The sequence below is a fragment of the Rhinolophus hipposideros genome, assembly GCF_964194185.1.
Source record: "Rhinolophus hipposideros genome assembly, chromosome: 9".
In the NCBI taxonomy this organism is placed as follows: domain Eukaryota; kingdom Metazoa; phylum Chordata; class Mammalia; order Chiroptera; family Rhinolophidae; genus Rhinolophus; species Rhinolophus hipposideros.
Window position 1 is genome coordinate 51115454 of NC_138055.1, and position 56458 is coordinate 51171911.

The following is a 56458-nucleotide window of genomic DNA, read 5'->3' on the forward strand; positions in this document are numbered from 1 at the left end:
TCATTGAAATCAAGGATAGATTAAAGAATTGTTCCAGATTGAAGGAGACTAAGGAAATACGACAACTAAATGCAATCTGTGATTTGAACTGGCTATAAAGGACATTATTTGGACAATTGCTGAAACTTGAATGTGGTCTGCAGATTAGGTTGTAGTTATGTATTAATTCCAGATTTTGATGAAGGTATTGGGGATATGTGAGAAAGCCCTTGTTTGTAGGAAATAAACACTGAAGTATTAGGGTGATGGAGCATCAAGTTGGCAACTTACCCTCAAATAGTTTAGGAGAAAAAAAGTGATTTGTATTATACTTGAAACATTTATGTAAGTTTGAGATAGTTTTGAAGACAAGACTTAAAAATATAAAAAATCTCAATTCTCGACCCCATTTCCCTCTCCTGCTCTCTTCTCCCTTACTCCTTAGAAGAGTTGTCTATACTCCACTTCTTCCTTCCCCATGTTTTCTTGAACCACTCCAAACAGCTTTCATTTCTATCAACGCTCCTGTTAAAGTCGCCGATGATCTCCATGTTGCTAAATCCAAAAAACAACTTTTAACACACGTCAGCAGAATTTGACGCTGATTAATCTTTCTTGAAATATTTTCTTTGAGGACTTATATTCCAGGACCCCCCACTTTCTTGGTACTATCTTTTTCAGTCTCCTGTGCTGTTTCTTCCTCATTTCCTCTGGCCTCTAAAGAAATGGAGTATCCCAGGGGTTAGGACTTAGACCTTTCCTCTTCTTACTCTCTGGGTGATCTCATCCAGTCCCCTGGCTTCAAATAACATCCATATGCTGATGAGTTACTATAATTTGTATCTCCAGCCCAGGCTGCTTTTCTAAACTCTGGACTTCTATAATCAACTGCTTACTCCACATTTTCCGTTGGAGGTTGTCCAATAGACATCTCAAGTTAAACATGTCCAAAACTTAACTCCTGATCTTCCCTCCTCATGTCTGCTCTATCCAGTCTTCCCCATATCAATTAATGCCAACTTCTTCCTACCAGTTGCTCCAGATACCCTGGAGTTGTCCTTGACTCTTCTCTTTTCCTCACATCCATTACATTAGCACATCTTGTCGTCGATATATAGTCTTCACTCTGGAACAAGTCACCACCATCTCGCGCTGGAGTTACCCAAGAGGCCTCCTTGCTGGTTTGCTTCTATACTTGCACTCTACAGTTTATTCTTGTCACTCCCTAATGGATGCCCATTTCACTTGAGTAAAAGCCAAAGTTCCTACATTGGGCTACAAACTCTACATGATCACTTACTCCTACCAAATCGACTAAGAATAAAAAGTTTGATAATACTCAATAACGTGGGAAGATAGTCCCTCTTATATATAGTTAGTGAAGTGCAATTTGTTACTATCTATGAAACATTTAAATTAAGCATACTGTATGACCCAGCAATTCCATTTATTGGAATTTATCTTACGGAGATACACAGGTGGCTAAAGACATATATGCAGTGTTCACTGCAGCGCAGTTTGTCATGGCAAAACAAATAAACATGGCACATGCATACGAGGGAAGACTATATGCCAACGGATATTCATAGGCTTTGGAAGGATCTTCAAGATATAGTAAGTGCTAAAGGAAGAAGTGGATCAGTAACTACAGAATAATTTCATTGTCTTATAAAAGGTCAGCATAGGCATACTGTGTGTGTGTGTGTGTGTGTGTGTTTAAAAAATGATTTGAAAGGATTACCAATCAACTTGGGTTATATCTGGGTAGTGCGAATGGGAGTTGGAGTATAAGAGACTCTTCCTTGTATAGCATTCTATTCAATTTCAATTACCTTTTTAAATAACCATGAACACGCACTTTCATAATTTGCATGTCTTTAATAATTACAAAAAGTGTAATTTTTTTAATTAAAAAAATTTAAAGAAATTCTTCCCCACCCCAATATCATAGAAATGCTCAATGTTATTTACTTCAAATTTACATCTTTAAAAATAAAATTTATATGCTTGAAATAATTCACTCAGGATTACAGAACGGGGATATATGTTCAGAGTTTTCTGCAGAGCATGATTATTTCTTTTAAAAAAATTGATAAAACAAATTATTTGTAGAAATCTAGAAAAGAGTAAAGAATAACCACTGGCAACGCAGAGAAAATCTCAGTTAACATTTTGGCACATTCCTACCAAAGGCAGGGTGCCCAGGGAGGTGAAACCTGAAAGCTTTTCATAGACTTTTGCTGATGCCTTGATGCCAGTGGGGGGGGATAAAAGAGGAAGCTGGTAGTTTGGCTTCCTTTGTTTGAGAAATCCAGCAGAAAGGGTGATGCTGAATGGTGAGGCAAACATTCGTCCATTGTTCATGGAGAGAACAGTGAGGTCACCTTAACCCTGAAAGCAGATGTTGATAGGACATGTTCTGCCGTAATAAGGATCAAGTGGTCTTTTAGCTAAAACTTTTCTTGAAGTACAAGGAGAAATCAGTTTCCCAGGAGTGACTTTAACTCACCTGTGTGTTCTCCGCAGAATTACTTCAGAAGGAATATTCAGTCTGTGTGGAGGGCACATACAGTTACGTGGGCTGTGGGATGGCTTGTCTGAACCCAGTACCCCTTAGCAGCATGATGTGCATTTCGGAGTGAGAGCTGCCCACCTTGGAACAGTTGGTAGGGAAGGGTTGGCTCCAAGCACCATGTATGGCTGATGTTACCCTGTTTTGGTGACTGACAGACATTTCCCCAGCCAGCCCACACTGCCCCAGGGACCAAGGTGACACCTTCCATTTGCACACACTAGAGAACAGAGCCTGGTAGAGGACTGACCAGACCCTGGTGACAGAAACATGCATGGACCCTTTGGTCTCAGCTTGTAAGAGGTGGAGTCCAGAGTCAAACCCACCATGCCACGCTCCTTCCCGGAAAGGAAAGAGGATAAATATCCTGCAGGCAAACAATTCTGTTTTACCAAGGAAATGAGGTAATCCATCAGGTTCAAACAGAGAAAAGGGCTTGAAAAACCAAGAAAAGGTACGTTAGGAGGATGTAGACTTCTTTGAGCCTGCCTTGCAAGAGGCAGAGGTTTGCAGCTTGATAATATACTTAAACCCACTAAAGCAGAAGGGAAGGTGGAATAGGAACCTGGAAGTAGAATATGGAATAAAATGGGATCTTGACATTTACAGAAAACCAAGACATCTGACTTATCCTTCTCTAAGTCTTGTTCATTTCTTTGATGACGACATCAACTAAGGGAAACAAGAGGGTGGGAGGCCAGACTGGGAAAGGTTTAGGAAGAGCAGAGATGTAGGAGAAAGGCTGGTTGATGGGACCAGCTGACCTGGCTCAACCGCCTAATCCTCTGTACGTAACGAAAACCAAGACCTGGAGAAGGAACGCAATTTTTCCCCATAAAACCACCCTCAGTGGCTAAGACTCTTGACTCCCAGTCCAGTGCTCTGAACCCCTGCCCACCAGGAGTGATCCACAGGCCAAAAAGGAAGTCCAGGCAGGAGAAAGCAAAACTACACACCCAAGAAGGAACTACTCAGGCCAGGTTCCATTACTTCTCAGCCTTGGACTACCACTGAATGTTCCCAAGCCTGGATATCTTCATCTGTGAAATGAGGGTGATGGTGCTTCCTCCAGCAGGGCTATGCAGGGGGTTAGGGTGGCAATACGGTACGTGTCTATTTTAACAGGGTGTTTTTTCACCACTTTCTGGAGCAATCCGGGGCTGGAGACCCTGCTGAAGGAGTTAAAGGGAGGTGCTGACACATTCCCCACGTCCAACCATCCTGGGGCTGGTTAGAGCACAGGACAGTGTCCAATGGTATCACTGAGTTGTGACAGGACTCGACACTTCTCCCTGTCCAGGCACCCGACCTCAGCTCAGCAAGTCTGTGGTGTCAACACAGACCACGTACATACTACAGGGCCCCATGCCCACGATGAACTGTCTGGAGTCCAGGGATCAGGGGTGCTGAGTGTGCGTGCTGCCCAGGGGGCCTTCAGACTGTACGCCCTGCGGAGGCAGCAAATGTAAGCTGTCAGGTGAGCGCTCTGGGTAAGTCATGCTACACCTTGCAACCCAGGCAGGAAGGCTTCCTAGGCCCAACTCAGCTGGCCAATGTAAGATGAGCAGGTTGCCACCTGCTTCACCTTCAGGTCGTTGCCCAGCTCTATGCCCAACAGGAAATTCCAAGAGCTGTTGGGCCACAACCATCCCCTGTCCTCCTTATGCATGGGGAGAGAGTCCGAAATAACTCCTGAAGTCTAGACCCTTCTGCACAGCCTCATTCCTGGCCTTCCCTTCCCAAAGCGAGACTTTGAGAACCAGGGGCGAGAGATATGGGGAAAGCCCAAGGTCGGAAGAGAAATGAGAAGACGGCCACAGTTTGAGACCCAGTTGTGCCTCACCCCATGCCAACAGGAGGCTAACACACTTAACTCTGCCTAGCCCCTAGCCCTGAAGCTGAGTTTGCAGGGCCCACTCCACCTGGTACATACAGAGGTCTAATGGCATGCCCACGCCACCCTTCTGCCCTGTCTAAGTCCTGAGCCAGGGCAATCTTCCCAATCTGGGTACCATTCCAGGCCTAAGTGGGTCCCAATCGCCATCCTCAGTTACCTTCTAGGTGATTCCAGAGAGCTGCCCTGGTAAGGGGGCTGTCTCACCAGAGTGCCTGGGACAGAGTCTCATCCCCACCAGTGCCCTCAAAGTGCACGCATCTGTCCGTCCCTGAGTCCTCCCACAGAACAGGCCGAGTCAGGGGCAGGGAGGAGCCTCCACATTTTATTAGGGATACTGCAGAAGCAGAGGCTGGAAGCAGAGCAGCCACATTTGTAACGACAGATAAATTAACCATAGTGCGGGGATGGGTGGGGTGGGATGGTGGGGACCAGGTCAGGCGCTTCAATATAAAAAATAACAAAAAAGACAAACATGCCCCAAAGACAGGGGGCAGGGAAGGGCAGCACCGTCCAGACAGCAGAAAGGACCAGGGCAGACAGAGAGAGAAGGCAACTTGACCCCTTGCCGCCCCCAAACTCCATCAGCACGGGGTTTCCGGGCTGGCCCCACGGGGGCTTGGGGCAGGGAGCAGCCAGGTTGGGCAGAGATGGCACAGCTGGCGGGCAGGAAGCCCAGCACCACAAGATGGCTCAGCCTGAAGTAGGAGCTAGGGCTGGGACACAGCGGCCTGGAAACCCAGTCCCTCAGAGGAAGAGCCTTACTCTGGGTGAGAGGAGGGACCAAAGGTGGTGTCTCTCCCTGAGCTGAGAGTGGTCATCTCCTCCACAGCAGCGGTGGGCAGTTGAGTGTGCCAGGGACCCCCTTCACCTTCTTATCTATCTGCCTCCTTGGTCCGTTCAGGGAGTGGCCCCACTAGCCCTGAGGGGGCAGGGCCTGAGGAGAGCCATTCCAGTCTGTGGTCCCCAACTCCAGAGAGGAGAGTGGCACAGCCCCTCAGCCCTGACTCCCGCAGGAGGAAAGTGAGTCATAGAGTGAGTCGCTGAGGGACTCTGACGTCTCCAGCCCTGGGGGGCCCCCACTGGCCACTCTGCCTTCCTCGCCCATGTCCGATGTGCTGGGGGTGCGGCTACCCCCAAACGCCGGGCCCTGGGGCGTCGGGGCTGGGCGGCTGGGCTCCAGGCTCCGCTTCTGGTCCACGGGCAGGGCCTGGGAAAGAAAGGGAAGCTCGGGAGGAAGTTCCTCTCACCTCCTGGCCCAGCCAGAAAGGCACTGGGCTCTGCCCTCAGGATGGGAGATCTGCAGATGGGGCCCACCGAGGTGGGGTGCGCTCTGAGCAAGCAGGCTGGAGGCATGGCTGAGCAGTCCTACCAAGGTTTTGGGGAAGGAGAGAAACCCTTTCCCCAAGAGGGGTGTAAGAAAGGAGGTGAGTGGGCTGCCCAGAGGGGCCTCCAAGGGGCTGTCCCCTCAATCCTCCTCCCAGACAGAGCTGTACCTCACTGGAGAAACTGGTCTTCCGTCATTAACTGCACCCTTCAGTCTCATCCCCTTTCCCCTTCAGCCATGCTCACCATGGGGGTCCTCGGCAGCCCCTCCAATTGTCGGGGTGGGCACAGGAAAGGGTCAGCGGAGCCACCAGCTGTTCTCGAGTTGGGAAAGGTCCAGTTCTTAGCCAGCTGGACAGGAGGGGGTGGGCCTGGGTCTTCACAGGGATCTATGTGGCGACAAGGGAAGGTGGGTGGTGGTGGTGGTGGGTGGAGCTCCTGGGAAGGTCCACCCACCTGCCCAGACACTTACCATCAGGACAGGTCTGATGGCACCGGTGGCCAGGAGCAGCAGTAAGCAGTGCGGGGAAGGCTGGCATACTGGGGTGCCGCCCGCTCACCAGCAGCTCCTCTATGCCTGGCACCTCACGCTCCAGCGTGTGGGCACGGCGGGGGACTTTGGTAAGGGGTGGGGGCCGAGCTGGGGGCACCCCAGGTGGGGGCTCCAGCCGTGGCGGCTTGGTCTTGGGAGGATTCTTGCTGGGGGTCCCACTGCTGCCATGGTCTGGGGGTGGGAAGGTTCCAATGCCACTGTCCAGGGTTCGAGTCAAGGAGCCACAGGCTGGGTAAGGGAGGGTAAGTCACGGATGTGAGGCTGCAGGCAGCTCAGCCACTCTGCCTTCTTCTAGCTTCCTGCCCCAGTCCAGGCTCCACCCCTGGTCAGGGCCCTCCAGGCCCAACAGGCTCATTCACCCTGCCCCACTTCCCCTAGGCTTGGGGGAAGGGAGGCAGGTACCCTCTGAGGGCAGGAAAGGGTTTATTTCTGTGTAGCCCCAGTGCCCACCTGGTGCTTGGCACCAACATGGCACTCAGGGTCTGGCAACTGCTGTTGTGACAGGAAGGAGTAAACAGCAGGTGAGGATCAACTCCCATCCTTGGCCCTTGACCCTGCTGACCTGTGAAGTGTGAGGTGGGTACTGGCTCAGCCAGGCTGTCCTCCGAGGGCATTTCTTCCCGCCTCCCGGGCTCGCTGCTCAGCTGTTGGGAACAGGAGACCTCGGAGCCCATTCCTCTCCCACCACAAACCCCTCCCCAAGCCCCGCCATTATGACCTCTGGAGTATGGATCTGAGAGTACAGGCAGCCCGCCAGCCCTCGGAGACCAGAAGTGCACCCGGCGGCCTCCAGGGCCCAGGGAGTGGGGCCCTCTGGGGAGCGAGCCAGCAGGGTCACAGGGCCAGCGCTCCACCCAGCCCCCATCCCAAGAACCTACCTTCCCAGGTTTTCCACAGCTCTGAAGAGGGCCCACAAGGCCATTTCGGGGTCCACAGGCTGGCCAAGGGTTCTTGGGGTCTGAGGACACTGGCTGGAAATCGCTATACTCGGGTTTGGGCTCCCTCCAGCTCTTGGGTGGCAGCTCCTTGCCATCCACCCTAGGAGCAGCAATACAGACAGGTGAGGGAGGCCTGGGACCACCCAGACACTCCAGCCTCGCTCCCTCCAATGTTGTGGGCCTAGTGAGGCCCCCATGGCCCCCTGCCCCTTGGGGAAGGGGGCATATCCCTAGTGGTCGTCCCCAGCAACCCCTCCTCACTATAGGCAGAAAAGCAGCAGGGGCAGGGAAGATGGGAGGACTCTCCCAAAGCTATCCAGGGCCAAGCCTGGAGACCACTCGACAGTGTCGACAGGTAGATGGCAGAGCCAGTCACATCCTGGTCTAACATGACACACCTGCTTGCCCCAGCTGAACTTGAGCAGGCACTTGCTGTCCAAATCACACCCTACCTGGGCCCAATTCCTGTGGACATTCTGCCTTACCTGGCCCAGACACAGCAATCCCAAGGAGGGGTGGACCCTTCTCTAAACCACAGCTCCTATTGCTGGGTGTGTGGCAGGTGCTAAAGAGCAAGATGGGAAACCCCAGAGGAAGATCCTCATCAGACCACAGTTAGGAACTTTCTTGATTACTGTGTGCAGGCATTTAGGCTGCCTCATCCAACACAAGATGATCCAGGAAAGTGTGGACTGCTCATTTCCCCCCAAATGAGAAACTGGGTCTCAGAACACCTGATATTAAACAGCCAGAGGTGGGGAGCAGGGGCACACACCCCTTTCAGTCAGGCCACTAACCCCCCCCTCCCCGATGCTTTGGTAGAATTTTACTTGTTCTCCAACCCCCTTTAACCTCTGTGAAGCCCGAGCTCCCAGGACAGGCAGCCCCAGCCACAGCCCCTGGTGTGCCCATGGAGGGACAAGCGCCTGCAGGCACCAAAGCACCTGCTGACTGGTCCCAGCCCCTCACCTGTTGAGCAGCTGCTGCATGAAGGTGTCTGCGCCCTGGTACATACCAGCCAGCTGGCCTTGGACCTGCCCCAGCCCTGCACCGGACCCTGGCACTGGTCCCCCGGGCCGTGGCCGGGCCCTGCTGCTCAGGTAGGCCTTCTCCTCCTCCAAAGCCCGGCGCAGGTCTTCCGCCTTTGCCATCAACTTGGAGATGTTGAGGCTCTCTGCCTCCAGCTTCCGGGCTTCCACCTTGACCTCCTTCCGGAGCGGGGAGCCCCCACTGGCCCCTTCCTTGCTCTTGGCGGCCTCTGTGCGACGGTTCAGTGCTGGCAGCTTACTTTTCTTCAAGCCAAACCAGCTGGCAATGCTGCTGGCGTTGCGGTGCTTGGCCTCGGTGCCTGGTGCCCGCTCCTGACCCTGCAGCCGCAGCACGTTCTCCTCGATGCCCTTCATCACCTTCTCCTCAATGGCCGAGTGCGGGGCACGCCCCTCAGGGCCCTGGCTTGGATCAGCGGGGCCGGGTGCCGAGGTTGTAGGCTGGGCTGTGGTGCTGCCACAGTCTGCCCAAGGCGGGCCCTTCCCCTTGTCAGGCTTGGGGGGCTCCTTGGTGGCTGGTGAGGCCACAGTTCGGGGCACCACCTTGGTGGGTGACTTAGAAGGAAGCTTTGTTGGGCTGCCATGGGGGCTTTTACTGGGTTTGCCCAGGCTGGGGGCTGAAGTTGGCACTTTGGCAGGGGTGCGGGGTACCTGGGGGCACAGGGCCCCTGCCAGCCGGCTCTTGGCCAGCTCCACTTTGGTGAGGCAGCTCCTTGGTGAGACAGGCTCCAGGTCCACCCGGGCCCCCATGGAGTGGGAAGAGTAGACTCGAGCCCCGGGATCCCCTAGGAGCCCAGGCTCCTGTTGCTTCAGGCTGCTTGTGCCCAAGGCCACTGCCCCTCGCAGTGCCCCCTTGGCTTCTGGCTGCTCAGGGAGCCTGGGGGTGGTGGTTGCCATATCTCCAGTGCTTTCCCCTGACCTCCCTGCTCCCCGCACCTTCTCGGTGCCAGGCCTGACTGTCACCCCATTCTTCTCTGGGCCCTGGGGCCCCTCGGGGCCAGTCTTCAGTTTCCCCAGGGCTGCCAGTCTGTCCCGCAGAGGGGTGTAGCCAGGATCCCCAGGTCGCCGCCCCGCCCCCTGGCTGGGCTTCCTGGATGAACTGCCTGGGGTCCTGCGGCCAGGATGGGGAGACTCCAGTCCTGCTTTGTCCAAACTCTTTTCCTGGGGGCTCCCATAGGGGCAGGATTCTGGGAGACAAGGGCTGGGGGGGACTCCAGGGCTTCTGAGGACCTCGGGGGCCTGTGGTACCTCCAAAGTTAGTTGTGGGTAGGTGGGCACCTGCAATGGCGATGGAGGTGGCTCTGGGGAAGGCCCCCTAAAGGTGCTCCGGGAAAGGTCCAGGATGTTCTCGTAGCAGGGAGACACCACTGGTCCTGGGGAGAGCGTGGAGGTGGGCATGACTGGCTGGGGAGGTCGAAGCTGTGCAGAGTCCGGGGTGACAGAGCAGGGCGAAGGGCTGGTGGGCAGGCCCTGCGCCCCTTCTGGGGAAAGCTCTCCTCCACACAGAGCCCTGCGGGCCAGCAGCGGGGAGGGGCTGCCATCGGAGCCACTGTTCCGGCAGGGAATTCGGGTGTTCCGGGGGAACTGGGGGCTGAGCTGGGGGCCTCCTGGGCTGGGGACCTTCTCTGAAGCTGGAGGCAGCTTTAGGAACTTGAGACCTCTGGCTGGGGAGGGCAGAAGGGGTCCCTGGGCTTCCCCAGGAGAAGGGGGGCCAATTTGGAGCTTGCTTTTCACCTGAGATGAAGAGTGGGGGTGGCCAGGTCGTGAGCCTAGGGGGGCATCTTCTGCACCCATGAACATGCTGAGGAAGGGCAGGGGTCCCTGGCCCTCTGAGGTAGCACCAAAGCCTGGCCTGTGAGCCTCTGGGGTACCCCCACTCCAAACTGACTTGGGGAGGCCTTTGGACTTAGACAGTTGTGGGAGCCTCTGGTCTGGAGAGGACGGCTGCCCAGGACCTGGGTGGTCCCCATTGAGTGGGCCTGCAGCCCCGGCCAGGACGGCCTGTAGGTAAGACTCTGTGTCCTCAAGGAGCTGGCCCAGGTTCAACTGTTTTCGGGCCAGGGCCCCGAGCAGGGTGTCGGGGCTGGGTGCCTCGTTGGGGTCACCTGCCTCATCAGAAGAGGAGGAGGAGCTGCTGCCTGGGGCACAGGGTGGGCCAGAGCTGGCACCCTGGGCCTGGGGGGAGCCCCCACTGGGGCCCCAGGGCCGCCCAGCACTCTCTTCTTCCCCTGGGCCCCCTAAGAGGCGCTCCCAGGGCAGCAGGCCTCCCAGGCTACCAGGGCCTAGTAGCAGGTAGGGGGCCCAAGGTGAGGTTTCAGGCTGGGGTGGGCCACACAGCTCGCCATTGATGGGCTCTGGCGAGCCAGGACCCTCACTTGAAGGCCGCCAGGGGGTGGCAGGTGAGCACAGAAGCAAGGGGTCAGTCTCTTCCAGGGCTCTCAGCACCTCCAGGATCTGGGCTTTCTTTCGAAGGAATGGGGACAGAGCATCCAGCACTGGGGGTGGGGCGGTTGGGGGTCCAGGGCCTCCTGGCCGCAGCTGCTGCTCCCAACAAACCTTGGGGGAGAAACGGCACGAGGAGGAGACCACATGCAGACCCAGGACCTGAACTGGACATAACTGAGTATGTCATGAACAGAGCCGGCCTGGTTTTGTTTGTGTCTCCAAAAGGAATTGACAGCTCCTGAGATATGATGGCTCAGCTTCCTCAATGGTCACTGAGCCCTAGTTAGCCTGACTCTTCTTTCTGGCATGACTGGGGTTGGGTGGGCATCTCACTTCCCCTTCCTGCTTATCCCAGCCCCACTTCACACTGCTGTTTGGGTCGGCAGCGCTGACCACCTACAACCCTGACAACCATCTTGCTCCAGGGGAGGGAGGCCTGTCTGTTTTTCAGGCTCTAGAAAGAACACAGGGACTCAAGAAGGGGATGTGATGTGGCCAAGTCCTTTGTCCGTCACTGTAGGCATGCCCAGGCCTTCTCAGGTCAGACAGAGGCTTGCTGACTTGATCCTCATGGAGAAGGGGATTGGGAATGTGTCCACTGCAAGCCCTTTCCGGCGTTTGCCCAGCCCCTTCTTGGGCCCAGTCCAGTCTGATATAGTGGTTAATTCCATGGGCTCTGCAACCAGACTGTGCAGGTTTAAGTCCCAGGTCTACCACTTAATTAGTTATATGGGCTTCAGCAATTTAATCTCTAAGCTTCAATGTATCATCTGTAAAATGGGATAGTAATCACGTTTAACCTCATAAAATAAGATCCAGGTGTTCAGCATAGTGGCTGGCACCGAGTAAGCTATGGCTCTTACAGCAACACTAATGCATTTGCTTGCAAGGCCAGTGGTTGGAGGTGGGGACCTGTTTGTCTTGGTATGAGGTGACAACTGAGGGCTGGCTAAGAATCTGTGTCCCAGGAAGCAACCCCTCCCCTGGGACTCGTTAGGAAACAGCAATGGAAGCCACTGACGAGCCCATAGCCAGCACAGCCACAGACCATCATGTTCAGCCCTCCTACCTCTCTCTGCCCAGCACAGCGCCCCAGAGGCAGCAAGGTGGCCGGTCCCTCAGCGGAGCTCAGAGAGGGGGAAGCTGGTGGCTCGGATGGTGGCTGGAGTGGGGAAAGTGGGATCTGCAGGGAGAGGCAGAGTTAACACAGGTGCTCTGTCCCAGGTCCCTACTCCCTCCATCTAGGGGAAGGAAAAAAATCCTTCCAAGTTTGCTTCTTTAGGGACATCTCCTGGTCCAACACGTGCTTTCACCACTGTCCCCACCACCTGCTCAGAGGAGCCTCAGGAGACCACGACACAGGCAGAGTGAAGACGTGTATGCCCAGGTGGCAGGGGGGGTGAGACCGGTCAGGGGGCTTTGGAGAAGAGGGGGGCCCCTTGGCCTGAGGGCAGTGGCAGGCCTAACCTACTGTTTCCCCGAAAAGAAGACCTAGCCAGACAATCAGCTGTAATGTGTCTTTTGGGGCAAAAATTAATATAAGACCCGGTATTATACATAACATATATTAGATTATATATAATATTACATTACATTATATCATATGAGACCTGGTCTTATATTACAGTAAAATAAGACCAGGTCTTATATTAATTTTTGCTCCAAAAGACGCTTTAGAGCTGATTGTCTGGCTAGGTCTTCTTTTTGGAGAAACACGGTAGGCGCCACTGTGGCTCCAGGACTTTGTTTTTCTGTGGGGCCTCCTCCCCGATTACAGAAAGTGTGAGCCGGGAGGCCCCTTCCTGTTCTGAGGGCATCACAGGCTGAGACTAAGGGAAGATTCATTTGTTACTGGGTCCTAGAAAGAGATGGCGAGAGTCATCACTTCCGTCTTCCTTATCTGATCTCCTATGAAACTTCTACTGTGAGGAGCACAGTAGTATGCAATCATGGGTCACTTCTCTCTCAGTCCCTGAGAGTGTCACTGTGTCCTCTTAGGCATCTCAACTAGGTATTGACTGTAATTCTTTCCTGTCTCCTTTTCCATAGCGTTTAAATCCTGTCCCTGCAGCATCTCTCTGCCTTCCCTCTGGCCGAACTTCCCTCTGGTTCGGCCGCTCCTTCAGCCCAGAACCGCACGCCTCAGGCCTGGACGCAGCTCAGCGTTTCAGTATCCCTGACCTGGTTTCGTGGCTTTTCAATTTCTAGTGCACAAGGCAGCCTAAAGCACATTTTTGTTTCCTTTTTTTTCTACAGCATCTTTGTGCTCCAAGCCTCCTAGGCCTGCCCACTGCCTACGGAGACAAGTCTGAACTCCTCCGCCGACAATCTGGGCCCAGCCTGCCGGCTCTTCCCTGACACCATCTCCAGCTCTGTCTCACTCATTGCTCCGTTACACACCCTTTATTCCAGCCCCGTTGAGCAGCTTGCTGCTCCTTAGGCTTCCCTGCTCTGTTCCTCCCACCGGGAATCCCTTTTCTCCAGCCCCCACTGCAATCTTTTTAAATCTCCCATCTATCAAGGCCTAGACCCAACGTCACCTTATTAAGGGAGTCCTCCCCAGCCCGTCTGTGATGGCATCTCTCCCCGCTCACTCTTAGACAGCACTGTCACTCTGCTTTGTACTACTGTTGCCTGTCGCTTCTGCAGTCCCATCCTTTAGGGGTTACATTCGCTCTGCACAGGCCATAGCCCTGTACACATCCACATGAGTTGAAAAGGCACTGCTCACAGTAAGAGCTGCATTAGCATTTGCTCAATGGAGCTTTCATCCTAACAAAGCACAACTTGGGAATAATGTTAATAATGCTATTTAGCTGCCGATTATTGACTCTCTACTATGGGCCAAGCACTATATATCATCTCATTTAATCTGCACAACAACTTGCAATATAGGTATTCTTATCCCCATCTAAAAGGAAAAAAACTGTGCTTTGTAAGGTTATGTATCATCTGCCCAAGGTCACACAGATAAGAATTAACTAAGCTAGGAAGCCAAGTTTACCTCAGGCCAAAATTCATGCTCCTTCCATTACGTCCTGTTACCTCTGGGGAAGATAAATCTATTGCCCCAAACCCCAAAGTTCATTTTAAAAATCCCAAATTCAAATGCCAGAATTCATGTAAGTAAAAAAGCAATGTCCTACACCTCTTTTTATCACCGGTCACTGAGAAGGGAATGGATAGCGTGAGATTGGCCCACTGGTGTGGTTAGCCCTCTGGAGATCCCGGGGGGGAACCCCGTAGCAGAGCAGGACTCAGGGCTGGTGGCTCCAGAAATGTCATGGTGATGACATCCTCCTCTGCCAGGGGTCAGGCTTCCCAAGGAGCTGAGGGCATCCTGCTCAAGGTCTGGGGGCCAAGAGCTGCCTGGTTCACATCAGACAGACAGACACACACACACAGAAGGTACTTCTCTTCTTGTCAAGGTCTGGGGTAGGGTGAGGGGTGTGCCGGCTGACCTCAAAACGTGCTGTTCACCTCTGGTACCTAGACCTACTCCTGATCCTCCCCCCCCACATCTCACCCCATCCTTGAGACTTTCTGATAAGAGTGACCCCAAGTGACACCTTAGTAGCCCCCTGCTTCTCCCAGGTAAGGCAGGTGTCAGGGATAGAAGCAGGGACCAGGGTCTGCAGCCACGCCTGAGTCAGTGGGTAAACATATGAAGTATGCGCACACACAGAATAATCTGGTCAAGTGCCTTTGCTGACCTCTCTGTGACACCAAGCACTGGGTGCCTTCCACCCGGTCCCACCTCTGGCCCTGGCCAAGAAGAGGCAATGCAGTGGCCAAAGGGGCCCCTGGGGAGTGTGAAATAATTTCATTTTCAGCCTCCACCCATCTCCCCACACAGGGTGGGAACAAGCAAGAACCTTCTGTCAACAAGAAGGGACGCCATCCGGCTGGGTGGGGTATACCTGCAAGGTGGGGGATGGCCCAGCTTGAGGGGATTCAGGGAGTTTTCACTCCATCTAAGGCCCAGATCTATCAGGATAGGAGGGCCTTCTCTGGATGGACAGACCCCAGAATGGAGGGGAACAGCTGACAGCCTGCTTCTCTAGGTGTTTGGGGGGAAAACAGGGTGGTGATGGGGCTGGGGCGGAGGGAGGCAGGAAGATGCGATAGAATGAGGGAAGGAGACTGGCTGGTGCCCACCTGAGGGAGGGAGCCTGTCGTGAGCTGCAGTTTCTGCTGAAACAGGGCGCTCAGCATCTGGTTCTGCTGTTCCAGGTCAAACACCCTCTTCTTCAGCTTGATGCACTCTTCCCGAAGGTCCTGCCACCGCCCAGGAGGCAGGGGGAGAGAAAAAGATGATGGCAGGCAGTGAGGGGGCGGGATGAGTGCAGTGTCCCCCCCAGGCATGCCCTTCTCCTGCAACCTCCCCCTATGTGGGAGCTGAGACTGCCTATGTGTGTAGCTATCACAGCTTCAGGGGACGGTAAATTCTCTCAAGTTAACCACCCCGGTAGGTGGTAGATTCCACTGGCGTTGGTATCTTCCCCATCTCTGGTGTCAAGCCCCTGCCTCTTAGAAACCACACATCAAAGGAGGGCCCATACAAGGCAGAAGAACACCTAGGGGTTAGAGGGGACCATATGTCAAGAAGTTACCCATAGTACTTGGGTAAATATTTAGATGCCACCTTATGCTCACAGTATCAACATTTCTTTCAGGGTCATTACAACCTGGAGAAAGCAGCCAGGGCCACAATAAGGGAAAGATTCAAGCCCAAATCAAAGTTACCATAACTCAGAGATCTGGCCTTACCTAGCCCACCCCTGCCTCCAGGGAGAATAGTACAGCCCTGTCTGAGGTGGGGAAGGGGGGGGCATTATCGGGCCAATAGGACATTTCCACCAAGCCGCCTTCTCCAGTCCCTCTGAAAGGCTTCAGTGAGCAGGCTCAGAGGTCCCCAGGAAGGACCTCCCCTGCAGTACCCAGAGCCTGTTCCAGAGCAGCTGGGCTCAGGGGTCAGAATGTCTCCTGTGGCCACTTACCTTTTGGTTCAGCAGTGCCTGCACCACGTGGTTGGCAACCTGGGGACAGAAAGCCCCAAGGCAGAATGTCAGCTTCTGTGTGGAGCAGACAGGCCATGTCTCTCTCCACACCCCAACATCAGCCCCACTGTAGACCCCACAGACCTCATCCAGACAGCGCTCATAGGTTTCCCGCTGGTTTTCATTGGCCTGAGCAAGTGCTGAGTTCTCTGCCTGCAGCAGGGAGGAAGGGGGTAGAAAGGAGGCTATGGGGTCATTCTTCCCTCAGAGCAAATTCCTTCTGGGGAAGGAGAGAAAAGTAGTCTATGAACTACACCCCTGCCCAGCTCTCAGCTGGGCATGACTCTGCCAGGGGGAGGCCCACAGAGACCGACCAAAGGCATCAAGAAGGCAGAGCTCAGATGGCTGGTTTTTTGTAAACTCAACCTCAGTCAGTGAGGCTGGAGGAGCTGGGGAGACGCTGTCCAGGAGGACCTAAGGTGGGAGGTGCCAACAGTAACCGTTATTTCCCTGGGGAGAGGGCAGAGAAGGTCGGAGGGAGGAGGGCAGGGTCTTCGGAATGTGATGAAGGACCTTAGTCTAAGGGTACATGCCCTTGTCCCTCAACTCCTGAATGCCAAGTCATCCAAACACTTCTTCCTATGGCCTGTGTAACCACCCACTTCCTAAAGCCAGCAGAGACTGGGGGAGTGGGGGTGAAGAAGAGGGGTGAAAAAGGGAGACATTTAGGGGTTAGGACATCCCTGCCCTATGCACGCTGCTTGTCCCTGAGCTGGCACCTAGCCTGGCGAGCTAAGAGCAAGGAGAGGGCTTCTCAGAGGAGCTCTGCTAAGAAATGTTCCTCTGCTCCAGGCTGGTGAAGGGGGCTGAGAGGAAGATCCACCCACACGAAGCTCAGAGGAAAGGGCAGTCCTGCCACCCTCACCCACCCTGCCCCATACCCCACCTCCAGCTCCCGCAATCGGTGCAGGAGCTCCTGGCAGGTGCCTGGCTCCATGTTGCCATCACCACCCTCTCCAGGCCTCAGGTTTCCAGGACTCCCAGGCGGCTGGTCCATGGCCTCCGACATCAGGCCCTGGGAACACTCCCAGCAGGCTATTCTGGGGCCCAGGGAGGAGGTGAGCAGGGGAAGAGGACAAAGACCAAACTTGTCAGTATTCTCGGAGGTGACATTGTAACAACTCAGGGTCAGGCCGAGACACTCCTGGTCATGGGAAAGATACAGACACTCTTCCCATTTTAAGAACAAAGACCACTGTTTTAAAAACGCCTGTAACTACACTCGCCCTATCACAGGTCACACAGACATTGGCCAGGAGCCGAGAAACCTGAATTCTCCACTGAGACTGGCCTCCAACTGGTACACTGTGTCTTCCTGGGGACTTGGGAGGCAGCCTGCATGCCTCCAAGGCTCCCTGCTTCCACGAGAACCAGCAGACCAGCCTCTTGGCGCACACAGGTCCTCTGCAGGGGTCTCGATGCCCACCCCCCTTTCCACTTGGACCCCTCCTTTTTATTCATTCTTCAGGGCTCCCAATCCAAGTTCGGTCAAGTTCTGTACCTGTCTCCCCTAGACTGTCAGCTCTGTGAGGGCAAAGATGCTGTATCCACTTCATTGCCCAGGCCCACACTTACAGCTGTTATACCTGGTGTGCAAGAGACAGACTGATTACTAAACAGACTAGTCTGTCACTGCCTGAACACAATTATTCAGCCAGGGTTCTGACCCGTACTGCGTATGTGACCCCCCCCTACCCCACTGTTGCCATGGTGACTGACTATCCTTGACTAGGCTTCATCTTCCATTTGAGTTTCAATTTCTCTGCTAGAGGAAAGTGCTCATTTCCTTCTTCTGCAAAATATTGTGGAATTCTCCAGTAGATGGGAAACCTTTCCTCATGTAAAAGGATGGAGATCTCCGGTCCACCACCAATTACTTGTCTCCCTGCCCCACTGAAGCCCCCATAAAAAGAGCTTAGTGCTTTTGGACCACTGAAGTGAGGAGCCCTCAGCAGCTCATCAACCAAGCATCTGAATGTTCTTTCCTCTGTCCTCCACGGTGAGACACAGGAAGGCTGCCACCCTCAGCCTTCCTCCTCCCGTCCTCACCAGCATGCACAGTCCCCAGAGCCCCTCACCTGTCTCTGCCCCCTCAACCAGGCCGGCACACTCACTCTAGCAGCCAGAATGGTCACCTTGCCTGTGGAGGAAGAGGGAGATGATGTCAGCCATGCATTTCACAAGCATTTACTGTGCTTCTGCTGTGTGCCACGTGCTGTGCCACAGGGAAAGCCCTGCCTTTATGAAGCATCCATTCTATTGGGGGAGGCAGACCACACAGATAAACCAAGGAGCATATACTGGGTCCTGAGAAGGCACTGACGGGTGACAGTTAAGCAGAGACCTGAATGAAGTCCGGATGAAATCCTGGGATGGAAAAAGCATTCTGGGCAGAGGAAGAGCCAGTGCAAAGGTCCCAGCTCTCAGCCAGGAATCACTCAGATAGCAGATGGAAATGAACAGCAACACATGGTTGCTACATGGCCCTTCCACAACATACGTCTTCTTCAATCTTCATCGCAACAAAGGGAGGTCAATGCTATTATCAACACCTAGTATTTGAGATGAGGAAACTGAGGAACAGGAACTTGCACTCACACTGAAAGTACCTTGTGTGTTGGCACTTTCTCACGCACCACTGCATCTGATTCTCCTACCACCCTTGTAAGGGGGGGCACCAGCCTGGGTGAGGAAGCAGGCTCCAGAGGTAAAGAACACCGCCCCAATTATGTGGCTGATTCACAAAACACACTGGACAGGCCTAGATTCCGTCCATGCAGCCTCTCTGGGCACCCACAAGCTCTGATGTAAGCTCCTTATGTTCTGTAAGCTCTGTACCATCCTGGGCCTCCAGGAACGCTGCACTTAAACAGATCTAGGTTAGAATCCTAACTCTGCCAGATCTGTTTCCTCATCTATAAACTGGGGATAAGACTACTTAGCCCAAAGGGTGGTTGGAGGATAAAATGAGATGATGTATGTAGAGTATCTTGAACGAACTCAGTACATGGAGGCTTTTCCTGTTATCACATCCTGACACTGGCACAGCGCAAAATCTCGCCGTGGAGCCTGCAGCTACATTCCCCATCTTCGCGTCTGTTCACTAGGTAGGCCGACCCTGAGTCCCAGGCCCCCCACCCGAGGGTCCCACTGTAGGGGCACCTGAAGATCTGAGAGTGCTACCTAACCTGCCCGGCCCTCAGCGGCTCCTGTTCTCCAACCCCCTTCCTATCAGCCACTCTCCAGCCACAGGGCCAGCTCAGCATTCACTCTTCTCTGCCTGATACCCTAGAAAGAGAGGGCGTAACAGCAAAAGGGGAGAATGCATCTTCCTGAGTGTGAGTGTGTGTGCATGCACAACTGTGGCCAAGGGGCTTCTGAAAACTAGAAGAAAAGGAAACACTGTGTAGTCTTTATTTTTAATACTCTACCACAATCTACCGTCCTTTGCTATTTTAATATCATAAAAATATATTGAGTATAACTTTGTTTGCTCTTACCATTATGGTTGATATATTTAGAAATGGATAGGCCTAGAAAAATATGAAAAAAAAATTAGGAAATATCCTCCTTCCCACGTACACAAATAGGGGTTAAAACCAAAAAAGGCCTCAGGTTCCCTCCACCATTGGGCCAGTCCCGCCCCACCCACAACACTCAGCTCTGGGCCCTCGTTCACTTGCTCCAGTCAGAAGCTGCCCTGCTTCAGGAGAGGCTGGCCCCCATGGATCACTAGCTTTCCCTCAACCCCCTCACCATTTATTCCCCCAGTGGACACTCCCAGAGAATAGAAGGGTTGGGGGGCAGAGGAGGGAGTGCTGGGGAGTGTGAGGAAAATAGTTGGGAGGATGAAGGAAGGAAGTGGGGTGCACAGGCCAGTGTCCAGAGGCCAGGGAAAAATCAAGATAAAGCTTTGAGTTCTTCACACAACAAAACCAAACTAAGGGTGAAGGTGGTTTAGGAGATATCTTTTCCTAAAAAAAGAAAACGAAAAGAAAAAGGCATCCAGGTTAGGCGCCAAGCCCAGAATGTGAGGGCTGGCTGTGGGCTGTGTACATGTGGTTTTACTCGTATATGTGTTAAGGAGGGCGAGGACGCAACACACCCCACAGAGCCCCAACTCTGCCCCCCTCCAATCTGAGCCTCTGTGGATCTCAGTGCAGGGAGGCCTGAACCCCACTGTGACCTGGGGGAGACCCTCGAAGTGATAAGACTTCCAAGTTCTGCCAAGCATTGTCTCCATATCCCTGGCTGGGCCTAGGAGAGGCCCCAGAAATGTCAGCTGAGGCAGGCTATGACTCAGCCCCACTTTGGGGAGATGTTTGCTGCCGTCGGCAGAGGTGGTCTGGCCGACTCAGGAAAAGGGGCCTTCTCTGTGTCCACAGGGCCATGCGCAGAGGGCAGGCAGTCACGGGGAAGAGGCTTGCATTTGAACTTGGCAGTAGGGAGGAGTGCACTCTATGAGTCGAACTAAAATTTGAGTTCCAGATTTCTATGGCAAAAAGAAAACTTCCTGCATCTTACACTCCTCTGGGGAATATTAAGATCCAGAGAGTTACTACTACCTCTGGCTCCCAATCTGAGCCTAATTAGCCTCTTCAGAGTCTGGGGTTTGGGCCTAAACCTCATGAGAAAAAAACCCAACCCAGGTCAGTTCCCCAGTGGCTGTCCTGTCCCTGCTGGGTGTCACTTGGGCCCCTTGCCCTGGGGCAGACACCCTCCGGCTTCCCACAGGCCCACAATTCCGACTCACAGCTCCTGTGTTCAGCCTGACCTGGGGCCAGGGCAAACCCTGGCCTGGGTATTTCAGGATGGCCCTGGTTTCAAACTCTCCTTTGGGGTCCTACCATCCATCTTGGATGTTGGGTCTAGAACACTTGATGCCAGCCAGACTAGGTAGGGGAGAAGCTGTACGGCGTGCGAGCTCTAACTTGATCTGGTGCCTTCTTTCTCTCTCCAGAACTGCCAACGGGCACCGCCTCCCACAAAGGCCAGATTCAGAGGGAGGTGACCTCAGTGCTGAGGGGAGGGAGGGAAAGAAAGAGAGGAAGAGCAGAGCTGCTCTAGCCTGTCCTTGGGGGTGGGGTGGGGGCAGTTTGCAAGTAGCCAGGAACAGGGAAATGGGAACAGCTGCTTGAGGGGGTTCGCTGGGTAACCTGGGGAAGGGGCTGGATCAGCCCAACCGGAGAGTGAAATCTGGGGACCACTATCTCTTCAGCCTACTTAGTTATGTACGACCCTCGTACCCGCTGCCCCTTTAAAACTAGGAGGGGATGGGGCTTCCAGGACCTCAAATACATCTGACTTTCTGGTCTTTCTGGCAGCCAGATCAAAGAAGTGGGATCTGCAGCTCCCACCCCCTCGCCTGCCAGGGCACAGGCTGAACTTGGGTTCAGGTCTGGAAGGAAGGGGCCAGAGAGGTGGCAGGAGGCCTGTCCTCCATGTTCCCTCAGCTCGGCCCTTCGCCAAGGCCTTCAGGCCCTGATGTGTCCCTCACTTACCAGCTGTTCCCCCAGTCCTCTAGGGAGAGAAGCCAGGGACCAGGATGGGGGAAGGGCTGGGCAGCTGGGGGGAAGGCAGGGATGGAGCTCTGACTTTAATGACAAAATCATCCATAACATCAACCGTTTTCCCCTCTGCTCCCCCTCGTCCCCCAGCTGCTTTCTGGAATCCCTGTCACACCCAAGAAGAGTCCACTTGTAAACAGCAACCTCTGCACCCACAGCAAACACTCCTTCCCAGCTAAGATCAGCCCTGGGCTGCCGTGGGCTATGAGAAGGGATTTAAGGACAGACGCCCTAGGACACGTCTGGCCTGGAAGTGGCCACCTTAATCCCTGGCCCAGGGCATCTTTTAGCCCTAAGAATTCCAACTGGTCTCCTCCCCTCTCAGGGAAAGAACGCAGACAAGAATTTCCTTCCCTGTCCTGACAACTGGCCCCAAGACACAATAGCCCTTCTGAGAAGCATGTGTTCACGAGGAAGGGGCGCCCGGCATGCCCCCTCCCACTTCCTCTTCACAGGCACTCCAAGAACTTCCATACTACGCTGTGGGCATTGACAGACAGTAGGATCAATCGCTGGCCCTTCCCTTGCAGGCAGGGGAGGAGGAAGAGCAGTCATCTTAGGGCCCAAAGACTTCTCTCGCCTCCCCGTGATCCTTCATGTTCTGTCCACAGCATAAGCCAGTAACAAAAAAAGGCAGCTGCTCTGGGTGGGGAGAGGGGCTCTGACAGACACAATGGGTTTATTTATAGGGCCACATACCAGGGACTCTGCAGCCAAGAAGCCTAGGCCCCACTCCCAAAAGCCCAGCAGGGCCCATCCCAGCCCTGCCAACGTATTGGAAAAAGCCTCAGACCAGAAGGCAGGAGATTTAATTAGAGTCTAGTCCCAACACTGCAATTTACTTGCTGTGTGACTTTCGGCATATCACTCAGTCTCTCAGGGACAAGTTCTTTCATGCCAAGTGGAGGTTGTTCTCGAAGAGTGATTTTCAAAATATGGTCCAGGGGCCCTGGGGCCCTTTCAAGGAGTCCGCAGGGTCAAAATCATTTTCATAATACTACTAAGACATTACTTGCCCTTTTCATTTTCATCTCTCATGAATATACAGTGGCATTTTCCGAAAACTATGTGATACGTGCTATTACAACAGATTGAATACAGAAGCAGGTATGAGAATTCAGCTGTCTTCTATTAAGTCAGACGTGACAGATTTTGCAAAAATGAAGAACACTGCCATTCTTTTCACTATTTTGTTTTGGAAAATATATAATTATTTTCCATAAAATATGTTAACATGTAATGGGTTTATTACTTTTACTTAAATGAATTACATAAATGTTTAAAACTCCCAGTTTTAATTTATATGACAGTAAATGTTAATAGGTATAAAACCCATATAAACCAAAGCTCTTGTTTTTTAAGAGTGTAGAGGGGTCCTCAGGCCAAATAGTTCAAGAATCACTTTTCTAGAACAGTGTTGTCCAGTAGAACTTTTTGTGATGATGAAAATATTTACTCTGTGCTGTCCAAACAGCCACTAAACACACGTGGCTGTTGAGCACCTAAAATGTGGCTACTCCAACTGAGGAACTGAATTTAAAATTTTGATGGCCACATGCAGTTAGTGGCTAATGTGCCAAACAGTGCAGTTCTAGAAGACCCCTGGACCTGAGGATTCTAGGTCACTGCTTCTTTCCATAGACTCTAGAACTCGGGGTAGGAAAGGACAAGACTTGACATGCACTCCTGTTCCCCAGGCTTTTGCTCACACTATTTCTCACTCTTTCCCCACCAAAGGAAAGCCATCTCAGGTGGGTGGCCAGTCCTGCCTGCCATTCCTACCAAGGCTGTTAGAGCTGCTCTCTCATTCTCTGAAACGACTGCTTCACACGCTCTCCTCCCTCAAACTTCTGACTTATCACCTCCCTTCATTTCCCCAAAGGATTAAAGCCAGCAGAGGGAAAACCCCTCAAATCTCCTGCCACCATCCTCCCAGCCCCATCGGAATCCCTAGCTCATCACCGCCTGATCTAGCAGAGGGGCTTGCTCTCTTCCCAGGCAGGGTCAGTCCTCCCTGACCCTTTTATGGGGTCAAACCTTTCCCATTTATGTCTTCAGTATCTATCTCGTGAAGGATCTTTCCCATCCACCATTAAAACCTCTTGGGTGTCTTTCATTTTAAAAATAATTTTCCCTTGACATTTCTCTAGAGTCTGCCCTCTTCTATCTTTCATAGCCAAACTGCAAAAAAAAAAAAAGAAAAAAAAGAAAAAAAGCCATTCTCCTCACTTCTTCCTCAACCTGGTCCAACCTCAGCAGTAACTACCACAGTGTTAAATCCAACAATATTTTTCAGTCCCCATTGCCTTCTCACGCACAAGTGCCTCTGGTGGCCACTTCCTCCTAGACTTTTGTTTTTAAGCTTTGAGACATAGTTCAAATCCTGTACAACTGACCCACTTAAACTGTATAATCCAGTGGTTTGTAGTATATCCCCAGATATACGCAATCATGACCACAGTCGATTTTAGAATATTTTCATTACCCTTTAGTTAGCACCCCCCCACCCCAATCCCAGGCAACCACTAACCTTGTTTCTGTCTCTATAGAGCTCCCTATTCTGGACATTTTACATGAATAGAATTATAAAATAGGTGGTGTTTTGTGACTGGCTTCTTTCACTTCATTCCTTTTTATGGCCGAATGGTATCCCATTGCATCGATATGCTACAATTTGTTTATCCATTTATCAGTTGGGTTGATGGTAATTTGGGCTGTTTCCACTTTTTGGCTATTATCAGTGATACTGCTAGGAGCATTTGAGTACAAGTTTTTGTGTGGACAAGTATGTTTTCATTTCTCTTGGGTATGTACCTAGGAATGGAATTGTTGGGTCATATTGTAACTTTGGGTTTAACTTTTTGAGAACTGTCAAACTGTATTCCAAAGTGGATACACCATTTTACAGCCCCACCACAGTGTATGAGGGTTCCAATTTCTCTACAGGCTCACCACTTATTAGTCTGATTTTCTGATTCTAGTCACTCTAGTAAGTGTGAAGTGATATCTCATTATGGTTTTGATTTCTATTTTCCTGATGTTGAGTATCTTTTCATGTGCTTACTGGTCATCTGTATATTTCCCCCGGAGAAATATCTATTCAGATCCTTTGCCCATTTTTAAATTGGGTTGTGTGTCTTCTTATTATAGAGTTGTAAGAATTCTTTCTATATTCTGAATCATTATCATATATGATTTGCAAATATTTTCTCCCATTCTGTGGGTCTTTTCACTTTCTTGACAGTGACCACTTCCTCCTGGACGACTTTTCCCTTGTCTACTACACGCCTCCTCTCCCCTAAGCCATCTTCCATCTCTACTTCTCTGTGTGCGTTATTTGTGCATGTGTGTGAGTATTTTACTTTTTAAACAAACATAGCAGTATGTTCTCACTGTTCTACATCTTTCTTTAGCAGAAAAAATTTTTTAAAAACAAAACTACAGACTTTATTCGTATTTTATTGGTTTTTCCACTGATGTTTTCTTCCAAGATCCAATCCAGGATCCCACATGGCATTTATCACCATGTCTCCTTAGTCTCCTACAATTAACAACAGTTCCTAGTTTTTGTCTTTCATGACCTTGACACTTTGGAAGGGAACTGGTCAGTCTTTTGGAGAACGTTCCCTAATTTGGGTTTGTTTGATGTTTTCTCCGAGTAGATTGAAGTTATGAATTTTTGGAAAGAATACCATAGAGGTGACACGCTCTGCTCAGTGCGCCCTATCAGGGGACACATCCACGTGATGCTGAGATGGCTTGTAACTGACAACATTAATCTTGGTGACTTGGGTGGGTGGTGTCTAGTAGTGGCTTTCTCCACCATAAAGTTACTATTTTTCCTTTTGTAATTAATAAATATTAATATGTTAGAGTGCAATAATTTGTATTTGACCATGCAAATACCGTTTCAACTTAAATTTTCATCCACCAAGCGAGATCAGTGGATCTCGCTTGCAACAATTACTATGGTGTTCTAATGATAATTTTTGATTCCCCTTCTTCCTTGTACACTTATTAGTTGGAAGTTTTCCATAAGGAAGATCTGTCCCTTCACTCCCCTTTATTTACTTAATTGCATATTTATATTAGTATGGACTCATGGGTATTTATTTTATTCTTTGGGTTATAATCCAATAATATCATCACATATTTCATTGTTTAAATGCTAGCTTTGGCCATTGAGAAGTCTTTCAGGTTGGCTCCTATGTCCTTTCAACACACCTCCATTTAAAAATTTTATGTATCTTTTAACATTTGCTTACTTTCTGGCACCACAAGACTTTCCAGGCTTATTCTGTACTTTCCCTGCCGCACTCCCTTTTCCTCCTGTGTTGGGGACAGACCAAGCCCTCCACATGACCCTGGAAGCCCTGCCCTGGTCCAGCCCCAGAGCAACTCTTTGGAAAAGCTGTTTTGGACTGACCCAGCCCACACTGATCTCTCTTCTTAAAGTATCTCCTGTAGGGTCAGTAGTCAAACTGTAACGTGTCCTCTTCTCTAGCACTACCCCCTGAGGAAGAGGAGACTTGCCATGCTGTTAGAACGGGGGCACCCTGAGGAGGGGCCCTGCCTATATTTCTATACTCCCCCCTACTCTCTGCCTGCTCCTGTCACTGCTCCTGTTAGCAAGGCCCTGGATTGGTGATCTTTTATTCCAGACAGAAAAAGATCAGGAAAAAGGGACAGGTTAAGAATGTGCAATGGGTTCATCAGGTTCCCCCAAAGACCCCCAGCTATCCTCCACCCAAAAGGCTCTGAGAGGTCATATGAAAAACCATAGTGAGACGTGAACAAGAGACATTTTCAGAATTGTCCCTGACATTGATATGACCTTTTCCAAGCTCTCAACCCATTCCTAGGCCTTAGTGACTCCCTCTGGCAAATGGGACTAATTTATTCATTCTACAGATATTTCTGGACAGATATTCTACAGATATTTCTGGACACTCAGTATGAGTTGAGGCATATGCTGGGTGCTAGAGGGCAGCTCAGAGATGGGTCAGCTCTTAGACTTCTTGGAGCTTTCAGTCATTAGGGAACACAAGCCATGCAGGTAAACAGATGTATTGTGAAGGAAGTTTCACATGAGAAGTCTTGCAGGACTTTAAAAGTCAGGAGAGAAATATTAAGCTAGAGTTGGAGGAGTTTTTCAGAATTTAAGGCATCAAATGAACTGAGCCTTTATAGATGGGTAGGGTTTAGATACAGGGAAAGGGGCAGGGGGTCATTCTAGGCAGAAGGAAGGCATAAACAGAAGCAAGGAGGCAGAAATTTCTGGGTGTATATGGAAGCACATCAGTGCAGCTGGATCAAAGGGCATCTGAAGGTGAGAGTTTCCTGGTCCCCTGGCCCGTGCCAGTTACAACTCCTCTCCTATCCCGATTGAATAGGAGTCAGCATCTTTTCAACATCCTGGGCGTATAAGTGGGTCCCACAGGAGGACCCAAGACCGAGAGGCCCCTGAAAGCAATAGCAGAGCGGACTACTGGAACACCAGCTATCTGCTCTCAGATCCAAGACAAAAAGGGGCCTGGGAGGCTGCACAGCCTGTTGGCTCTCAGGCTGTACCTGCAGACCCAGTTGAGCTGGGCATATGTCCCCCAGCTCCCATGCTCAGCCCCCAAGTGCTCACTCCCTCAAGCTTCATATCCTGGCGTCTTTCTTCAAAGGCAACAGGCTCTGGCTGGCCAAGTGCCTTCCACATCCAGGAGGCTCCAGTGTTGACTCAGGGGGCACTATTTGGCCAGAGCCCAGAGGTGACCTCCAAGGCTGCTAGCTCTGCTCCGAGAGGAGAAAATAGCTCTGGTTTGCCTACAAGCCTCCAATGAACTCTGCTCTTGTTTATGTCCACAAATGGGAGCAGGCTTCCTAGATTCTGGTTCTGGCTCAGCCATACTGCATGACCCTAGGTGAAGCCTAGAAACCCTCTAGGACTCAGTTTTCCTATCTGTAAAATGGGGTGAGCTCTTTCTGATTCCTCTCTTCCTGAAGGGCATAGAAGAGAAGGATGAAATCATGTCTGGAAAGGAATTGCAGCTGAAAAGACAGGTCTTCTTGCATGGAGTAGGGGGATGGAGGTAAGGAGCTTAGCTGGGCCTTTGGGGTGAAGCCACTGGCTCTGATGTGGCCTTCCTCCTACAGGGCCTACAGGCTTCCCAGGAAAGCGGGTGTGGGTGTATGGGGGTGTGAGGAGGTGTTAGAGAGGAAGGGACAGCAAATCCAAGAGCTCTCTGCTAGCGCCAAGGACAGGAAGTGAGGTGCCGTCTACAGAGGAAGTAAGAAGCAAACACCCCCTAACTTCCCCTCAGCCTAGAGTGGAATGGAAGGCTCCAGCCTTAGGAGACTGCAGACGAGAGGTGGGGAAAGAGAAGGCTGGGGTGGAGGTGGGGAGGAGGCAGTATCAACGCCATCTGGCGGAGAAGGAGATTTCTTGTCTTGGACACAATAAAACCCAAGGGGCACAGACTGGGGGAGGGGAAGAGAAGCTGCTGCAGTCAAGTTGAGAAACCCCCCTGTCCAGGTCACAAAATGCCGTATCTGCAGTCCTGGCCCTGGACTCCTGCCTTGCTCCACACCCCCAACCCCGACCAAGGTGGGACAGGTCCTCTGATTCCTTCCTCTTATAGTACATGTCCTTTCTTTATAGTCCTCATCACAACTGTACTTCCATAACTGTTGAATTATTTAAGTAATGTGGGCTTTTTTGATAACCATTTCACCTCCAGAATCTCGCACAGCACCTAGCACGTAGTAAGTGCTGGCTGAATGAATGTGCTTACCACGGCTGGGGAATTCGTCAGAGGCGCTTTGGGCCTAACCCTGAATGAAATTGAATTTCAAACATCTGAATGAAATTCAGTACATGAACACTGTTCATAGTCTGAATTTGGACTGGGGGCCCTCGGGTGGGTGGTAGTAAGGGTCAGAAAGGTCAGAAACTGACACCCAGATATTGGGTGTTAATAGGTAAGGTAACAGATGAAGACAGTGTACTCTATATGCTACCTTTTGGGTAAGGGGGAAAAATACATATGTATATTTGTTTTTGGGTAAAGAAACTCTGGAGGGGTATGTAAGAAACTAGTAAGTGATTATTTTTAGAGGAAGAAGGTTGTGGAAGTGGGAGCGAGATTTCTCAATGTATGCTTTTTTGTATCATTTTGGTTTTTAGACTAGGTAAAAAAAAAAAAATCTAGTGAAAAAATAATATAAAACATTTACTTCCCCATCAGGAAGCAGGGACCAGATCTCTGGAACAAGGGAGGGGTGAGGAGGTCTGGCCAGATGAGTGGGAGACTCTGGCCAAGGGACGCCAGTGTCTCCACTCCCTTTCTTCCCAGAAATGTCTCCCTGGGCTAGGAGAGAGGCCCTTCCACCCCTCGACAGTGGTGGGAATGGTAGCACTAAACTATTCCCAACTTGGCCAGGGCTCCTTCTACCTGGGTAAGAGCTACGTTCATTCTAGATCCTTGGGACGGCGTGGGTAAGGTCTGGCCAAGGGCAAAGGCAGAGGTGGGAGATTGGGCAAGGTGAGAGTTTGAGGCAGGGGGGTAAGCGACTCCTGGATGTGCCTGGGGCTGCTGTGGGCAGGTTCTGGGGGTGTCTGAACAGATCCTCACACAGAAGGGTCAATTATAGCCCCCACTTGAAGCCAGCTGGGGGTGAAATGAATCAGCCCCTGGGAACTACAGCTGCTGAGAACCCTAGGGCCACACCCTAGCAGTTCCAGGGTCACTCACAGTCCTATCTAGAAAAGACTCATTATTACCCCACCCGAGGGTCTTCAGGGAAGGACAATGTCAAGCTCTGCAGGAGTGGGAACTGCAGACCAATGTCCGAAGCAGCACCCACCACCCAAGCCTTGCAAGCACAGCATGAGCACCAGAATGGGGTTGTGCCTCCTTTTAAAATAGTTATACATTTTAAAAAAAGCTTATGGCATACTGGAGAATTCCCAGAGTTCAAGGAACAGCATAAGGTTCAAGGAGCTGTGCCTGACTGCGCTCTCCTCAGCGGCTGCTGCTGGATTTTAAAAAATCAGTAACAACAGCAATGATAATTCACCTTAATAACAGCCTGGCTTCCCCAGCCCTCTTTCATCTGTGTAGCTCCCAGAGCTGGGAAAACGGTAATTATTGAGCAGGTGCCACACCCCAATGATGATGTGTTATTCATCAGCACAGGCTGGGAAACTGAGGCCAAGGAGAAGGGCTCCCCTCACACAGAGCTAAGGATGCAGGGCCAGGGTCACAGGGCAGTGAGGGAACAAAAGCACTGGCTCCTTATCTGCTGTCTGGGGAGCATAAGGAAGAAAAGGGCACTCCTTTCAGAGTCAGCCAGATATGGGTTTGGGGAGAAGGTGAGGAAAGACCCCAGATGTGTGTCCCAAGCCCCTCCTCAAACTGCAGCAGTGTCTGGTGGTCGTCCTGGATGGGAGCCAGGGCCTCTGATCTTGAGCCCGTACACCCTACTCTCTCTACTAAATACTACAAAGCAGGCCGACCGCTGCTTTGAGCATCTCGGCCATTTCTGCAACATGCAGACATCACAGGTAAGTGAGGGCTCAGCCCTCCAAACAGCCCCATATCACACACACAGTCTATGAAGGGAGAGCGAGAGGCATTTTGCAGCTGGCTGAGTGGATCAGATCAAGAACCCAAGCCCATCTCCGCAGCCCCCTTCCATCTTTGGCACTGATCTTAAAATAATGAGATTCTTCTTACAGCAAGGACTGGTCATGCTGCAGAAACCTGCAGAGGAGGCCCAGCTGGCCTGTGCCCTCCAAGAGGGCAGGGGAGGGCAGGCAAAGAGTCACAGAAGGCCAAAGATCTTTTCCCATGGTGGCCACGGAGGGAAGCAGTGGAGACTCAATGAGGATGAAAGGGTAAAGGCACTGCCTGTGCAGATCTATCTGCATGTGCCTGGTAACGTGAGAGATTCTGGGAGCAGATATAACCTCAGCTCTGGGAAAACTGTAAGAGCCAAGACAGGCAGAAACCAACGGCCTGGTCCTCCAACCCTCCGGGGCAAGGCCTGGGGAGAAGTACTAAGGTTGTTCTGTGGGATCTGAAGATGTTTTACTTCCCCATGTGAGAGAGCTGACCAGTGCCCCTGGAAGGTCCCTGAGATAATACTGTGCCCTTCCTAGGGGTTCAAAACTGCTCCCTCTGTTTTAAATTCAGTCAGGCCTCCTCATGCACGACAAACTAAGGAAGAATGGCACCATGTAAAACACTTGACCAAAGTCGGGAGTCCTGCTGAACACTCGTCACCGCATGAATCACTTTCCCCTCTGGACTTCAGTTTCCCCACTTTTAACACAAGGGTATTGGACTAGACTGTCTCTAGGATTCCTTCCGACTATGTTGTTTTGATGTGGTGGCAGATCCCAGATTGATTTACATAAATTTGCATGTTCAATCAGAAATCCTAAACTCTGAGTATAGGAAAATCCAATCAGTCCATTAGCACAGCTAGACTGGGACTGGAGGAGCCTGCCAGCTTCAGGTGAGGCCTGTCAAAGCAGGTGGTGGTCGTGGTGAATTAGGGGAGGAGTCAAGGCAAACAGGGGAGGGAAGCAGCATTTGTTCTGAGAGATGCAGTTCTGGTGATCAAGGGCTGATGGGGCCCGGGGCCCCACTTCAGCTACCAAACAAGGGTCCTTTCTCCTCCCGCCTCTAATGAGGCCTCTGGCTGGCCAGCCTCAGAGCCACACCCCAAAAGGGAACAGCAGCTTCTGCCTAGCAACAGCTGCACCCTCCACTCTGACAGGCACTCCACCATTAACCACTTTCTGGAAAGTGACCTCCCTGGAAGCTTCCATTCTCCGGTCCATTTTTCCCTTCCCTGCTCCTAGCAGTGAGGAAGGTTTCCTTGGGGTCTAACTTAAATACCTCTTGCTGCAGCTTCATTCCCATGGGCAACAGCGCTCAGAGGCTAGCAGAGGGAAGAGCAATGCAGGAGAACGTGCCCCACATCCCACCAACCCCATGGCCTCTCTAACCACCACTCTAACCACGTCTCCTTCAACATTTCCCTCAGCATCTGGGAGACCAAGGATAAAAACAAACAAGGAGCATGTGAAGGCCTTTGGCTCTTGGGCTAGAGAGCAAGTCCCAACCTGGAGAGCTGACTCCTGAGAAAGCACTCCCCTCCACGACAGCAGGCTGGGAAAGGTGGGGTAGGGACAGCCTCTCCCAGCAGCTGCTGGGCTGGCATAGCAGGGCCTGGGAGGCAGACGGCTGGCTGAGGGCAGCAGGGAAAGATCCCTTAGCTCTCTGCCTGGGAGCTGGAGAGGTGAGGTGAGTAGGGACAGGAGGTAGAATGGACAACAGGAGTGGGTCCTCCTTTTCCTCTTCCCATAAGAGGGAGGATAATAAATGTGCTGTGCTCCCTGGTTCAAATCCTAAAACAAGTCCCAACAGCTGAGATGCAAACTGTCTCCAGGGAATCTGCTTACCCTGCTGGCCTTTGGCTGACTCCTCCTCTCTCAACCCCTCCCCAAAGGTTCAACTCAAAGACTGGCCCGCCAGGATGTCTCACCAGAAGCCTAGAGGCCTCCATGAGTGGGCCAAATCCCAGCCAGCAAAAGTTCACACCTCAAGGCACCAGGGATGAGTAGGCCAATGGCTATTCTTAGGGAGGATAAGGGAATCTACTCCCTTTCACCCACTTGTGTTCAAATCCCAAGTAACGTGGATTTAGAACTACATCACCCAAAACCTACCTCTCTCCAAACTGAGCCACCCTGCCAGAGGACCTTTCTCCCCTCCAGATTCACTCATCAGTGGAACCACACAATATCAAAATTGGAAGGGAATGTCAGAGCTTTCTAGTCCAACAGGGGAATTTCACAGATAGGGGAAATACCACGGTCACACAGCAAGCTGGGGGACCAGAGTTTCTGATAACAGCCTCGTCATACACATTGGATTCCACCTATCCTGGAAGAGCAGTCTTCCCTGCAGCTCAGGCCACCTGCCTTTCCAAGTTCTCACTCTCTCCCAAAGGCCTGAGCTGAAGAAAGGAGCTGGAGGGTCCAAGCCACCTTATGCATAGACCATAGACTTTGAAAACAAATTTGTACTATGTGGGAATCTCCCCAGACAGGAATACATTTGTTTCTCTAAGGTAGGAAGTACAATAACCCAGGTTGTCCTTAGAGACAGGGGACCAATATGAGAGAATTTTGTGTCTCCCTTCTTGTCAGACAAGGGTTCTCAAAGTCAGCTGGCATAATATGTTGCAGGCCAGGGTCTGCAACAAAGCAACTGGGCTCGGTCCATTTTCCCCAAAAGGACTGACCACAGAATGTTTAGACATTGACCCCTCCCTCCTTTACTGTCCCCTAGGACCATCTCTGTCCCAGGCATCTCTTCCAACCCTTCTCTCTGGCAGACAAGTGTGCTGAGGCAGGAGGACCTGTGGGGGAGAGAGAGCAGGAGTAGGGAGGGAATAAGGGGAATTGCCTTTACAGTCAGAGAACCGACAGCCAGAGACCCCTGGCTTCACAGGAAGGTGAGTAAGCATTTGGGAAGTAGCAGCTGGATAGGCTGAGTGGGTAAGCGCTGAGACACCTGGAAAACCAGGCCTGCGGGAGGTGAGGGCCCTCTGTGCCATTGGGACAGCGCTAGGGCTGTATCCTTATCCTGGGCCCAGGGTAAGGAGATGGGGGCTGAGGTTCGGACAGCAGCTTCCCTAGTCGGTCTAGGCCAGGGGAGTGTCGGGCACAAATAAATTCTCTGCATTCTTCTGACACCGCAGTCAGGACCCAGAGAAGTGTTTTCTGCAGGCGCTCCCTGGCCCCGCTCCCTGGCCCCACTCCCTACCCAGCCCTTCTCCCTCCCTCAGCCCCTCTTTAATGTTCAGCCTGCCGGGCTCCCCTCTTCCCATCTGCAGCCCCTCAAAGCCAACGAAGGGTCGCTCCCGTAGACCCCGATCTCTCCGCCTCTCCCCAGCTCCCCCACGCCCTACCGCCCCAGGCCACGGGAACTGCGACGAGTACTCAGAGGAGCCCGGGGCTCGCCTCCGCGCCTGCGCTTTGGGAAGAGCCTCCCCCACCCCAACAACCCGGCACCGCTAAGCGGCACCCGGACGATGGGAAGCGGGTAGGGTGGGGTGCGCAGCTGGGGCAAGGTCAGTGCTTTCAAAGAGGGAGGGAGACCGGCCCCCGGAACATCCCCCGCTCCCGAAAGTTTCCCTTCCGGGGCCACCGAGTGTGCGCGAGGATGGCGCGGGGGGCGGGAGGGAGTGGAGTGGGGGTGGACAGAGTCGCAGCCGGACCCCTCCACCCCGGGAGAGTGCGGCGGGCGGGAGGGGCAGGTAGCGAGGTCCGGGCAGGAAGCCACGCCGCCCCCTCCGACCCAAGGCTGCCACGAGAGCCTCATCCTTCATACTCCTCACCCCCAGCCCGGGGCTTTACAGAACCTTCCCTTCCCCCCAACGTTCGCCTCCCTTTAAATCCCAAGTAGGCCCAGAACTCACCGAAATCAGGTGTTGAGCTGGGCCAGGGCAGGCAGGATCCGCCGGGTCCATGGCCGCGTCTCAGGGGCGAGGGGCAGAGAAGGGGGGGTGCTGGGGCCGCCTCTCGATGTCAAGGCTTTAAAGGGGCCAGAGAGCCCCGCCCCGCCCCTTGCCTTGATCCCGCCTCCTGCCTCCCGCGCAGCCAATCCACGTTTATCCTGGATGCGCGCCCCTCCCAGCTCCTCCAGATGTTCCCAGGACAAGAGCTAAGTCTGCCCCGCCGGCGCGCGCTGCTTCCGCCCGGGGGGAAGGACCGCCCCTCCCCCTTATAGAGAAACACCATCCCAGGCTAGGCTGGCTCGGGCCTGGTAAACCTCCCCAGTGCCGGGGTGCAGGACACGGGGCTGGACTGAGCGGAGGTGGAATGGGAGGCATCTATAGCACAGAAAACTAAATAGGTGCGCGCGGACCCACAGGCATGCGCTTCTGCTTCTGTGGGGCTAGGCGTGCACGTGTGTAAGTGGTTGTGAGCGTTGGTGTTTGTAATTGGCCTTCCTGCATACGTGATAGGAGTAAATCTATGGGAAGAGCCTTGAGTGCCTCCTTGGCCTTAAACGCTCCCCCCTCCTTTTTCTTCCTTCGGGATGAGGTCCTCCCAGTAATGCGGAAAACTGGGCGCTGGGAACAGGCTCCATTCCTCTCAGAGCAATGCTGGCCCGTTTTCGCACTGGTTCAGGACAAAGAAAGGCTCAGTAGAAAAAGACAACCTTGTTCTCAGCTATTCCCTATCTCAGTGGGGACAAGTTCCTTCCCGGAACTAATCGGTGCTTAAAAGAGGAAACGCAAACAGCCCACCTCGGCCCCAGAGCTCCCTTCAATCCCATTCTCCTTGGACCTCGGATAAACATCTATTTGCCCTCCTCTGGATACCATATAATCTGCATAATCTGCATTGTACTGACCGGCCTGGAAATGCAGGTTCTGAACTGGGTTCTGCAAGGGTATACAAAGGGATCCCTAGCCACAGTCTGTCCATTTTATTAAAATTGCTTCTGTTGCGGGATGTGTGAAAGCATCATGTTAGTCCAATAAAGGAACATAAAAGCTGAGGGAACAGTGCTCAGACTGGTTAAGATTAATGAAGAGTTCTTCTCTGAAGGAGGCTCTTTAATTTAAAATGGGATTTGAAAGGCAGAGAGAATTTGAGTAGGAACCAGGTAGGGCAAGGACAGGAGACTCAGATAGGAAAGCGCAAATTATCTGCGTGGGACTGATCACCTTGGTAGGGTAGAAAGTTGGTAGTCAATAGAGATCAGAACCTGGACGTGGATTTGACAGGACAGGTGATAAAGACATCATTTTGGGTTCTTGAGCTTAGGGGTAACCTGACTTTTTCAAATACCTGAGGACAGTTATTACTGGAGCCTAAAACGTGTCATGATGGTTATTACTCTCAACAACTTCCTTGCCTTTGCTTAAAATTTTTTTATTGATTTATCCTTAACGTACAATAAGTTATGCAGATCCTAGGGGTTGTTTGGTGAATTTCAACAATATATACTTATGTAACCCTCCAGACACTGAACCATCACCCCAGCAAGTTCCCTCATGCCCCTTTATAGTTGATTACCCTGCACCTACCACCATGCACCTCCTGCAACTTCCTGAATTCTATCACCGTAGTTTGTCTATTCTTGGATTTTCTGAAATCATACAGTATATACTATTTTGTATCTATATTCTTTAGCTTAGTAATGTTTTTGAGATCCAGCCATGTGTAGTCTATTCTTTTTTATTGCTGACTAATATTCCATTGTATGAATTACATCACAGTTTGTTTATCCATTCTCCTGTTGATGGGTATTTCGATGTTTCCAGCTTGGGGCTATTATGAATAAAGCTGCTATAAACATTCTTGTTCAAATATTTTTGTGAACATGTTTTCCTTCCTCTCTCTTATTTCTTGACGATAGATAGTGGCATATTTGGAATCCTGCAACATTCTTACTCATTCAATCATCCAACATCTATTGAATAGGGATCAGTGGGGAGTTCTTGGTTTACAACAAAAATTAGACATGGTCCTTTTCTTAAAAGCCTTAAAAGTCCTATAAAACTCCACGTATCTATTGCATTTCAAAGCCATGGGGTGGATAAACGTTAAGAATCTGCCAGAAATTCCTATTTTTGGATGTTTCCAAATAACTAAATTTTTGGAAGCAAACAGACCATCTAGATGGTTTTTTACTTTTCCTTCAGTTGTTTACTTGTTTAATAAACACAGCCAGAGCATCTGCACTTATCAGACCAAGTACCTTCCCTACTTAAAAGCTCTGGAACATGTGAAAAGTTTAGGCATTCAGATTTTGGCTGATTCGCTATGCTTCAGAAACCATCTTCACTGACATTCACTGAATGAGGCTTTCATTCCTCAGTGGAATTATTCACTTAAATTATTAAAAATTATACGGAAGCCCCAAAGTTGGTTTTCCACCCGTTATATACCACTGACCACATGTTGTTCTTTACTTGCCTGTGTTACAAAATAAGCTAGGCTCCTTAGGTCTCTGGTTGTTGCAAGCTGTAGGAAACCGGTTTGGTGGTGTACTCTAACTGTACATACAGTGCTGATGACTGACTGGTAGATGGCATCTGAGGGAACCACGTACCTCACTGTTCACATCAGTACTTTGGGGTCCTCTGCTTCAATACTACGTGGTCATTCATTTAGTGCTGGAGCATCTTTTCTCAGTTGGCATTATAGCCATTTGGCCACGGTGTTACATTAGTTAATAAATTGACCCCAGTTTAGAATTCCTGCCATCAGGAGATGGCCTCTCAAAACATTTTAACAATCTGGTTATTCCCCAGGTTGGATTGACTGTTGTGTTCTTGATGTCTTTCCTGTTAAATAAGAGGAAGAAGGGAGCTGGGGATAGGCCAATGTATGGACCATTTGCTGAATAGGAATAGATCTTTGCAATGGCTGCTTAATTCTACATGGGACAACTACGGTCCTTGACAGCATCGCCAGTATGTGCTTTGAAACTTACCTGGCACAGGTATGATGGATCTGTTCAGGTCCTTGAACCCCCTTTTCCTCATTTTCATCAATCAAAAGGTCTTATTGAGTCTTTCACTAAATGTCAGGCACGATGCACTAGATAACTAATATGGAGTTCATGTTGGGTATGATAAGCAATGAGATTGAAAAGCACTGGAAGACCATTATTTTATCCTAAGAACAATGGAGAACCTTTGAATGGTTTTAAGCAGGTGGGTCACATAATCAGATTCCATTTTAGAAAGAGCACTGTGGTTGCAGTGTTGAGAGTACAAAGAACAAGACAGAAGTCAGGGAGACCAGACAAAGTTTTTGTAGTAATTGAGGGGAAAAATGAGAAATGTGCTGTGAAGTAGGAAAGTGATAGTGTTGACAAAGAGATGACTTCAAGGAATAATAGTAGAATCAGCAGGACTTGGGAGTGGAGGGAAACGGAGAGACCAAGACCTCTGGATTGGGTAACTTGCAGACAGTAGGACCACTTGTTGAAATAAAAAACCACTGGAGGAAGAACAGGTTTGAACATGTTGACATGTTTGAAATGCCTGGGGGGACAGCCAAGTGGAAACGTCTATCCAAGAGGTCAGAGCTTCCCAACTGCTGTGTCTCAGGAAGAATTTACAGATGCGCTGCATATTGACCTTCTCAACCCTCAGGGCAGCACGAGCGCCCCCTGACAAGAGAGCAGTCTCATTTACGCTGGGTTACCATGTAAACACCATCGTTTTCTGTGTGCCATGATGTGGGAAAGGTTGGGAAGTACTGATGTATAATGATGTTGGATAAATAATTCTGAAGCTCAGGAGAGAGATCTGGACTAGAGAGGAGATTTGTGAGTCATTAGGACATACCGTGTGTCCTGAAAACAAGACCTCGCCGGACTATCAGCTCTAATGCGTCTTTTGGAGCAAAAATTAATATAAGATCTGGTCTTCTATTATATAAAACCCGGTCTTCCATTATATTATATTATATTATATAAGACTGGGTCTTATTTTCCTATAAGATCCGGTCTTATATTAATTTTTGCTTTAAAAGATGTATTAGAGTTGGTTGTCTGGCTAGGTCTTATTTTCAGGGAAATTCGGTAGGTGGCTGTAAAGTGGAGGAGATTGTGCAAGGAGAGAAGAGGGACTGGAATAGAACCCCAAGGAACAGTAACATTAGAGAGGGGTATCCAGAGAAGGAGGAAGAAAAGTGGCTGAGTGCTGACACCAGAGCCTGAGAGGTTTTCAAAACAAGACCAGATAGTTCTGCTATTGCTGATGTCAAGCTGGACAAGGACTGAGACATACCTCTGACTTTAACCACGTCGTTGGTGAGAAGCAAAACCAGATTTTGAGGGGTTAAGACGGTAACATAAGGAATGGACATAAGAGTGTTTAAAATTCTTAAGAATCTTGGCTATGCTGTGAGGGAAAAGTTAGACAGGTGGGCAGGGCAATGGGGGATGAGTGTTATTTTAGATACTGCTTAATTTAAAAAATATTTAAAATGTTATTTTTAAAAAAGCATTATGTGGGGCGCCAGTTAGCTCAGTTGGTCAGAGCGCGGTGCTCTTAACAGCAAGGTTGCTGGTTCGATCCCCACATGGGCCACTGTGAGCTGCGCCCTCCACAACTAGATTGAAACAACTACTTGACTTGGAGCTGATGGGTCCTGGAAAAACACACTTAAAATAAATAAAAGCTTTAAAAAAAGGATTATGTACGCATGATTTAAAAAATCAAATAATACAGAATCGATTATTTGTTGCATTTCCCACCCCCAGCAATGAGCCATTTCAACCTTTTGGCTGATTCTTTGATATGACTAAATATGCTTATCTGCTGTTGATTTTTTCACTCTGAGATGTTTTATTACCTTCTCTGTGTATATTATTTTTTAAAGGTACAAAACTCACACCATTCTGCACCTTACTTCTTGCAATTAAAATATCTTGGAGACCTTTCTATATTAACATATATGGCTTTACCACATTTTTTGTTTCCTACTGATGGGCATTTAGTTTTTTCAAGCTTTAGACTTTTATCAATCAACTTAATGGATAATATTGTACACACATCCTTGCATACTTATGTGAGTATGTCCACAGGATAAATTTCTAGCAGTGGGATTCCTGGGTATATGCAGCATACACTTTGATAAATATTGACAAATTACCTTCCAAAATGGTCATGCTAACAGGATACAAGAATACCTATTTCCCCACATTCTCTCATCAACAAAATTTTAAAAATTTTGTGAATGTTGTTTTAAGTGATGATATGTTCTTTCATTGTTTTCATTTGCATGTAATTAATAAGAAGAGGAAACAAGTTTTCAGGTGTTTATCTGCCATTATCATTTTCTGTGAATGTCTTTTTCTAATAGATGTATGAGTTGCTTGTATCATAATGAAATTTTCCCTTTGTCACATGTATTGCAAAGTTTTCCTACTTGGTAGTTTGGGTCATGTGATTTTAACTGGATTTTTTTTTCTCTTTGCCTTAGGTAGTTAAATGTATTTATCTTTTCTGTTGTGGATTTTGGGTTTTTTTGTTATGTTTAGAAAGTACTCATATTTTTAAAATTACCTTTTTCCTCTAGCATATTAATGGTTTTCTTTTTACTTTTAAATATTCCATCCAGGATCTACTTAAATGGCAAAGGCTACTGGTATTTCCCAGGTCTGCCCCGAGTTGGTATCTCCATTCTATACAGTCAGTCCTGTCTGTTCTCAGAGTAAAACACGCATTCCTGTGTACCCTTGCCAAGAGGTCCCTCTCTCCAGGCTCACAGGGCATGCTCCTTTCCCTCTGTGGATCCATCACAGAAGCTATATTCCTTTCAGGGGTGGCTCAAATCATCCCATATCCTACAGACTCTTCCATGTCTATGGTAGCCCACAAAAATGTTTCCTTTTCTGAAGCTCACGTGATCACATGCTACCTTGGAGGAGCCTCTCCTTTTCTCTTCAACTTTAACATATTTGCTGCATGAATCAAATCTAACTTTTGGAAGTCCAGGGTTGTTTAATCTACTTTTCCCAACCCCCAAAGCAGCTAAAAACATGCTGGGCATATGGAAGGAATTTGATATAACATTTCTTGATTTGTAATAAAAGTGTACATATGCATTAGCCCTATGTGGCTAATGAGCATCTGAAATGTGGCTGGTCCTAATTGAGATGAGCTGCACGTGAAAAATGCACACCAGATTTTGAAGACAGTATAAAACAATAATGTAATATATCTCATGAATAAGTTTTATACTAACTGCATGTTGAAATAATTTTTTGGATATATTGGATTATATATTTTTAAAAAAATGTTAAAAGTATATCCAGGATCATTCACTATTCTTGTCCTTCAAAAAGTCTGTGTCATATGTGGTGTTGACTCCTAAATTAGGCTGATTTGTGAGGATAAGTAAGATGATCTTTTCTTGGAGCCAGAGATATTCTGTCTCCAAGGGCGGGCTCTCATAGGTCATTATGCAATCATTCCCTTCTTGGTGGCAGGGCCTCCTATTTATGAGCACTATTTACACATCTTCTTTGAAACTAACTGCTGCAGACTTGAAATGCAACGGTACCTCCCAAACAGGTCAGGTAACTGCTCAGCCAATAGGAATATTACCAGTGAACAGGTCGGGTTCAGATGCTGAAGCATCTCCCAAAGCTTTTAATGATCGAAGATTCCTCAGTTAACTATGTAGACTGAGCCCTTGCCTATCCCTTTGGCTACTGGGACCGTTTTCTGCCATGAGGGAGTTGGGACAGATGCCACTTGACTTGTAGCCTGGTCTCATTGTAGTCAGAGCCCCTGACCCTTCTGTAACAAATTACCACAAACTTAATGGTTTAAAACAACACAAATTTATCCTCTTACAATTCTGGGAGTCAGAAGTCTAAAATCAAGGTGTTGGCAGGGCTGCATTCCTTCAGGGGAGAATCCATTTCCCTGCCTTTTCTAACTTCTAGGAGCCACTTGCATTTCTTGGCTTGCAGCCCTTCCTTACATCACTCCAACTCTCGCTTCTGTCATTACATCTACTGTGGTCAAATCTCCCTTTGCCTTGCTCTTATAAGGACACTTGTGGTTACACTTCGGGCCCATCCTGATAATCCAGGTTAATCTCCCATCTCCAAATCTTTAATCCTTCGTCAAGATCCTAATCCACGTCTTCACATCTGTACACATCTACAAAGTCCCTTTCGCTATCCAAGGTTGCATTCCCAAGTCCCAGAGATTAGGGATGTGGACATCTCGGGGTACCATTACTCAGCCTGCCACGGCCGCCTACACATTTCTTCACACTGCCCTGGTGAAGGGTGGTAGGAGAGCACCCAGCAGGGTCACAAGGTTTCAGTGTTCTTAAATTAAATCTACAGAGAAGCAGGTAAATTCAGATCTGTAACTACTGTGATCATTCTGATTGTAAACTGGCCTCATTTCCATTAGTAACAATCACTTCCTCCCAGAATTGCTTCCTTTAAAATGCTCTGTAGTGCTGAAGCTGAAATCCTTGTTACTTCCTCATCCTAAAAACAAATTACTAGGATCCTAAGATGCATGTTTGCTGGAGATGAGGTGTTTTTCTCGTAAGCCTTTGATCTAAGAAGCCTAGTGTGGTATGGGGCTTGCTTACAGAATGTAAGAGCACCTTGTTTTTAATACTCTATATTCTGCAAAATACCTTCACATCCTTTAGCTTACTTGGGCATAGGAGAAGGGTTTTTATAGCAGTCGTACGGATGAGTAAACTGATGCTCAGAGGGGTTAAATGACTTGAACAAAGAGGTCATACAGTGAGTTGTTGGCAGATTGACGCAAACTTCATGTGCTTTCCATGCACTGCTCCCAGGTCAGACTCCATCCCAGGGGGCTGAGGAGCTGTTGGCCTTGGAATCCCTGCCTCCTGAGCATGAAACAGATTGAAACCCACTTTTAGGAGGTCCTACCCAGGGGTCAAAGCTAGAGGCAGGTGAGAATTTCAGGAATTCAGGGGAAGGTTAGTGTTGCTGGTAAATCAAGGGTACAGTGAGAGGGCAGTTAGGACCGAGGGAGACTTAACAAAATCTGTGTCTGCTATATGTAGCTGCCAACTACTTTTCCAAAACACCCATGACAACCAAGCATGTTTGTCTGGTAGGCAGCAGCAGGGGTACTTGACCTAGAATTAGATCTGACTTCTGGGAGGGGACGTCTAAGAACATTAGGGATAGCTAAGACTGGCCTGGCTAGGCTTCTTCCTCCCAGGTCTGAACACATAATCTGAGGACACACAGGAACTCCAAAGCCCATTCTTACACTGGCTCCCTGGAGTCCCTGCCCAATCTTGATTTCTGTGACATCTCAAGTCACAGCAGCCGAGGCCTGGACTCTGCAACCATACTACCTAGGTTCAAAGTCCAGCTCCGCCATTTACTAGGTATGTGATCTTGGGAAAGTCACTTAAATCTGTGTTTCAGGTCCCATATTGTAAAATGGGAATAACAGTAACTACCCCTTAGGACTATTTCAATGATTACAAGTTATGTTGTCTAGTACATGGTACTGTATTATCTTTTTCCTTTTTTCCTATTTCTAACCAGTCCTCTTTTATTTCTTCTTCCTCACCCCCCCCCGCCCCTCACTCAAAAACTATGAGTTGCCCTCAGACCTAGGACCTGGTCCTTTATCATATACACTTATTTTGGGAATTTACTCCTCATTAAATCTCAATCACTCTATACGGCTTCCGGATTTTAATATTCAGTCGTGATCTGCTGTCCTCTCCCAAACCATCAATAATCAGGGCCTTGAAGACCAGCACTGTCCAACAGACTTTCTGCAATGATGGAAATGTTCTGTATTTGTGCTGTCGAATAAGGTAACCACGAGTCACATATGGCTATTGAACACTTGAAATGACTGAGGAGCTGAATTTTAAATTTTATTTCATTTTCCTTAATTTAAATAGAAGCACCTACCACAGTGAACAACATAGGTTTAGGCACAGGGTAAAGCACAAGACTCTAGGCCACTGAAGGTTTTTTAAGAGAAAAAGAATACTGGAAGCAGGGCAGAGATAGGACGGGGGGCGGTAGATGATGGAAACTACTGGTAGGCACCAGTCACATGAATGGAATAAATGGGAGTTCCATGTTATTAGCAGAATTTGTTGGACCATGTGACTATTTCAGTGTGGTGAGTATAAGTAAGAAGAGTCCACTTAAGTTTGTAATTTGAGCAATGGGAGGATGGCAGCACTGAGGTAGGATGAGTTTTAGAATGAGGGTGATGAGCTTGCTTTAGAGATATGTTGAATTTGCGGTGTCTAAGAAAATCTAGGTGTATATGACTACAAAACAGGAAAAATATTAGTCTGGAATTGTGGAGATGGGGCTACCAATATACTTTGGGATTATTAGCATATACGTAGATGTTAAAGGTATGGGAGTGGAGGAACTCACTCAAGAAAAACATGTAGGCGGCCAGCGAGGAGACTGGGGCACCGGGGTTGGACGCCATGCCTTTCATTGATATACAGAAAAGGCTGGGTGTTGACTTAGACCGCTGGATGACAATCCAGAGTGCTGAGCAGCCCCACAAGCTTTCATCTCGGTGCCACGCTTTTGAAAAAGAATGGATAGAATGTTCACATGGAATTGGTGTTATCCGCGCAGAGAAAGAGTGCAAGATAGAGTATGATGATTTTGTAGAATGTCTGCTTCGGCAGAAAACGATGAAACGTCTTAGTGCCATCATGAGGCAGCGGGATAAGCTAATAAAGGAGGGGAAGTATACGCCTCCCCCCCACCACTTGGGCAAGGAGGATCCCAGACCCTGAACAGAGGAGCTGCTGACGGTTGAAGGCTGATTTCACGTCTATTCTTCTCCACTGGAAAAGTAATGTACGGACAAACTCTTTGTGAAAGTGACAATAAAGGATTGTTCCATCCTAAAAAAAAAAAAAAAAAAAAAAAAAAGAAAAACATGTAGAAGAGGGCGGGATGGACCCCTCATGGTGGTCTATGTCTGCTTGCATCAGAATCATTTGAGGAGTTTGTCAAAAACAGATTCCTCATTGTGAATGCATTTAATCCCATGGAATTGTGCCCTTAAAAATGGTTAAAATGGTATATTTTGTTATGTATACTTTACAACAAAATATGCAAAAAATCCAACGAAACCAAACCAAACTGATCCCTAAGCCCCATGCCTGACCTGAATCACTGTTTCTAGAGATGAATCCAGGACTCACCAGGTAACTCTTATGTAAATTAAAAGCTGAACGAATTGCTTAAGACGTAGTGAGAAACTAAGAGATAAGAAGAGAATAAAGGGGAGGAGGTATGGGGGAGAAACTAAGGGAGAATGAGGGGTTCAACAAAGAAGAAGGGGTCAATAGTGTTGACTGGTCATGGCCCAGGAGGAAGACTGAAAAGAGACCAGATTTGGCATTTCAGTAGTTATTGATGGATGGGAGGTGAGGGAGCAGAAGCTGTGGGATCTATTCTTTCAAAGGATTTGCTCACATTTAGTGGTGAAGAGATAGAGGAAATACTGCGTAACTTTCAGGAGAAAGGACACAGGAAAAATTGGTGGTTTTGAAGATGAGAGAGAATCGAACATGTTGGTAGGTGGACAGGAAGGAGTCAATAAGGCCAAAGAGACACCAAAGGGATCCTCCATAAAGCATAATCTGGGCAAGGTCATAGAGGTTGGGATCGAGAACTCAGGGAGAAGTTATTTGGGTAAAAGCTCACGGGGAAGTTAGAAGTGAAAACGAGGGAAGATCAAGACATTCAAGACTTCCTGACACAGCAAACAAGAATAGCACTAGTTGGCGGTTAGGTCATCTACTCAGATTAATGGAGCAAGGACAGAGTCAAGAGCCAATAGAAGGATAAAAGTCTGGAAAAGTCACTGGGATAAAAGTGATGAGCAGCAATATAAAAAGACTGAAAAGTAGTACCGGAGTCTGACTGGGATTGAAAAGGCACCAACCAACACAATTAGCCTGCACAAAATAGAAAAATTGGTTTTCCTAAGTGAAGGTTTTGCTACCATGTTCCTGTTGTTTACAGACAGCAGTGGCCTCTGCTCTCTCTTGCATAAAGTTCAAATTCCTTAGCAGGAGCGTTTCCCTAACTTCTTCATTACTAGGTCCAATGTCTAATTAGTAGTCTAGACTCTCTTGTTCCCTGCTCCTTCTATAACTTCAATTCAGAAAATAACAGGATCGTAGGGATTTTGAAGCTTATCAACCCAATCTCCCTTCTTAGCTAGGTATGTTTTGTTTTTCTATCTTCTCTTCACCAAACAAATCTTTCTCCACCTTCCACTTTCCTCTGGACTGAACTCATGGGCGTTTTAAAAATCAAAACCTGATGGACACCAGCAACACCCACCGCAGCATTTATGCTCTAGCATCCAACTGTAGACTACATTTTACGCACGTTTCTCTGCACATATTCCCACCCCATGCTAGTACGTGTCCTCCACCTCCATATTGGTAGGCTTTGGCAGAGAATCCTGATAAAAAAAGTCCTGAATTAACTTATTCACTGGCTTGTCTTCTGTTCTGAGCTTGGGCGAGGTTCTTTTTCTTGAGCTAAAACCGCCCTGGATGCAGTGGGTAAAAGCAGAAGTTTCTTATCTCTCCCAGATTCACAGGGCATTCTCAACCACACTTATCATTTTTATTATAATTATATATATCATATACAATCCTACTTCATTTCATTTGTGCCAGTTAGATTTGGGGTTCATAATTTACATCTTTTAAATGCCAGCCAATGCATCTTGACTAGTATCTGTAACTGAGCCTGGTCATGTTGGAGACTTGACCTGCTCTGGAAAGATATGATGTTTCCTCTAATCCTCTCCTTCAGCCAGGCCAATATCTCTTCACTCCAAGTTATTTGTGAGGTTTTCCTTGGTGGCAGGAGGAGAAAGACCAGAAGAAGCCTGAAGAAGCCAGATAAGATTCAAGGGGCCAAGGGAACCAATACATTCTAAGGCTAGCCTGGTCTTCATAAATAACCAGGAAAAGCAGCCCCTTCCATATCCCAGCAGCAGGATCCCTTGCTCTATGCCATCTCCATCCAGATAAGCCCAGCGCTTTGCTCCCCAGATACTCTTCCAGGATTATCCCAAACAATGGAGAACAGAGAACTGATTCTTTCAATGGCATGTCTTGGACATTTTGCCAAAACTTCTATCAGGTTTTGAAGCAGCCTAACTGTTAAGGAGTTAAGGAAAGTGAACTTAATTCTCAGTATAAAACCCTTTCAATATCTCTTTCCTGGTCTTCCTGCCCTCTCATCTCACTATCTCCAGACTCTTAATCTGTCCCTTTCTTTCCCTTCTTCTATCAGTGATTCAGGGATTGGCTGAGTCTCTGGTTTGTCTTGCCCTGAAGAGCAGAAGGCTGCGGTCCCAGCTGGTATTGCCAAAGCAGCATACTAATTCCATGCCATGGTCCTGGGTCAAGATCTTCACAATCTGACTGGCCATATCGCCTCGGATGGCAAGGGAGTGGAAGTGGTCAAAATCATGGAGGCCCAGCTTTCGGAGACGCCTTGCAGCTGCCCGGTAACACTTCCAGGGCTGTGGCTCCACAAGGAGGTAGCGACAGAGGGAGGAAAGGTGAGCCAGGAACTCCCACAGGCCATGGTCCCCATGGTTCAGATGAATCCACATGGTTATTGACATGCAGAAGCCAATGTCAAAAACTGAGCGTCCAAACTGGCTTAAGAAAGAGCTCAAGAGAACCTTCCGGCTCCTTTGATTCATGAAGTCCAGAGTAATAAAAGTCAAGGCATCAGGAAAAGGGCATTCTTTTTCAGCTCGCTCCACCAGGACTGGATCTATGTCGCAGCAGAGGAGACGGAGTTCTCTTGAAACATCTGACCAGTTCTCCCCATCACGTAGGGAAAGGAAGTGTTTGTACAGAGCCACACTCAGATCCTAGAGGAATCCAAAAGAGCTTTGTCATTGCAGCTTTCAATCAGTGAATGGAAGAGAAACCCATCTCTTATCTCTTACTGAGACTGCCACTTATTCCTGGCTTTAGAGGGAGACTTCGAAACTAGCTTAGGGAGGTTGCCTTGAAAGTTTTCCAGAGCAGGCTCACGGCGCCCCCCAGGGGTGATAGGTTGTAATGCATCATCTGTATACTTGCCTGACCCGTGGCAGATTGGGTTGTATGGTTGGTTTTAAGTTACAGCCCAACAGATGCAGGAAAGAAACTCAGAGCAGTGTTTTCCAGCTGACGTTAATATGCTGGTAAACTTGCTATCTTTTTTTTAGGTATCTCAGATCCCAGGGAGGAGGAAAGTGTTCCAGGGGCATAACCAGTGTTTCTTACCAGGAAGGTGAGGAATAGGGCTAGTACCACCTTATAAAAACCTGCTTCTCACACCTGTGGGTGGGAAAGTGGATTCCAAGAAGTCCTCATCCAGCCTTTCCTCTACAGCTTCAGTTTCACTACCTGTCTGACACTTCACCACCCACTTCTGAGACTTACTCTGTTTCTGCATCTATTACTTCCAAAAGTCTCTGCTGGTCTCCTTCTTCGATGATTTGTGAGTCTCACCATCTTAGCATTTTTTTTTACTCTAAAACAAGTCACCATGTCCTTTCTCTAATTTTTACTTCTATAACCACTATAACTAATTCACATTCGCGTTGTTCTACACATTTTTTTCAAGCCATTTTCCTATTCACTACCTCATTTGTTCTATGCAACAATTCTGTGAGGAAAATATTTATGCCTTTTTGCAAGTGAAGAAAGTGTGGATGGAAACAACCCAGACGTCCTATAATAATAGCATGAATAAATAAATGTGATATATTCCTTTAGATGGAATACTACATAGCAATTAAAAATGAAGAAATTCAGCCCAGTGCAGCAACGTGGATTCTCATAAATACATAATGTTGAGTAAAAGAGCAAGACAAAAGAAAATACATGGCAAACTTCCATTTATATGAAGTTCAAAAATGGATCAAATTAAACTTTGTTGTTCAAGAATACAAAAATAGTAAGCTATAAACAAAAGCAAATAAACAATAATAATAAAAGTCAGGCTAGTTGTTACCTCTGGGTGGAGAGGGGGGTTTATGAACAGGAAAAGACATATGGGGGACTTCTGGGGTGCTGATGTTTTATTCTTGATCTGAACAGTAGTCATAAAGGTGTCAGTTTGATAATAATTCATAAAGTATAGATCTCTTTTATGCACCTTTCTCTATGCAGGGCACAGGTGACACACAAAAATTATATTTTAAACATCATGGTTCAGAGGCTAGTGACTTACTTGTCCAATGTCACATGGTTAGCACACAGCAAGAGTTAGGGTACATTAGGTTCTTTCTTCTTACTCTTTAACAGGCATACACATCACCTAGGGATCTTGCTAAAAGAAAGACTTAGAAGATGTGGTGTGGGGGCCGAGATTCTGTATTTCTAATAAGCTTCCAAGTCATGCTGATGCTGTAGTTTAAGAACCACACTTTGAGTAGGAAGGTACTCTACTAAGCTGCTTCATTTTCTCCCCAACTCTCCATTTGCTCGTTTACTGTCTCCCTCCTCCTAGCTAATCTTGTGTGTGCCCCATGCTGGACCAGTAATTTTGTCAGACCAGTCTCTCCTCCGCCAAATCTCCTTATCCTCTCCAGCCTCAATTCCCCAATCCTAGAGTCTCCTGGAAGCTTAAAAAATAAAATACAGATTCAAAGGCTCAATCCCCCAAGATCCTTGATTCAGTAGGTTTCGAGTGGGGTCTAGGAATTTTTTAAATTTAAACAAAGCACCCTGTAAATTATGGCACATCCATACAATAAAATAGTATGAAGCTGCTAAAAAGGAATGGAGTGACACGAGTACTCTCCAAATTATTAAATGAAAAGAAAGGTGCAAAATAGTGTGCTACTTTTGTAAAACTAAAAGCGGGGAGATATTATACAAACAGAAATGCTTGCATACACATAGCATGCATACCTGAGAAATTATAAATAGCAGTTACCACTGTTTAGGGGAAAAGAAAGATTTAGGGTCAGGCGTAGAGACTCGCTCCCTAAATGTACAATTAGGTTGAACCACTGTCCTAGTTAACTGCAACTATGCCCCTGCCTCTAATATGTATATATATATTACTGTCAATTTTTAAATCTCCTGTGGTTTCCTAAGGATTTTCATGAAATCCTAAACGAATCCTCTCTTTTTTCCATTGCTTTCCCCCTCTGATTTCCTATATCACCACAGTGGAGAAATGTTTGCAGGGGACACCTAGACACCTCCCCGTCTGCTCATTCCAGCTTTGAGTCTGTATCCAAATGTCCCCCTCCCCTTTATCCTATATCTTTCAGCCCTCCACCAAAGTCTCTTCTGTGGAAGACCAGCAACACAGCCAAATTCTCCCCACGCCCTCCTGCTCCCGGAGGTGGAGTGAGAGCATTCACTTTGGAAGCATTTGGTGTCATGGCCAGTTCTCTATTTTGCACGTGGTTTGACTACGACCATTATACGCCTAAGAATACTTTGCGGTAAGAACACGTGGCAATGCCTTCCTCCAGCAGGATGCTGTATTTTCCTTCTCGGTCCTCCACACTGTACTCCGTCAACTCATTGCTTTTTAAATAAATATCCACTCGACTCCAGGGTCCGTCCTGCACTGCATGGCACTCGAATATTAACTCCAGGCACGATTCTGTCACCTCTGACTCATCTCTTCCGGTAAACCAATCCCAACCCCAGGCTCCCAAACGTAGGTCTCCGGAAGCCCCCGCGCCCCCGCCAGGTTGCCAGCCACGCCGACAGGAGGCGAGCGCCGGAGACCCGGGGTGGTGGCCCATCCCACGCGGGGTTTGGCCTGGACGCGGAGAACGCGGAGGCGGGGACGCGGGAATTCGGCACGTAGTGGAGAACGATTCCGCCCCAGGAGTCCTACGGGAGGCTGGCGGGACCCCGGCAGAGAGCTAGGAGCAGCGCGGGGTCGGTGACACTACACCTTTGAGCTCTTTGGGGAAAGGTGTGATGTCATGTCACGCGCAGGCCAGAACCCCAGTGGACGTGGAGGCAGCCGACCGCTCGGCTCCCCGACCTCCGATCCCTCTCCCATCACTCACCCCGGAGTTACACCCCACGTCGAGCCCCAGAATCGGCTTCGTCGCGGATCCCTGAGGGAAGAGCCGGCCAAGCAGCTCTGGGGGCAGGAGGCGGAGCCGTTGCTCTGGAGGGTGGAAGCGGGAATAATGAGGGAAATTTCCGAATGGGGCGGCCCCGGGTTCCAGAACTCGCGGTTCCTGCTCCGCCGCAGCCTCCTCAACGCCCCCAACGCTCTGTTTAGTGGACGCCGCCATTAGCCTCAGTCTGGCCCCCGAGGCCCCGCGGAACCGGAAACCGGGAACCTGCGGCGCCAACGCGCCTGCGCCGAATGGCGAGGCTGCGCGGATCTAACGGCGCGTGCACCCAGCAAGCGCTGACACCTGGCGTCTGCCTGACGTTATGGAGTCTTCTCCGCGATCTAGGAAGTGGTTAGTGAGAGTGTCCTGTTTTACAGGCGCGGAAACAAGCGCTGAGAGGTTAAGTGACTCATCCCACGTCGCCAGCCCCTGGAAGAGCAGGCGCCACATGTCAGTCTCTTCCTTAAAGTCAAGGGGACATGAACCCCTCAGCAGGGCCCTGCGCCCTTGCGTGGTACTCCTGACGCGACCGGGGAACAAAGTCCCAATACACAGGTTCAGATAGAATAACACAGCGTTATTTGGGAACCAATGTCCCTCCAGAGACCAATGCTCTGGTAAGCATCATAGGTTATACAAGATAAAATAGAATTTAACCAGGAATCAAGTCCCAGAGTCAATCGAGATGGAAAAGATTCCTGGTCCAGGAGAGACCACTGGACCCCCAAGGAATGCGAGACAAGCTGGTCATGCAAGGAAGGACTTCGCGGAGTCCGGGGGTACCTGGGCTTGCCCCCGGCACATGGTCTTAGCTGGAGCGCCCAGACCCACTGCTCACTGCACTGCCCTTGAGCTCTGCATGTATCCTCTATTCCTTGGACTCGTTTGCGTCTTAGCTGATAACCAGAAGTTGTTTCGGTGAATGTGTTTAGCACCCAATTTTGTTACGCTCAGTTTCACACATAAACGTGTTTACTTTTATGTATATGTTCTACACATAAACATGTTTACTTTCACTTCACTCTTATCCGTCTCACACCTACTAGTAAACAACTTGTTTTGCAAACCTCAATCCAACAGCAACCTGTTTATAGTATATTTTGTATGCGCTACACAGTCAAGCTGAAATAGTGTCAACTTGGGCTACCCAGAATAAGGAGTTTGTTGGGGTCTTGGAAATCAATTTCGGTCCAACTTCTTTCCTCTACAAATGGGTAAAGAGAGTAGAAATTATTTGTTCAAGGTCACACAGTGAAACTGTGACACAGGAATTCGCACCCGGCTCATCCCATGATTCCAGGGAAGGGTAGCTCAGAGCCATCTGTCCCTTGAGGTGCCAAAAGACCCAGATGGCCCTGCCTGCCAGGGGGGACAGGTGGTCCACACAACTGCAGACGGTCAGCTTCTTGAGAGACAAGGACTATGCCTTAAGAGCCAGCACTTAAGAGTGCTTACCAGGTGCCAGACACTTTTCTAAGCCCTTTACATGTATTAACTCATTTAATCCTCACACCGGTCTTGTGAGAAAAGGCCCATACTTATTATCCCTTTTATGTAGATAAGGACATAGGGGCACAACAAAGCAACTTGCCCAAGGTACCGCAGTTAGAAATGATAGTACCAGGATTTGAACCCAGGCAGTTTGGTCCAGAGGGGGTGCTTGCAACCATTATCTTATTCTCAGCCTTGAATTCCCTAAGCCTATCATAACGCCTGGGCCAAAGATGCTCAATAAATATTGTTGAATAAAAACTTAATATTGTCAACATAAGAAAGATCCAAACCTGAAAAGAAGTTTAATGAGTTTATTTGAGTCAAACTGATGACAATCGCTGAAAGCAAAATCTCAACAGATTAGGAAAATGCTCCAGAAAATGGCAGTTTTTCAGCTTATGTTATGAATTTTTATGTTCGGACCACTCTGCACGGTGAATTTTGGTCTCAGAGTTTGTAGGGCCTGCCTTGCGGGCCTACGCTGAGCTTGTCAGGTTTAGTATGTGGCCCCTTTTTCATCCACAATGTCAACAAAGGTTGTTGGGAAAACTGGTTATTCATATGCAAAAGAATGAAAGTAGACCCTTATCTTACACAAAAATCAACACAGAATGGATTAAAGACTTAAACATAGTGAAACTGTATGACTCCTAGAAAAAAAAATGGGGGAAGGGCTTCATTGATCTTGGCAATGATTTCATGGATATGAAAACAAAAACACAGACAATCAAAGCAACAATAGACAAGTGGGACTACATCAAGCTAAAAAGCTTAGGCATAGCAAAGAAAACCATTGACAGAGTAAAAAGGCAACCTACAGAATGGGAGAACATATTTGCAAACCACATATCTGATAAGGGATTAATTTCCAAAATATATAAGGAATTACTCCAACGCAAGAGCAAATAAAAACTAATAACTGAATTTTAAAATGGTCAAAGGACTTGAATAGACATTTCTCCAAAGGAAAACATACAAATGGTAAAAGTATATGAAAAGATGCTCAATGTCACTAATCATCAGGGAAATGCAAATCAAAACTGCAATGAAATATCACCTCATACCTGTTAGAATGTGACTTTTGGAACACAACCCATCTACAAATGGAGAATTTACTCTTTATTAAAATAGAGAAATCCTGCAATTAGTCCTTGTAGAGTTTGAAACCACTTGGAAATAATAACCATACAATTTATAAATGGAGCGTTAGAACCAAAAGGCAACCAAGAAAATATTCATTCTAAATCTCTCATTTTCAGATGAGGAAACTGAGACTCAGGAGGTAAAGACAGTTTCTCCAAAGATGGAGTCAAATTAGTCAGGGTAGGCTAAGTGCTGTAACAAACAACCTCCAAATCCCAGTGGCTTGCCACAATAAAGGTTTATTTCTTCCTCATACTACAGTCCAATATGAGTCAGTTGGGGTGGGGGTGGAGAAGGGAAGAGCCCTTTGCTTCTCAGAGACTTCATGGACTCATCTGGAACCTCTGCATTTCCCTGCTGCCCTGGAGTTCTCCAGTGAGTCTTCCATATGTGGCTGCAGATGAGAGAAGAGAAAGATTGTAGAATCTCAAGGGATGATTTGGGGGCCAGGTACACAAGAGGCATTCCTTACTCCCACACACATTCCATTGACCAGAACTCAGTTCCATGGCCCACCTAGATGGGGAATATAATCTAGCAATGTGTCCAGGAAGAAAAAACAAACAAACATGGATTTGGGAGAAAAAGAACTAGTCTCTGTCCAGGAAAGGTGGGAGAGGAGGAAGAGAGTAAATATTTGTGGAATATTAGCCAGAAGATTGAAGCTGGATTTTTGTACATTAATTCATTAAATCTGGGATAGGCTTCAGATTCAACTTGTTCCCAAGTTGGTATTGTTTGTTTGTTTGCTTGCCTCAGCCCCAAATGGAAGATAAAATGTAAACAAGGATATTTCTCATCCTTCTTCTCTCTCCCAAGACACATTTTATACCCCAAGGGACTCATAAAGAAAATATTCTACCTTCACTAATTACTGATGAGATGGAGATGTATATGAAGATCTTTTGAAAGACTTTCTCTAGCCTACCCTCCACAACCTAAACCATTTTCTCTTTTGAAATTCCATAGGACCTGCAGATGATTAACAGCTAATCCTTTCATTTGTTTTCAGAATCCTCCCCCGTTTCTCCCTCTGAAATAAATAATTTTCATTATATCAGTCAGGATTCTTGGTTGCAAGCAACAGAAATTGACTCTGGTTGACAAACAGAAAAGGAACAAACAGGGCAGAGTTGGAAAATAGAAGATAAAAGATAGAGTCCAATCTAGGAGGTCTGATAGCCAAAAAAATAGGACTCCCAGAAAGGGAAAGCAGAGGGAACTATCAAACTATTTATCAAAGAACTATCAAAGAAATCAAAGAATTGTCTAAGAAATTATTCAAGAAAAATCCCCAGAACTGAAGGGCCTAAGGTGTCAGGTATAATGGTTAAAAATAGTTCCACAAGACACAGCATGGTAAAATTTCAGAACATTGAGGACAAAGAGGAAATTCTACATGTTTCTAGAAAGACTGAAAACAAAAGATTTCATACACAGGGTCAAGAATCATCATAGCACTGTATATCTCAACAGCCACACTGACAGCTAGAAGGCAATGAAACAATGCCTTGAAAATTTTGAAGGAAAATTATTTCTAATCTTACATTCTATACACAGCCAAATGATTACATGTAAAGATAGAATGAAGATATTTCCAGACATGCAAGAAGCCAAAAATATTATCTTTCATCAACTGTTTCTCAGGAAGCCACTGGAAAATATTTTTCATCAAAATGAGGTAGAAAACCAAGAAAGGGAAGTTTATGGAATCTAGAATGCAGGTTTTCAACAGAGATGAGGGGTGAAGAGAATCCCAGGATGGAGATGAAGGAAGATTCCTGGATAATAGCTGCCAGCAGATCTTTAGCGTGAACAGTGCAAGTTAGAGAAGTCAGGAAATTCCAGAGAGAAGATGGTGTCAACAAGATGAAATTGATAGAATACCTAAAGTATTCGAATATATTGAAAGGGTATTTAGCCACTTGGAGGAAGGTTCAGAAAAAAGTTAGTAGTAAGGCCATAGAAAATTAAGCAAATGAACAAACAACTAACAACAATGATTAACCTTCAGAAAAGCAAAACATTGTGCAAGAAAGGAGAAGTAACCATTGTATATTACATAGCTCAGTAGTCAACAGGGTTTATACCCTTAATAATGTAAACATTGTATATTGCTCAATCCACAATTATGGATATAACCAAATCAGAAGGACCCCGGGGTTAGTGGGAAGAGGAGGAATGGGTGTGTGTGTGTATCCTTGATTTCTATCTCTTTCTCCCATCTTGGTTTTAATCTTTTCTGATTTTTTCTCTAATGCCCTTCTATTTTAGCCTTCAAACTAATGTATTTTCCATGCTTTCAATAATGCACATGTATTAGTTTTATCATCAGAGAAAAGATTAATACAGGTTATTACAAAAAAAAAAAAAGGTTGGAACCCTGTCTACAAGCAACCTCAGCCTTCCTTCCTAATCCACTATAGACGTAGCATCTGTGAATTTTTCTAAATGTTATGTGAACCTACTTATGTTTTCCGCATGTACCACTGGTTAGGCATAATGACTTCCACAAGGTTACCCTGCTGTGCAGTTTTCTTTCATAGAATCATAGAATCTTACATTTTCATTTATCATCTTTCAAACTCAAGTGATTTCCTGAATTCAAAAATTTTATAAGGTGTGTTCAGGACAAGATGGCTGAGGCAAGGTCTGTGAAGGAGAGCAGTTAGGGGAGGGCTGGGGTGCTTTGGGGTTCTTGGGAGGCAGAGTTGGTGGTGGTGAAACCAGGAAGGAGTGGACTGGGGAGAGGAGATAAAGAACCATCTCCTGTTAAGGACACTTTGGGAGGACAGATCTGACGTCAGGCTCACTATGCATACAGAATAAAGTCGAAAGTCTTTAAATCAGGGCCTCTTAAATGCAAATGAATCACCTGACCCTCTTGTTAAAATGCAGATTCTGATTCAGGAGGTCTGGGGTGAGCCTGGAGTCTGCATTTCTGACAAGCTCTAAGGTGACGCTAAGACTGCTGGCCCATGGAGCATGCCTTGAATACCTAAGATGACCTGCAAGGTCTTCTAAAACTGACCTTCTGTCTGTTTCTTCAGCTTCACCTCCTCCGCTCCACTCCCCACCCTGTTCCAGCCATGTTGAGCCACTCAGAGTTCCCTGAATGTGCTGGGTGGGAGCTCTGTGTCTTTGCACATGCTATTCCCTGTGCCTGGAATCTACCTCTCCTCCCCGCCCCCACAACTACTCTCCTGAAACCCAGTTTATGTGTGTCCTCTTTTGTGAAGACATCACTACCATCCACTGTCCTTCAAAAAGAGTATTTCCTTCCTCCTAGATGTGTGTCTATTACTCCCTTTGTCATACAATATTGCATTCTTTTTATTTACTATGAACTCGTTGAAGGAAAAGACCATGTCCTGGCTTTGTATCCCCAGCAGCTGGCAGCTAAATAAATGCCTCCTACATGAATGAAGGCTTGTTTTATAAAGAAGGAATAGATTCTCAACAACGTATAGTTTTACACAGAGGACAAAAAATTAAGACTCAGGAAAGGATATTCGATGTGTCTGGTAGGTGATACTTGATAATTCTCACTACTGCCAGTTTTCTTCCTATGTTTCCCTTTTTCCTTCTTTTCTTTTTTCTTATCATCCTTCCTAACATTCCCCCCTCTATTTGTTTACTTTTTAAACTTCCCTTTACAGTATATTTTATTACACAGGTTATGTATTTTTTTCAGTATAGAAATATTAGTAAATCTAGATAAATCACATGAAAATTCCTGAAGTCTTACTTAT

At 48.4% G+C, this 56458-nt stretch overlaps 3 protein-coding genes across 3 annotated transcripts; 1 reads left to right on the forward strand and 2 right to left on the reverse strand.

Moving 5' to 3' along the window:
• Positions 1-4743: 4743 nt before the first annotated feature.
• NCKAP5L (NCK associated protein 5 like) lies at positions 4744-34002 on the reverse strand. Its single transcript, XM_081059204.1, has 13 exons — positions 33867-34002; positions 17892-17953; positions 16700-16853; positions 15898-15966; positions 15754-15792; positions 14912-15031; positions 11823-11936; positions 8232-10864; positions 7203-7362; positions 6887-6968; positions 6244-6552; positions 6018-6160; positions 4744-5655 (listed from the first exon to the last, which is right to left on the reverse strand). The coding sequence occupies exons 3-13, from the start codon at positions 16820-16822 to the stop codon at positions 5443-5445; spliced, it is 4005 nt and encodes a 1334-aa protein (XP_080915330.1). The 5' UTR covers positions 16823-16853; positions 17892-17953; positions 33867-34002; the 3' UTR covers positions 4744-5442.
• Positions 34003-43275: 9273 nt separating this feature from the next.
• LOC308502013 (NADH dehydrogenase [ubiquinone] iron-sulfur protein 5-like) lies at positions 43276-43838 on the forward strand. Its single transcript, XM_081059206.1, has one exon. It carries the CDS (start codon positions 43405-43407, stop codon positions 43723-43725), a length of 321 nt encoding a protein of 106 aa, XP_080915332.1. The 5' UTR covers positions 43276-43404; the 3' UTR covers positions 43726-43838.
• A 1728-nt stretch (positions 43839-45566) lies between these two features.
• Positions 45567-50267, reverse strand: BCDIN3D (BCDIN3 domain containing RNA methyltransferase). The gene is given in 3 exon segments (XM_081059205.1): positions 45567-46283; positions 46285-46850; positions 50013-50267. Coding segments are annotated over 3 exon segments (873 nt in total). The 5' UTR covers positions 50247-50267; the 3' UTR covers positions 45567-46210.
• Between the last annotated feature and the right edge of the window lie 6191 nt (positions 50268-56458).

Coding starts and splice junctions, on each gene's coding strand:
- NCKAP5L (XM_081059204.1), bottom strand. CDS start 16,822: ATGTCGGAGGCCATGGACCAGCCGCCTGGGAGTCCTGGAAACCTGAGG. Junction 7,363..8,231: donor ATGCAGCAGCTGCTCAACAG/GTGAGGGGCTGG, acceptor TGCTGCTCCTAG/GGTGGATGGCAAGGAGCTGC. Junction 6,161..6,243: donor CCATCAGACCTGTCCTGATG/GTAAGTGTCTGG, acceptor GTCGCCACATAG/ATCCCTGTGAAGACCCAGGC.
- LOC308502013 (XM_081059206.1), top strand. CDS start 43,405: ATGCCTTTCATTGATATACAGAAAAGGCTGGGTGTTGACTTAGACCGC.